Raw genomic sequence first — 72,089 nt, 5'->3', positions numbered from 1 at the left:
TGCAATATGTATGAAGCTCATTATTGACTGTATTTAACCCGCCGTACTGATCAATAAAATTGAGCCTGTGATGATCAAAATTATGTCCTGGTTCCCTTCCGTCGACAAATGATGGAGAATGCGGGCATAACCGAATCTCTGCCCTTTTTCTCGGATTAAAAGAAAAAGGGATTACGCCACGGTCCGGAAGTTGGGTTTGGGTCCCAGCAGCCGGGACAGTGCCGGAATTTGAAGCACCCTTAAGGTTCACAACTGTGACTTAAGCCAATACGTGTCCGCCGGAGCCTGGAGAGCTGCAACAGCGCGCGCTGATTAATAGGTATGGATAGGCAAGCGGCATATGATTTATTTACCGCCTATTTAGAGCGGCGTGGGATAAAAGGGATAGATTTAAAAAAGGAGTTACCAGGGTTATTAGCTTATGGCCATGCTAAGGGTATCTTTTCTAATCCTCATACAGTTCATGAGTTATCAGAGTGGAGAAAGTTTGGGGAAATATTGTGGGATACAGTACTAGATGATGATAAGTCAGCAAAGAAATTCGGGAAGTTATGGCGGGTGGTGTATAACACGTTACTTCAGCAGGTCTCTGAGAGAAAGGCAGCAGAAAGGGCAACAGAAGCTCATAAGAGGAATATAGGGTATGGTCGTGAAGATGATCACCTGGCACCTTCTGTAACTAAGGTACTTATGCCTAAGAGTCCCCAGCAAAGTGGTGTGGAGGATTTTTCTATAGGCGCAGTGGAACCGTCTGCACCTTTTCTGTCAGAGGAGGAGGGCGAGTCGGATGGTGGGGGTAGGAGCAAGCCAGCTTTGCCTCCGCCACCAGCTTCAGGCGGGTCAGATGGTGGGAGTAGGGGCAAGCCAGCTTTGCCTCCGCCACCAGCTTCAGGCGGGTCGGATGGTGGGGGTGGGAGCAAGCCAGCTTCGCCTCCGCCGCCAGCCTTGCCTCCGCCGCTACCCCTCAGTGAGCTGGCTCAGGTTACAGCTTCGGTGGGGGGGTCATCTTCCCCGCCCGAGGCGGCTCCAGCGGGGGGGCTGGTTCCCCCTCGCAGGCTGGCTCCGCTTGAGTCGGCTCCGGTTTCACTGTCAGCTCCAGCGGGGGAGGGGGGGCTCCCGCTTCCCCCGCACGAGCCAGCCCCTGCCTCACTGCCCCCCCCGTGCGAAAACTCGGTGTCTGCACCGAAGCGCCAGCAGCATAGCACCCTTAAAGGGCCAGATCCCATCCCAGGGGCACACCGTAATCCATGGGGGGAGATGGCTAAACAGAGGAGGGAAGCTAGGGCTGCTTTGGCCAAAGAAGTAATGCAAATGGGGGATGGTGAAGCGGTGGAAATAGCTTCTAGTCTTGCATGTCCAGTTACATACACACCACAGTATGATGCACAGGGGAACCTTACGCATAATATAGCAGAATATACTCCCTTAGATTGGAAGCTGTTAACTCAGCTACGTTCTACGGTTAATCAGTTTGGAGTAAAAAGTGAACCTGTTAAGCAAATGTTAGATTATCTTTTTAATACTCAGGTTTTATGTCCTAATGATTTAAGAGGAATAGTTCGGTTGATATTTACTCAGCATCAGCAGTTATTGTTTAATGCACATGACCCATTACATGGAGTAACAGTAAAAGAGCTGATGGGCTTAGAGGCATATTTACGTACAGAGGCACAGACGATATCGGGAGCAGATAAACTTACAGAGTCTATGTGGTTAGTGCGTGCTGCAATAGATATGGTTAAAGAGCCAGGAGGGTTACCGGCTTATATGGGTATTAAGCAAGGAAGGGAAGAATCATTTGGAAATTTTATCGATAGAACAGCTACTGCTATAGATCGGGCTGGTGTTGCAGGGTGCTATTGAAGCAGGTGTGCTTTGCAAAATAGCAATCCAGCAACCCAAAGAGTGTTAGCTACTTTAGGGGCAAATTAGACTATTGAGGAAGCATTAGAGCGAATGGCATTAATGCCAACAGCTTCACAGGCATTTATAGCAGAAGCCTTAAAGGAATTAGGACTAGGGTTGCAAAAGCATAGTCTACTCAAAATCAGGTGTTAGCTGCTCTTGCTCCTCTCCAAAGCGGCTCACTGGCAGTCACGTAAAGAGGCTGGAGACCATTCATCAAGTGTTACCGATGCGGCAACGAGGGACAGACACAAGTTGCCTCAGTGACATCGGAGACACCAGCAGCTGCCGTGACATCGCTGCCACCTCCTGTCTGCAACCCGCAACAACCGGGAGCCTCGGCTTGGACTTATCAGCAGCAGTAGACGTCACACTAATGACGAACCAGCCTGAGAGGATACCCACTGGAGTAAAGGGTCCTCTTATACTAAATGGACAAACATGTGGAGCATTATTGCTGGGACGTTCCTCTATAACTATGTTGGGATTATTTGTTTTGCCTGGTGTTATCGATGCGGACTTTACAGGGGAAATACAAATTATGGCTTACACCCTTTATCCTCGGATTAAAATTACAAAAGGACAACGCATTGCACAATTGGTACCACTGTCACAAATGACATCAGGAATACAATCATTTACTGGGCAAACACGGGATGAAAAAGGTTTTGGCTCTACTGGTGTTACACTTTTAACTGTGGATTTACAAAATAGACCAAAACAAAAGGTTGAAATTACCTATGGGCATCAAAGCATAACCCTTTATGGATTATTAGATTCAGGAGCAGATACTAGCATCATTTCTCCAGAAGCCTGGCCACAACATTGGCCTCTATTTCCTTCATCAAACATGCTCACAGGAGTAGGAGGATTTACATTGGCAAGCAGGTCGCCGTCTTTGTCTGTGTGCATTGAGAATCAACAAATATCTGCTGTGTTTTCAATTGTTCAACTGCCTCCTACAGTTTCCTGCTTAATTGGAAGGGACATTTTAACACAATTGGGAGTGATGTTAACTAATCAGCACCCTTTGGGGTAATTGCCATTGCTTGGACTTTCCCCATTCCACTCACCTGGAAAACGGATACACTGGTGATGGTTAAGCAATGGCCATTAAAAGGGGAGAGTCTTATGCATGCCCATGAATTGGTACAGGAACAATATACAAAGGGACACCTGCGACTGTCCACAAGCCCTTGGAATACACCTATTTTTGTAATCAAAAAGAAATCAGGGAAATATCGTTTGATACATGATTTGAGGGCTGTAAATGACCAAATGGAACCAATGGGGGCCTTACAGCCTGGTCTTCCAAATCCAGCTATGATTCCAGAACACTGGCCACTTTCAATTATTGACCTAAAGGATTGTTTTTTCACTATTGGCCTGCATCCTGATGACATGAAGAGATTTGCTTTTACTTTACCAGCAATAAATCGTGGGGAACCAGATAAAAGATTTGAATGGACATCTCTTCCACAGGGCATGCGCAACTCTCCCACTTTATGTCAGCTTTATGTTGATGCAGCATTACAGCCACTACGTCGTAAATGGCCAGCAACTATAATATATCATTACATGGACGAAATTTGTTTGCACAGCAACAGCCATTCTCCTCTTTACAGATTAATACCATTAAAAATACTCTTGCTGCATATTCACTTGTTATTGCTGCAGAGAAAATTCAGACTACAAAGCCCTGGAAATATTTGGGATGGACTTTGACGGATCAAATAGTGATACCACAAAAATTGGAATTACAATTGGACATTAAAACTCTACATGATGCACAGAAGTTGCTGGGAGACTTACAGTGGCTGAAGCCTATTGTGGGAATACCAGATCACTTATTAGAAGCCCTACGACCTTTGTTAAAAGGTGTGGACCCTACTACTCCTGTACACCTGACAAAGGAGCATCATCTTGCCTTGCAGCAAATTAGTAACTGTGTACAGCAAGGGTATGTGTCTCGTCGACAACTCGACCACCCCATTGACCTTACTATTTGGAATAGCCCTTGCCACTTGCTTGGTGCTCTCTCTCAGTTGCAAAAGAAAACGGGGGAGATAAGGGTGTTGGAATGGTTGTCACCACCACTACAGCATAAGAAAACAATATTTTCAAAAATTGAACAATTGGCTGCATTAATCAAAAAGGGGCGTCTCAGAATTCTTGAAGTGGATGGTAGAGAACCTGCTACTATTAGATTACCTATGGAAAAAGAAACCTTGGACTGGTACTTGATAAATTCAAAGAATTTACAAGAAGCATTATTGATGTCACCTGCTAAAGTAGAGACTAGTAAATTAGTGCCTAGAGTTTTGCAATGGATGACAGAATGGAACTGGATTACTCGACCTTTAAGAGAAGAAAACCCCATAGAAGGAGCTATTACAGTTTTTACAGATGCAGGAAAGAAATCAAGGCGTGCTGCTGTTACCTGGCAAGAAAAAGGACAATGGAAGCATCAACTCCTCACAGCAGACCCTGCAGATAGCTTACAAACTTTGGAATTGTTAGCAGTAGTATGGGCGGTGTCCAACTTACAGGAGCCTTTAAATGTGGTCACAGACTCTATGTATGTTGCAGGAGTAGTCAAACGAATAGAGGAAGCAACAATTAAGGAAGTGAATAATAAACGATTGTATGAGTTACTGATACAGTTAAGGAAAGCTTTACGGGAAAGAGCAAACGGTACCCTTAAGCAGTATTTTGAAAAACATCAAGATTTGAAAGATCCACAAGCATGTTTGGCTAAGGTTTTGTATGTGATTAATCATTTATGCATTTTTGGGGAAGACGATACCCCCCCGCAATGAAACATCATCCAAGGTCAGGTCAGGAAAATACTAAGGAAACAGAGGTCTGGGTTAAGTATAAGAACCCAAGTTCAGGATTATGGGAAAAACCTGCAAAAGTATTATATTGGGGTCGGGGGTATCTTTGTGTTTCCTCACCTACAGGGCCTTTGTGGGTGCCTGCTAAGTGGACTAAACCTGTTTTTGATGCAGCCTCTGGTGAGTCGCCTTACGGAGGAGGACAAGGAGCGACTGGGGAAGAAACTGCTTCTAGTCCTACAACCACTACTGTTTCAATTGAAGGGGTACTCGGAAGCGGTGGACAGAGCACTGACACATCACTACCGGACGGCCCAGGAGTTGATTGGTTTTATTGACTCATTATCAACTTTTCATTTAACAGATCCAGCGAAACTACATTGCCTTGACTGTCACAATTCACATTGTGCTGCCTGGATAGCTCCACGTTGTGGGGGTTGTAAAAGAACTTTTTGGATAGAACAATCATTATTACGGGATTTGTGGTGTCATACTTGTGAACACGAGCACACGTGGGGTAAAAGCTGGCAAGATGAATTAAGGAGACAAACGGGGCAAAACGCATATATAGCTTTAAATCTTTATGAGTCTCCTGAACCAGAAGGTTCTTGCTTATTATCGATGGGAAATACAATGTATTGTAAATAGAATTAGAGTTCAAAGTAAATCACGTATAGTTTCTATAAGGTGTAGGAAATTAGTGCCTTTAACACAGCATTCAGTTGTAGGACCCTTCCAAGGGGATCCTGATAGAGCATTAGATTGCTGCATTGATAAGTTGCAAAAATTAAGTTTGAAAGTGGCAGGACCAGTGAAATTAGGAGCAGCAAGATTGAAGACACATAAGAAAAAGAAGGCAAAAAAGGGAACGGTCTCATTTGAATAGGGGTATCAGTGATTGCTAATTAATTTTCTATGATTAGAACAATTTTACTGTTGTGGGACCCTCGGGAGGATATAGTTGTTGAGGAGGATAACGAACAAGAACTACGATTACGAAATAAGATACACCTTGTGTTAAAGAAAGACCTTGAGCTGTTAGCCTCATATAGTAAAAAGGCTGAAGAGGCTTTGCGATCACCACCATTGAATTGGTTGCTTTGGGTTGAAGATACAGAATTTTATACTGGTCCTTACTTACATTCGCTTCCTTGTTATGTTTGCAAAAAGGATAAAGATAAATGCTATGCATGGGTAGCTTTGCATTGTGCAGATTGTAATCAGATTTATTGGTATTCACAGAAGTCATTGGGATATTTATGGTGTACATCTTGTTTTGGAAAGTGGATTCGAAATCATATCTGGGTTAGAGCTCTTGAACAAAGTACTGGCCTGCCAGGACGGACAGGATTACAGCTCTTTGAGAGTGCAGAACAAGTGGTTATAGCATATCTTAGGTGGAAGTTACAGGAAAACCTTAGAATATTTGAAATTACTAAAGCCTCACGCATCATAGCAGCTCGCTGCAAAGCTGATTTGCCTTCAAACTTACCTCGTGCTATACCTGTGAGCAAGGATGCTGATTTAGAATTAGATCAGTGTATTCAAAAATTGACTCAGCCTTACAATAGACAATTTAGCGAACCAGGGAAAAGACAGCGAAGAAAGAAAAAGCAAAGTAAGCAGAAAGAAAAATGAGGTTTGTTTTTGTTATACTGCTCAATGCTGTAGCAAGTGAAGCAGTAGGAGTAACACACTTTAGTCAACCAAGGGAAAATTTATGGGTAACACTTGCTAATCAAACTAACCAATCATCACTTTGTCTTAGTCTTGGAGGAGTCACTAACCCATTTCGAACATGCCTGGTGGGACTTCTGGTGTGGTCTCCTGGAGAATTTTGTAGTTTGATAAACAATCAAACCTTATGTATGTCTAACATGTCAAACATCACATTGCCGGTGCAACAAGGGTATACTGCAGGTCAGAGTGATGGCTATCGTCAATGCTTACTAATCCAATCACTTAACACCTCTTTGCATTCTCCTCCTGAAGAATTGGATCTTTTTGGAAGTACAAATGCCAGCATATCTAACACTACAGCTGGTGGATGGTTTAGCTTCAAACTTTTGGGTGCTCAGAATTTAAACCAACCTAAAGAAACATGGGCCACCCTAGATTCATCCCTGAATGTGAGTGAATTCTCTCCACAGCATTACAGTCAATGTAACGGCACAAATATCACAGCACCAATGAAATTACCCACAGGAATATTTTTGATTTGTGGAGACAGGGCATGGAATGGCATACCGGCTAAACCACAGGGTGGACCCTGTTTTTTGGGAAAATTGTCACTGTTTCATCCTAATGTGTCCTTGCTAATGCAGCTGAGTCAAAATTCAAACAGGAGAAAACGTAGCATACATGACTTAGACTGCAGCAAGATAGGAGATCCACGGTTTTGGGGCACATTCAAACAGGTGGTGGTTTCAACTATCTTACCAGGAGGATCTGCCAATAAAGCTATGAATTTAGCAAAACAACTAGGATGCTGGGCAAAGAATGAGCTGAACAAGACATCACAAATTCTAGACATGCTAACTGCAGATGTGCAAAGTGTTAACCATGCTGTTTTGCAAAATAGAGCTGCTGTAGATTTTTTGCTCTTAGCACAAGGGCATGGATGTGAAGAGTTCGAGGGAATGTGTTGCATGAATCTGTCTGATCATTCAGTGTCCATTCACACTAAGATAAAAGAGTTACAACAGGGACTTCACAAACTTAAGGAAGAAGACGGTTTAGGAATTGACGAATAGCTTAAAGGCTTGGGACTCGGACCGTGGCTGAGGAACCTTGTGATCTATGCTATAGGATTGCTGGGTGTAATTTTACTGTTTTTGCTTATTTTGCCTTGTATCTTTAACTGTATCCAAAACATGGTCAGCCGTACAATAGCAAAAACATGGCAAACTAATCTCCTTGCACAAGAAGAAAACGGGGGAAATGTGGAGAGCATTATTAATAATTGGTTAGCTGAGAAAGGCCACACTGATATAATGCCACTGGTTAAACTGAAGGAGAAAAGTCAGCAGTCAGCAAGCTAAAAGGAAGAGTCAGCAGCGACCTTGCTGCAACATGAGGATAGGGAGTTGAGATTAGTCCTGAATACATCCTAAGAATATGTAGAAAGTATCAAAAGTAGAACCATAGGAATGTAGAAGTAGGCGTAGGTGCTGATATGCAAGCTGACCAATCCTGAGCTCAACTTTTGCAATATGTATGAAGTTCATTATTGACTGTATTTAACCCGCCGTACTGATCAATAAAATTGAGCCTGTGATGATCAAAATGATGTCCTGGTTCCCTTCCGTCGACAGCTCTGTGATTTCCTTCCTGTAGAAAAGAACCGTCCTTCTTGTCCAGGCACCCATGGCCTCAGGCACATGAGCACTGTACAGGGACAGAGGAGCTCTGTGCTCAGTGGGGTGGGAACTGAGGAGAGCAGAGGAGAGCCCTGGGAAGGACTGAAGGGTGGTTTAAGTGATAGTGGATCCTTTTGACATAAAAGAAAAAGGCAAAATAAGAAAAATTAATAAAAATGGCAGCTGGGGAGGTCCAGACTGGCATGCAGGAGAAAGAAATTTCCCTCCAGGGCAGAGCTCTGGTCCAACACCAGAATGAGTCTGGGTCATCACCAGGCTTTGTGTGTGCAGTCAGAGGCAGGCAGGAGGCAGAGCTGTCAGCAAAGGAAGGGGCCAGCCAGGTGGGGCAGCTGGGGGATGAGTTTTACAACATGGCTTATGTGGTCCAAGACCTGTTCCACATTGCCAAATGATGGCTGCAGCCTTGGGAGATATTTAGATGGCCAACACCCCTGTCAATCACTGTAACAAGGTGGCCAGGAGAGATTCACATAAGACTCTGTCAGTAGTTGGGTTCCACTGAAGGACAGATGTTTTTTCAGTATTGTTTTCATTTTGAAAGTAAGAGCTGCGATACTGGAGTCTTCTGTAGCAGGGGACATGGTATGCCATATGGAACATGTGGAGCATGATAAAAGATGTTAAATAAATAAATAAAACACATTAATTTTAAAAATACATTTACAAATAAATAAATAAAAACATTCTCAGCTGTTCCAGGAGAGCCTCAGCCTCATGATCAGGGAAGAAAACTTATCACCATGAGTCAGCAGAGTGGCTCTCCAGATGGCTTTGCAGAATGGCTGGTATTACTGCCTAGTGTTACACAGTTAATATTGGGGTGCAAGGAAGCAGCATTTTTGAATTTCACTAGACTTAATATGGAATGTTAGGGGAAGAACCAAAGAAGGAAAAGGGAGGGATTAAGGTGGTTTGGAGAGAAATAGACATAGGAAAATAGAGGTATAATAAAATAACTGGTGTCAGTCATGCTGACAGATGCTGACAAATGCTGATCAGTGTGCTTGTAAGGCCATGCCTTGCACCTGGTGCCTGCACTGTTCCACAGTACCCTGTTTCCTCATTAGACTCAATGTGCATTTCCTGACTGCGCTGCAGAGCCAGTGGGATCTGGTGGAGTCAGATGAGAAAGCTTTTTGCACACTTGTCTGTGTGTATGAACATGTCTGTATGAGGTCGTTGAAAAGTTGAGTGTCCAAAGGCCCGCTACAGGGTGGTCCATATGGTGTTGATAAAGGTACCCTTTATCATGGTACACCATGATAACTTATCCTTTGGGGCTCAGTAATCTAAAGATCTAGAGAATGTCTTATGGATAGGCCTTAGTTACCCTTAATGACCCCTTCTTTCCTCTAAAAATACAAATGACATCAGGTTAGTTACAATTTCACACATGAATTTCTTACAAAAGGAGAACCATAAGGCTGCAGGACAAAGTCATTTCCCAGTTGTCCTCTTCAGTGATGTTTCAAGCATCCAGAACAATAGTTGTATTGAAAAACACATGGATTCTAACTTGGCCCCTTCCAGGAGTGCTATGGTCATGAATGCCAATGCCTGAAATGGTTCCTAATTACTTTTACCTTTGTATTATATATTAAACACAAAGAAGGACACTCTTCTATTCAGAAAGGAAAGTTTTATTATAATGAAAACCACCAAATGATAGTATAAGGACTTATGATCCTATATTTTCAGAAAAAAAGAGATGAGAATTTATGTTTTTGGTGCTCTGTAGCCGTCCATATGGACAACATTCCAATATGCCAAGGTATGTGTCCAAAAGGTACAGGGGGACCTTTTCCCAGAGCAGCAGGGACAGAGGCGCAGGGCAGGGACACCGTGGGACAGCCTGGGCTGCACAGGGCACAGGGATGGGCAGCAGCTGCAGGACAGCCCTGCCAGAGCCAACTTGGGCAGCACTTTGGCCATGGCTGCTGGGCCTGGGCCTGAGGCAGGAGAAGAGACAAGTGACCCTTGCAGGCCTGGGGCCTCATTGCCTCCTTGTCCCTGCTCAGCAGCCTGGCAGGGGCCGCCCCATGCTCCTGCCCTTGCCATTGCACATCCCCGCATGCCAGTGCCCATCCCGGCAAGAGCCCTGAGCAAGGAGGGAGGGACAGCATCTGCCTGGCCAGGGGCTGGGGCTCAGGCCTTGGCCCTTGGCATTCCTCAAACACATCCAGCTTTGCTCAGCCCCAGAGACACCTTGGCCTTGTTTGTCCCCAGCTGTCATCACTGCCTCAAGTGTTCTGATCTAACTGGAACCTGGGGACACTTTCTCAGTCGTGTTCCTCAGTGAAACCCATTAAAACTTCAAGAAAATTCAGAGTTTCAATTTAATTTTGAGTTCTTGTGAAGTTTATTGAAGACACTCTCAGGGACTGAGTCTGATGTAAACAACACAAAAGCCATGAGAGGGTCATTAAAGTTTTCCTAGTCCACTTATGGAGAAAGATTTCAAAGAACTTGTAAAAAATACACATTTCTATTTTAAAGGATGTATTTTATTTTATTTCTCTTTACATGAGAGGTGATTGCAGCATTCTGTGATTGATATTGACCCAGGGTCTCTCCTCAGCAGCTCCGGCCTGCTCACAGAAGCTGTGCCTAGAATTCTGACCCAGTGTGGACAACCTTGCTCCACATTGCCCAGCCCCATCCTGTCTGTCCTCACTCCCCTGGGCCCTGCTGTGCTTGCAGAGCTGGCTGCACTCAGCCTAAGAGGGGTTTTCACTTTTGGGGATTTTTTGAAGCAATCTGAAACTCCTGAATTTCCCCACTGCAAACAGACACACTGCTCAGGTGTGTGCCAGCCGCAGGTGCCACCAAAGCCACTGCAGAGCTGCCCTGGGCCAGCTGTGAGGGTGGATCATCAGCCCAAGCTGCACTGGGCCCCTGCAAGGGGCTGTGGCCATGGGCACTGCACTGACCCCCCTGCTGGGTTTGGCTGCCACGGCCACTGAGAGAAATTAAACGGTCCTTAGAAACACTGGGGAGGACTGGGACATACTGGGGAAGACTGGGAAGGCTGTGGGAGACACTGGGACATACTGGGAGCGACACTGGGGGATACTGGGAGAAACTGGGGACACTGGGGCAATTGCAGAGAAGACTGGGGACACTGGGGTACCTGTGGATGACACTGGGAGGAACTGTGAACGACTGGGAATGAACTCGGGTGTATTGGGACAGACTGGGCATTACTGGGAGGGATTGGAGGGTTACTGGATTGTACTGGGTTCTACTGGGGAAGATTTGGGCTTCACTGATGTTACACTCGTCTGTACTGCGAATGAACTGGGCTTTACTGGGAGGGACTGGAGGAGGGTGCATGGGCTGTTCGACCTCCACTGCATCCCATTTGCTAAAGCCCCAGCCAATCACCAGCAGCAGCCAATCAGCGGCAGGAATACGGGCCTGGGGGCCGTGCTTACACGGGCAGCAAATTTTCTTTTTGCCTACAACTCCCGTCATGCCCCGCGGCCAAACTGAGCCCCATTGCAGCCGGGAGAACAACTCCCTTCATGCCCCGCGCTCCACTGAATTCCGAGATCCGACCCTGTCCCATAACTGTCCCACAAACACTCCAGGATCCCTCAGTGTCCCCTCAGCGCCCATTCGGGACTCCCATAAGCACCCCCAAAACCCTGAGTGCTCCCACCCCCACAGATGCCCGGTACAGCCACTTCTGGGAATTCATCTCCTCTCGTCCCCCGTGGCCCCAGAGCCCCTCAGAACACAGTCCCGCGCCTAAAACTCAGGCCGCGACCCGTGCCCTAAAGAGCCCGGTTGGAGCTCTCCGAGCTCCTCCCAAGGGCTCCCGTGCCGTTTACGTTCCCCCAGAGGATCTCAAGTCGGGGCTCGGACGCAAAGGTGTCCCCCAAGAGCCGTCCCGGACTCCGAAACACTTCGTTCCAACCACTTTTGGGACTACAGCTCCCGTCATGCTCCGCGGCGCACGACCAGCGCCATTTCAAGCGGGACTTTATCTCCCGTCATGCCCGGCGCCCCACCGAGAGCCATTGCAGCTGCGCCCAGAACTCCCGTGTTGCTCCGCGGCCCCGTTAAACCGTATGATACCCGCGCCTACAACTCCCATCACCCCCCGCGCTCCAGAGAGTCCCTTTCGAGTCCCTCCAAGGGCCCGCCCGGACCCCGAACGGCCCAAATTCCCCTCCCTTACCTCCAAGGGCCCCCCTGGACCCCCAAGTGCTGCCCTGGACCCTGAACTGTCCCTCAGAATCCCTGCGTGCCCCTCCAAGTGCCCACCCGGCTCCCCAAAGTGTGCCCCAGACCCTCAAGTTCCCTCTGAATTCCCTCCCCAGACCCAAACCTGCCCCAAATGTGCCCCAGAAATGTCTCCAGGGTCCCCAAAGTGCACGCCCCCCCAACTCTGTCTGAGAAAAAGATGATAAAAAAGATGACAAAAAGACTACTAATATAACTAATTAACATAAAGAGAAAGAAATAAATAGCCAATAGAAATTATTTAATTAATTCATGAAGGAATTGTGTTACTTAAAACCAATGATGAATAATTTTCTTGGTTGCTAGAAATGTATCCAATTTTAATATAAATATACAAATTAGGTAATAAAAATATTTTATAAGACTATCCTGAATTAAAAAATTACAATTATAATTTTGTTATTAATAATTTTATTTATAAGGAAAAATGCTAAAATTTTGCTTTTTTTGCGGGATATTAGTTCCAGGTGGGTGTTGTCAGACATGGTTAGGCTGGGGGTGAGGAGCCGATTGTCCAAACAGGCTCAGCCTGCAAGGGGCTCATTCTTATCCATGCCACGACTTCCTAAGGAGACATTCAGCATCCAGATCACTTGGGGAATGCTTCTATCCCCTCTTCTCAAACCAAAAAAAGAAAAAAATACTGATGTGATTAAAGATCCAAAAATCATGAGGTGCATTTTGACATCTTCCTCCTGAAGACAACTCCAAACTGACTCCAATTGCTGCACAAGCCCTGGAGACTCAAAGACAATGGAAGGGAGACAAAGAGCTCCTGAGGCCTTTCTGTATTTTAATCAGCCCCACGCTGGATTTGGGGCTGGCTCCAGGAGCCTCAGGCACACAGAGAAGGATGAAGAAGCTGCTCAAGGAGTCAGCAGCAAAACTCCAAGTGCCTTGGAGCATGGCTGGGCCCCAGGGAGGGCAGGGAGTGCCAAGGCTGCCCAGGGCCTGGTGAGAGCAGATCCTTGAGGGCAGGATTGCAGGGAGGCCAAGGCTCTGAGCAGGGAACTGCAATGCTGAGCAAGGCCTGGCTTGGCTGCAGGAAGCAGAAAGGCCAAGCCCTGAGCCCAGCCTGGGCCAGCAGGGCCTGTCCCTCACGGCTGCCTCGGGGCTCTTGGTGGGCCAGGGGGATGTGAGGGGCAGCAAGGACAAATGGCATCAACCTGCAGCCCCTGCCAGCCTCCCCAGGGAGGCCGAGGGAGAAGCAAAGTGCAGCCCCTGCCAGGAAAGTTCCTCCTGTGGGGCCTCCAGAGGCGCTGCCCGAGCCCAGGGCACAAAGGCCTGGGTGCCTGTGGCCCTGCCAGCCCTGCCCAGCCCTTGGCCATCTGTCCTGCAGGCTGTGCCCCCTGGGCATGCTGCTCCTCTGCCCTGGCCGGCTGCACTCGCCCATCTCGCTGTGCCCCAGCATTTCTCACCCAGCGTTGCTATGCCCTCCCTGGGCTCCCTGCACCCAGCGCTGCCGGCTCCTGGCACACAGAGCCCGGCCATGGCCCAGCCTCACGCTGCCACACCTCCAGCACCAACATTCTGCCCTGCAAGGGACATTGCCTTCTCCTCAGCTCCAGCCTGAACCTTCCAAGGTGCACTTGGGGGAGGTTTCCTGCAATTCCCACTGCCAAAGAAAGCTCTGTCTCCTGCTGGTCACAAACAGAGAAGGGCTGGTGGCAGATCAGAGGTGGTCAGAGGCTGTTTGGGGCACAGCGACCATTGTAGCCATGATATTTTCTGAAAAATCCCTTTGCCAGGATTTAGCTCCTGAGAAGCTGAGGCCTCAGGTACAAAATATAAACAATCATTATCTGCTGCTGTGGAATGCAACAGGTGGATCTGTGATTAGCTTCATGTCATTGCTTCTAATTAATGGCCAATCACAGTCCAGCTGTGGCTCTCTCTGGTCAGACACAGGATTTTGTTATCATTCCATTCTTTCTCCTTTGCTTGCAAGCCTTCTGATGATATCCTTTCTTCTATTCTTTTTGTATAGTTTTAATATAATATCTATCATAAAATAATAAATTAGTCTTCTGAAACATGGAGTCAGATCCTTTTCTCTTCCCTCTTCTGGGACCTCTGTGAACACCACTACTGACCATGAAATTATTAAGTTTTTTAATATTCTCTGAAAGAACAAGGGGCATCAACTAAACACCTACAACTGTCTGGAGGGCCAGTTGAGTGGCGGTGAATGTTACACCAGAGAGTGGTGGTGAATGCTGCTGCATCCAGCTGGCAGCCAGTCACCTGAGGTGTCCCTCAGGAGTCTCTGCTGGAGCCAGTTCTGTTCAATATTGTTACTGACAATATGAATGATAGTGTTGAGACTTTCAGCAGTAAATCTGCAGACAAAACTAAGCTGGGAGCGTGTGTCCATCTGCTGGAAGGTAGGAGGCCTCTGCAGAGAGACCAGGAACAGTTGGATGGATGGGCAGAGTCCAATAAGATGAAGTTTAATAAGTCCAAGTGCCGGGTCCTGCACTTTGGCCACAACAACCCCGGCAGTGCTACAGGCTGGGGACAGAGTGGCTGGACAGCGGCCAGGCAGAAAGGGACCTGGGGCACTGATGGATAGCAGGCTGGACATGAGGCAGCAGTGTGCCCAGGTGGGCAAGAAGGCCAATGGCTGCTGGCCTGGATCAGGAATGGTGTGGCCAGCAGGAGCAGGGCAGTGATTCTTCCCCTGCACTCGGCACTGGTGAGGCCGCACCTCGAGTGCTGTGTCCAGTTCTGAGCCCCCAATTTCAGAAGGCCTGGAGGGCCTGGAGGGGCTGGAGCGTGTCCAGAGAAGGGCAACAAGGCTGGGGAGGGGTCCGGAACACAAGTCCTATTCAGAGTGGCTGAGGGAGCTGGGGTGGTTTATCCTGGAGAAGAGGAGGCTCAGGGAGACAAGGCAGTGTCAGGGCAGAGGTTAGACTTGATGATCTCCAAGGTCTTTTCCAACCTTGCTGATTCTGTGACTCTCTGGAACCACCCTTGGAGCAGTTGCAGGAGGAGCCCTGGGCCTCCTCTTCAGCAGCTCCAGCAGCCCAGGTCCCTCAGCTTCTCCTGCCCGCCCTAAAGCCCATCCTGTCAGTCCTGCAGAGCCTCTGCAGCTCCTCCTCACTGCCCAGAACAGGGAGCCCCAGAGCCAGACACAGCAGCCCAGATGTGCCCCCCTGGCCTGGGGTGCCTCTGGCAAGGGAGCAGCGCCAGGAACTGCAGGAGCCTGCAGAAAATTCCTGCAGCACTTGTAGGATGATCCTGCTGCCCAAGGGACATTCCCATCGTGCCAAGTCAGGAACTACAATGGGGAGTGGGGCCAGAGTGGACAGGGCAAACAGGGATGGGCTGTTTGAAGGGAGGGGACAGGGGTGGAAGAAGAAGTAATCTAGATCAGGAAAGGGGAAAGAAAGCACAGGTGAAGCCAAGGAAATGCTCAGGGCAGTTTGGGGGTGGCTGCCAGGCAGCCCTGGCTCTGAGCAACAGCGTCTGCAGTGGCACAGGAAACTCCCAGCTGATGGGAACAAACTTTCTGGCTGACTGCAGAGGCCACGACAAACCTGAGTGGTTTCCCTGGTGTCCCCCAGATCTTGCTGGCCCCAGGGGCTGATGGCATTTGTGCTCCCTCAGGTTCATGTCCCCACACCAACAGCATGGGGGTGCTCCCCCTGCTCTGTGCAATGCAAACAGGGGCTGCTGAGCCAGTGCTGCCGTGCCTGTGCCTGCAAGGATGGGGCACCTGTGTGAGCTGGGGGAGAGGCCAGGGCTGCAGAGGGGGGATGTTGTTGGCAGCTCCATGAGGACGCTCTGGGACGCTGCCCTGGTCTGTGCAGCGCACTGGGGATGGAGCAGCCCCTGCTCTGCTGCTCCTTCCCGTCTGCCCCAGGGCCCTTGCAGAGCCCCAGCCATGCTGTTTGCCCCCAGCCTGCCCATGGCTAGCCTGGGGCTGCTCACGGGGCTTTTCTGTGCTCAGCATTGGCCTGGGCGTGTTCTTGAGAGAGCCTGGGCAAGGAGCCTGGAGCCCCCAGGCCCTGGGCTGAGGCGTCAGCGCTGCCCCAGCAGTGCCCATGGCCTGTCCCTGCTGCAGCCCCGGCACTGCCACCCCCAGGGCTGTGCCCGGCCCTGAGAGCACTCAGGCCCTGCAGCAACACCAGGGCCACCAGGGCAGCGGGGCAGGGCCATGGCAGCAGCACAGGCAACACCAAGTGCTGCTGCTGCTGGGCACAGCTGCTGTGCCAGCCCTGATCTGCCCCAGCTCTGCACACAGACATTGCTGCTGCAGTTCCAGAGAAGGGAACAGAAGGGGGAACTCTGGTGAAAACTCTGCTCGGAGAGCATTTATTCTGTCTGAAGCCACTTAGAGTGCAGCACCTCATTGACACAGTCTGAGGCCACCGTGAACGTTGAGAGAAACAAAATGAGAAATGGCACAAACACTGACCTTCCTTTGTTGTAAATAATAAAACGCTAAACCGAAAGACAGGAACATATCAACAAACAAACCCCAGTGGTATCAAAGATGACTTTTATTTCATGAGATTTGCAGAAACTGGTCAGAAGCTTAACGTTTCTGTAACCGTCTATTCATCAGTGTCCACACCGCAGCCTTGAGCTCCTGGTTCCTCAGGCTGTAGATGAGGGGGTTCAGGGCTGGAGGCACCACCGAGTACAGAACTGACAGGGCCAGATCCAGGGATGGGGAGGAGAAGGAGGGGGGCTTCAGGTAGGCAAATGTGGCAGTGCTGAGGAACAGGGAGACCACGGCCAGGTGAGGGAGGCAGGTGGAAAAGGCTTTGTGCCGTCCCTGCTCAGAGGGGATCCTCAGCACAGCCCTGAAGATCTGCACATAGGAGAAAACAATGAACACAAAACAGCCAAAAGCTAAACAGCCACCAACCAATGAAATCCAAATTTTTCTGAAGGTGGAGTGGGAGCAGGAGAGTTTGAGAATCTGGGGAACCTCACAGAAGAATTGGCCCAGGGCATTGCCATGGCACAGGGGCAGGGAAAATGTATTGGCTGTTTGCAGTAGAGCAGTGAGAAAGGCACTGGCCCAGGCAGCTGCTGCCATGTGGGCACAAGCTCTGCTGCCCAGGAGGGTCCCGTAGTGCAGGGGTTTGCAGATGGACACATAGCGGTCGTAGCACATGACGGTCAGGAGGGAAAACTCTGCAGAAATGAAAAATACAAACAGAAATAGCTGAGCAGCACATCCTGAGTAGGAGATGTCCCTGGTGTCCCAGAGGGAATTGTGCATGGCTTTGGGGACAGTGGTGCAGATGGAGCCCAGGTCGCTGAGGGCCAGGTTGAGCAGGAAGAAGAACATGGGCGTGTGCAGGTGGTGGCCGCAGGCTACGGCGCTGATGATGAGGCCGTTGCCCAGGAGGGCAGCCAGGGAGATGCCCAGCAAGAGGCAGAAGTGCAGGAGCTGCAGCTGCCGCGTGTCTGCCAATGCCAGCAGGAGGAAGTGCCTGATGGAGCTGCAGTTGGGCATTTGCTGTGTCTGCATATTTCAACGTACAGCAGGAAGAAAGACAGGGCAATGGAGGGGAAATTGTTCACAGAAAAATCACAACTCTTTTTTGTAGTCTCTTTCTTTCCACTAAGCACCTCCCCCTTGTGTATGTCTAGGAGATCTTCCTTCACTATTGTTGCTGGAGCCCTGATTTCTGCTGGCCAATGCTGTGTGAGGAGCTGGACCTTGGCCTGCAGGACACCTGGGAGTCAGCCCTGACCGCCAGTCAGTGCAGGGGAACTCTGAGAGCAGGGCCCAGTCCTGGTGTTCAGGCTTGGATAAAGAATCTTCCTGTAAGGCTGCAGAACTGCCTGGGTGAAGGGATGGGGATAACAGAAGGCAGAGCGAGGGATTCTGCTGCACCTGGGGAGAACAGAGAGTCCAGTGAGGCAGGAGCGTTGTCTGAGGCTTAGTGCAGACTGAGGGGAGCTGCTCTGCCCTCTCTCCTGTTCCAGCTGCCCTGCACTTGCACCTTTCTGAAATCCACTCCCGTGTTACCCTGGACAGCCACGAGACACTGCTGAGAGCAGAGGAATCCCTGGCACACAGAGTGGCTCCTGCCTTTCCCACAGTCAGGACAGTGGGCTCAGTGCCAGCCCCCCAGGCTGCCCTGCCCAGAGCTGCCTGGGCACAGGGAGCTGGGACACCCCATTGCTGTGCTCAGCCTGCACAGGAGGTGCCTAAGGGCGGGGCCTGGCCCTGCAGCTGGAACTGCCATTGCAGAGAGCCCCTCAGCAATGCCAGCAGCACCTGGGCAAGGCAAGGAGAGAGAGAGAGAGACGGGCCTGAGGAAAAGCCTTTCCCTGCCCAGCCCCTGCCAGGCAGCAGCAGGGCAGGACAGTGGCCCTCAGGCCCTGGTCAGCAGGGAATGGGCACATGGCTGCAGAGATGCCCTTCATCTCTGGGGCTGCTCTGCCAGCCCAGGAGGGACTGAGGGCCCCGATCCCCCGGGCTGAGGGCTGTGCTGGCTGCGAGGGGACACAAGAGCTGTGCTGCTCAGGGCAGTGTGTGCCCTGCAGGACAGGCCCGGCAGGTGCCACATCTGCCCTGCAGCAGGGCTTCCCTCAGCACTGCCTCCCTCCCTGCCTGCCCACGGCTCTGCTGCTGGAGCTGTCCCAGCCACAGCTGCTCCTGTGGCCCCAGGCTCCTTCCCTGCCAGAGCTGCCAGAGCCCAGCCCAGCCCCTGGGCCAGCCCTGCCCTGCAGCTGCTGGGCCCTGAAGAGATTAAAGAACAGCTCCCCCAGCCTGGGCACCATGCAAAGGTGATGCTGCATGGATCTGGAGGCTGGGCAGGTGCAGGCACTTGCTGAGGTGCCCAGGAATCCTCAGGGTGATGGTTTAAGTGTCTCAGGCCCTGATCTACCCTGCACAGGTAATTTTCTATTGCCACCAAGCTGAGCCAGGGAAAAGTGGTAGCACAGATTCAGGAAAGCAGAGACCCAAGCAGGAAACTCCTGTCCTGAACGAGCTCATGAAAAGTCACCCTGGGCATGAGCTGGAGCTCTGAGCAGCCCTGGCTGCAGCCCCAGCTTCACCAGCTGCAGCCGTCCCTGGCAGCAGGAGCCATCCTGCCCTGTCCCTCTGACAATGCCCAGGGCAGCCCTACTCTGCAGCACAGCCTCCCCCAAAGCAGAAAGAGCAGCAGAGCATCCTTACAGTCACATCAGTCCTGTCCTGGGTCAGCTTCGGGAGATCCCTCCAGGAGCACAGGGGACATTGCCCTGCACCCACACACTCACCATGCACAGGGCTGTGAAGATCTTTCCCCAAGTGAAGTCTCAGCTCAATGTCTTCCCAATCCTGATTGCCTTCAGCCTGTCTCTGCCTGGCTCCTGTCCCCTCAGTGTCTGCAGGCAGAGCCCTCAGCCCTGCTGGGCTGGGAGAGGAGCTGGGCCTGGGAAGAGCTGTTCCTTTAAGCTCAGCAGCACAGAGACAGCACAACGAGTTTAATGAGCCTCTTGGGGCTTTGCTGTTGTTTACATCAGACTCAGTCCCTGAGAGGGTCTTCAAAAAACTTCTCAAGAACTCAAAATTAAATATAAACTCTGAAGTTTCTTCAAGTTTAAATGGGTCCCACTGAGAAAGTGTTCCCAGGTTCCAGTTAGAGCAGAACACTGGAGGCAATGATGACAGCTGGGGACAAACAAGGCAAAGGTGTCTCTGGTGCTGAGCAAAACTGGATGTGTTTGAGGAATGCAAAGGGCCAAGGCCTGAGCCCCAGCCCCTGGCCAGGCAGATGCTGTCCCTCCCTCCTTGCTCAGGGCTCTTGCTGGGATGGGCACTGGCATGTGGGGATGTGCAATGGCAAGGGCAGGAGAATGGGGCGGCCCCTGCCAGGCTGCTGAGCAGGGACAAGGAGGCAATGAAGCCCGAGGCTTGCAAGGGTCACTTGTCTCCTGCTCCTGCTTCAGGCCCAGGCCCAGCAGCCATGGCCAAAGTGCTGCCCAAGTTGGCTCTGGCAGGGCTGTCTTGCAGCTGCTGCCCATGCCTGTGCCCAGGCTGTTCTGCATTGTCCCTGCCCTGTTCCTGTTATGCATGAGAAGCTTGACTAGGCCAATATTCAAGCAGCAATCAATTCATTTTTTAATATGGTAAATATGAGCAATGCAGTACTGGGTACAATGGGGGAAGTTTTCCCTCTAACTGCACACAAATAGTTGAGGCTTACAGGTATTTATAGGGGTACTCATCAGCTTTCTCAGCAGTTTCTATTCCAATTTTTACTCAGCAGCGGTTTTTATTCTCAAATTTTTTGTTGCAATTCTATACACTATTGTGATTTTGTTTTTCTCGGGATATATGCCACAAAGGAGTATCCCCATATGGTGGTGGTCCAATTTCCAAAAGAAGAAAGACAGATCCCATCTAGTGGAGTCCAGCTACCCAGATGTGGGTCCACCTTTTGATTGCAGAGAGTATAAATCTCATAACAATGATGTCCAGCTTCCCTTGGTCAAAAATGTAAATCCTTGAGTTTATGTTCGCCTTCCTTTCTTAAGCTGCTTTTCTCTATTTTGTTAAGGTGTGAGATAAGCATGTTTCCTTTATATATATTCCAAAACTATGGTTTCAAGTATACAAACAACATTCTAAAATTACACTTCCAAAGGTTATTATTGCAGAACTCTTTAAGGATTAACTACAAGCAAAGAGCAACATCCTTAACACTTTAATTCAAATGCTCCTCAATCAACCAAGGTTAATTGCAAACAAAAGATAGGTTCAAAGGCCTTCTTCCATGCTTTACTTTCCTCAGTTATTATTAGAATTCGCAACTGTCCCATTGTTGGTCTCCATATTGCAATCACAAATACACACATTGCCTGTATGTACCTGACACGATACAAAGCATTGTATTTCACAGTCCCCTCTCGCTTGTATAAATTTTCATTTATCTTACTCATTCGTGTCTGGGCTTCAAGTCTGGCCAAACTTTGGAAGCTTTTCCCTTTTTGTCTTCTGTCTTTAATCTCATTATTTTGGATATCTTAGCTGTTTTCTCAAATTGTCCAGCCTCTCCTGTAGCCAATTCCAGGTCTACTACAGCAATCGGCATGCTTTGAATGACTGAGTGGATTAGTCGGATAAAATATTGAATAAGGCAAGGTAGAAACAATAACCCAGCTAATGAACACAATATCATGAACCCTATTTTCTTCCATCAAGCTCCTCCTCCAAGCATCTGGTCCCACCATGAGGCTTGCAGGATGGAATTCCATTTTTGGACTGGGACATGAGCCAGCCTTTTGATCTCTGCTGCTAAACCTCTGATGATTTCTCCATAATCATTAATCTCAATGCAGCACTCGGACTCATTGAATTTTCCACACACTCCTCCTTCTTCAGCCAGCAAATAGTCCAATGCTATTCTGTTCTGATACACAAAAGCCTGCACCTGAGTGTGCTGCCAGCTTAACAAGTCCAGGGCCTCCGAGGAGTTATTTGAGACTATTTCTACCACTGTCTGTAGTCTAATCAATTGGTTCAATAGGTAAATCAAGGTCATATATTGCCAGCTTCCATCTTGAGCCCAAGTGGCTGGCCCATAATAATCTATTATTCTTTCTGCTAGCCACTCTTCTTCTCCCCGCTTTTGGTCCCCTCCTGCCCTTGGAAACTCAAGTTTCAATTCTCATTTTTCCCTGTTAAGGTTTTCATATAAGGGTGCTCCTAACAGATTACTCTTGGACATTGGTAGTACAAAGAAGGAGGGTTGTATAAGCTTTTTGCCCACAAATCCAATATATACCATTTGGGGCTTTCTATGGTCATTTACAGCCTCAGGTTTTTCCCAGTAAATTCTTAGGGTCTCCAGGGATTGGTAAGGGTTAGCTCCAGGACTTTTATGCCAGCACAACTTTATCTGGTTGTTCCATTTGCAATTTTTCTCCTTAATTAGGCTCCACTATGCAGCAGGAGGTGTTGGCTGCCAAGTTCTAGTGTTATTGGTTGAATTTACTGCTAAAGTAGATGTGCAGGGAGTATACCCTACCACTTCAGTATATTTTCTCCCCTCTCTGCTGATGCAAACTGTTCCAATTATTTGATGATTTAAAATGCATCCTTCAGGACGTTTCAATCTTTTGGAAATTTGAGTATGGTTCTATTTTAGAAATTGCTCTGGAGCTAGACTCTCACCTCTCCATGGCCATTTTTCAGCTGATTTCTATCCCCCACAAATCCAACAATTGGCTAACTCTAATTATGTGGCAATTTCTTGCATTAGATCTACAAAAAGGTTCCTATTTGAAGTCAGAAAACCCCAATCACTATACTGCTGTTCTAACTGTTTGTATTGTTCACTAAATTTTTTTAGCTTTTCTTGTTCTACTCTTTACATTTTTGCTTCTGATTCTTGCTTTTGTAGTTTTTGAGTAATTTGTTTCATTCTACTCTCTGGGTCTCTTCCTTCTCTGTCCTTTGCTAAACAAAAGAATTTGGCGTATCGCAGACAAATTTGTTCATCATCATCTTTAAGAAGGTTGATAAACACAGGCCAATCCTTGGGAGAAACCTTCAGTCCGTGTTTTAAATTTTCTCCAACCCAGTATATTTTGCCACCCATAGTGCACATCATTAATTAGTTATGGTCATAGCACACTTCACTAACATGGGAATGTGCCATGAACATTGATTCCATTTTTCCCCTGATCCAGACAGTATGATTGCATTTGTCACAGACAGCCGGAGCAATAGGCTCTGATCCTGCAGCTCATGGATTATGTGGAGTTCAGGAGTGAGGCTCTTAAGGCCCATTGCCTGGGATGCAATGATCAATGCAGTGAAAATAATCCTCAGAGGGTCTAACTCTCTACCTCTCTCAAGGCCCCTTGGGTTGCATCCAAGGGCCGAGATGTAGATCTTCTCTGTAGCAGAGTTTATACCTTGGGATTTAGTCACTGATATCTTTTGTTTCATTTTTGCCTTTTGCCTCATGAGCCTTCAGATCTCTATTTATTGTGGTTGTGGTCTGATTCTTTTTAATTTAGGCCAATTGCCCCCTAAGTTCGGGGGATGTGTGACTACAATAGGGTTGGTGTATGTGCCTCCCTTTCTTCCAGCAATACTTGGCTTTCTGTCACTCTTTTGCTTTAATTTGATATTCATCATGTATCCAATTGCCCTTGTCACACTCTGTTTATTCTTATTTGGCCTTTGGTACTTCCTGCAAATCAATTCCTTCTCTTGTTCCATGTACCCAAGTTCTCCACCAATCTTTATCACCTGTTTCAATATATCCTTTCCTTACTACAGCCCACAACGTTCTATCAGTTTCTTTTTCTATTTCTTTCGTACAATTAAAGCAGAGAGCATTAGGGATCTGTCCCCTTGGTAGGTTTGTATACCAATATTCTTCACACCCTATACACTTATAACAACCTCATGGATAACACAGTCTGGAGTAATACATTCAGCCTCTCGTGAGTGAACTGGTTTTGCAGCTTAAGGTACGAGCATTTTCCTGACATACATCAGTCCCTTTTTAACTTCATTTTCAGTTCTCTGGGGGTAGATGCAATTCTCCACTGGGATTCCGTCTCTGTCAGTGGTTCTGCTGGTCATTTGACCCACGACGTGTGGGTCCAGCCTTTTTCTGCAGTTCGGACAGCTGTATCAGTGGTCGGCAGAGTTAAATAGGGACCTTCCCACCTAGGAGACAAACTTTCTTCTTTCCAGCTTTTAATCAGCACCCAGTCACCCAATTTTATTTGATGCATGCTAAATCTGAGAGGGGCTGATTGAGCAATTACCCCTTTCTCCCTTAGTTCTGGACATGTTGTCCCATCTTCTGGATGTATTTTTGAATAGTCATATTGGCTATGACTACTGATGTTTGGGGTACTTCCTGGGAATAGGGCATTCCATAAAGCATCTCATATGCAGAAAGTCCCATATATGCATTTGGAAGCGTCCTTATATTAAGTAATCCTAAAGGTAAACATTTTGCCCATGACATTTGGGTCTCAATCATCAATTTTTTTAATTGCTGTTTTATAGTTTGGTTCATTCTTTCCACCCTCCCAGAGCTATGGGGGTGCCAAGGGGTGTGATATTCCCAGGAAATACCCATGGCTTGTGTTACTCCTTTTATGATGCTGGAAGTAAAGTGGGAGCCCTGATCAGAATCAATGGCCCTGATAACCCCAAATCGGGGAATAATTTGTTCCAACAAATTTTAACTATAAACTTCGCCGTGGGTCGGGCAGCTGAGTAGGCCTCCACCCAATGAGTTAGTTGATCTACTAATACTAAAAAGCATTTCCATCTGCCCACCCTTGGTAATTCAGTATAATCCACCTGAACCCTTTCCAATGGTCGGTAGGCTATTTTTCTACCGCCAGTTGAAGCTTGTCTCAGTACCCTTTTGTTAACTTTTTGACAAGTCAAACACCCCTGTGTTGTTTTGCTATCTCAAAAATTCCAATACATCCATAATATTTTAAAAAATGATCACATAAGGGTCTTGTTCCCCAATGAGTACATTGGTGTAACTGGCTTAGAATCCTTCTAGCGTAAGCTTTAGGTAAAATCTCTCTCCCATCTGGTAGTACTCATTTTCCCAGCTCTTTCTTAGCTTTTAATCTTTTTAGAGATTCCTCCTCTTGAGTACTATAGCCTTTTGGCAGCTCCTCTTGAATTTCCACTATAGTGTTCAGCTGGATAGTTTATTTTAATTTACAAGCTGCCTCCTTTGCAGCTTGGTCAGCTGTGTTGTTTCCTCTCACTAAGCAGCTTGACCCTCGTTGATGACCTCTTACATGTACTACAGCTCTTCTGTTAGGTCTTTTCAGGGCTTCAAGCACTCTGAACATTAACTCCTGATGAATCAGTTTCTTCCCTTGAGTGTTTATCAAACCTCTTTCCATTCAGATTTTTCCAAATGTGTGTACAATTCCAAAAGCATATGTTCAGTCTGTGTAAATAGTCCCCACCTCATCTTTTAGAAGTTCTAAAGCTCAGTATAAAGCAAACAATTCACAAGCTTGAGCTGACCAGCTAGAACTTATTTTTCCTCTTTCTTTGCAGACATATTTTCTCCTTCTACAATAGTGTATCCTGAATTTCTTTTCCCTTCTATCACACATGACGAGCTATCAATAAAATACTTTTCCTCACTAGATAGCTCCATCTCACTTAAATCTGGTCTCACTTTTGTTTGTAATTCCACACAAGCTCTTCAGCTGGCTCCCCATAGAGAAACTGAGCAGGGTTCTGAGCAGGAGTGACTTTAAGTTCCAGTTCAGGGGAATGTATCGAGATAGCTTCATACTTTAAAACCCGGCTATCAGTGAGCCACTTCTCTGCTTTTTGATGCAATATGCTTCTAACATTGTGGGGGTATATATATTACTAAAGGAGCTCCAAATGTAACTTTCTTTGCTTCTTCTACCAGAAGAGCTGTTGCTACTATAGCTTGTAAACATATTGGCCATCCTCAACTAACAGGGTCCAGTAACTTGAATAATACCCCACCGGCTTTTTGTCCCCTCCCCAGTCCTGGGTGAGCACTCCATAGGCAGTTTGCTCAGCAGTATTTACAAATAATTGAAAAGGTTTCTCAAAGTTCGGTCGGCTGAGTACTGGGGCTTGAATTAGAGCATCTTTCAAACTCTTACATTGTTTTTCATCCTCCTGGTTCCATTTCACTGTATTGACTTGTTAGTTTTTCATACAAAAATTTCACCTTTTGACTTTATCTATCTATCCATTGTCTGCAATATTCCAATAACCCTAAGAGGTGTGGTACTTCCCTTTTGGTATTAGGGGAAGGCAGACTCAGGATTCCTGATATTCTCTCAGGATCTAATTTCTTTGTTCTTTTACTCAGCCAGTGACCTAGATATTTCACTTCCTCTTCAGCAAATTGTAACTTTGCCCTTGAAACCTTTAGGCCTTTCTTTCCCAAGAAATTCAACAGACTGATTGTTGCTTCTCTCACTTGCTCCTGATTCTCTCCTGCAATTAACAGATCATCTACATATTCTACTAGTTTAGTTCCTTCTGGTCTTTCAAAATCTTGTAAAATTCTTTCTAAAGCCTGGCCGAAAAGATTGTGGGATTCTGTAAAACCCTGTGGAAGTACCGCCCACTTCAATTGTTATTTTCTCCCTGTATCTGGATCTTGCCGCTCAAAGGCAAAATAGTCCCTGCATCCCTCCTCTAAAGGACAGGACCAAAAGGCATCTTTCAAATCCACTACACTATACCAAGTATAGTCAGAGGAAATCTTACTTAGTAATGTATACAGGTTAGCTACTACAGGAAACCTTGTGGCTGTTCGTTGACTGACAGCCCTTCGGTCTTGGACTAGACAGTAGCTGCCGTCACTTTTCTTCACAGGGATTATGGGGGTATTGTGGGGTGACATACATCCTTCTGACTTGCCCTGCCCTAAGAGTTCTTCAATTACTGGCTTCAGCCCTCGCCTGCCATCTAGTGGAATAGGGTATTGTGTCACCCTTACAGGAAACTCAGGATTTACAATGGTGATTTTAAAGGGTTCTATATTCAATTTACCGATCTCCCCAGGAGTGGACCAGACATCAGGACATATTTTACTCTCGTCCTGGTCCGTCAGTTTGTACAGCTGTACCATTAGTTCATCATTTTGGGGTTGAATACAAATTTTTAATGAAAGGATCAGGTCTCTTCGCAAAAGATTGCGTTCTGCTTCTGAGACTAGTAATAGATCACTAATATCCACTTTCCCCTTTGATTCAATTAGTACTTCTTCAATAATGGGAACCTTAAAGGCCTCCCCTTTTGCTCCAATTACTTGATCTGTTTTCCTGCTGATTTTGCATCCTTTTTGTAATCTTTGCACTGTTGATCTTTCAGCACCCGTATCTACTAAAAAGGTGTATTCTTCACCTTGGGGACCTACTTTTAATTTTATTAAGGGCTCTTGTGATGGCCTGGTCCCTAATAAATAGAGCCCCTGATACCGCTAATCTTCTACAAACAGTTTTTGATCTGCCTCCCGCTTCTTGCAAACCCTTTTAACACCTCCTTTCATACCACAGTAAAAGCAGGTAGATCTTTTAGAACCCTCACCTGTTATTTTTCTTGTGGTTTTAGCATTCCCTGAAGATGCACCACTGTTCTGAACCTCTTTTACTGCAGCCACAAAAACATTAGCTTTAGCTTTCGCCTTTTCTTCATCTCTGTGGACATAAACTCTCTGTGCTTCCCTTAACAATTCTTGCAAACCTCTCTCCTGCCAGCTGTCTGACTTTTCAAGTTTCCTTCTAATATCCTCCCATGATTTTGCCACAAACTGAGTTTTGATTAATGCTTCCCCCACTGCTGTATCAGGATCTAATCCCAAATACATTTGTATACTCTTCCTTATTCTTTCTAACCAATCTATGCGTGACTGACCTTTCCCCTGACATTCATCCAGGGCCTTGCTAATATTTTGCCCTCTGGGGACTGCTTCTCGAATCTCCTGAATATTCCTGAGATCCACCATATTCTGCCTATCCTGATCATTGTTATGGTCCCATTTAGGGGCTGCCAGGGGCCATTTCATTTCTCCTAAAGGTCCCTGCTGGTGGTCCCTATCCCAAATTCTCATGCCAGCCTGTCTTATCAGCTGTCTCTCCTCTGCTGTCAATAAAATACTTAAAATTGACTGAATCTCTGTCCAGGTGTAAATACTGGGTCCTAGAAACTGATCTAACCTTTCAGACACCCCCAGAGGATCTTCAAGTAACCTTCCCATTTCTTTTTTAAAAGCCCTTACATCCCTGGTGTTCAGGGGTGCTGACACATACCCAATGACTGGTCTCCCTTGAGTTCCTACTAATGGTACTTCCTTCAATGGGTACAGCTGCCCCTCCCTTCCCTTCTTTATTGCTATCCCCACTGTTTTCTGCTCGTGCCCTTTCCTGGCTTCACTTTCTGTGTGCTGGTGGTGAATCATGTACCAGGAGCGGAGCCACCGGGGCTTGTGGTGCAAGGGGTCCTGGTTTAGGTGCGGGGGTGCTGGATTGGGTGAGAGGGGTGCTGGACTGGGTTCAAAGGGTGCTGGAATGGGTGCAAAGGGTGCCCGGTTAGGTGCTGGATGAGGCACCTCTGGTAGATAAGGGGTGGAGGAAGGTTGTTTAAGGGGTCCCACTGATTCTTTTCCTTTTTGGTTTTTAATTCATACAGAGGAGCAGGTCAGGACCCATGCCATAAAGCAGCATAATCGCTTTCTTCTTGGTTAATAGGGTCCTTTTTATTTACATAGGCATTCAAGGCCTTACAGATCCACCCTTCAGATAACCCACGCATTGGCCAGCACAAATTATCAGGTCGTATCATTTCCTTAGTACATTCTACCATACAATATTGTATCATTTTCTCTTTACTTTTTCCTCTCCTGGATTCACATTTGTCCCACAATTTTAACATTACCCCAAGGGGGCTGTCCTGGGGTATATCTGGCAAAATGCTCCCTCTTTTTCCAGTACCTTCAGTACCTCTATTTTCCTGCTCGTTTATACCAGCTCCTGGGTATTTGCTCTGGCATTGACCCATTTTTCCACTGAAGGGGTGTACCCTCACTCACTCTGATCTCACTGGTTCAGACCTTAGTCCTTTCTTGTCAGGAATTTCCTTAATAACAAGTCCCTTCTAACGCCTCTCGCCTCTGTTTCTCTACCCGGAAAAGAAAACAAATTCCTCTCCGTAATTATTATCTTATCTCACCACCCCCGACCTTTTACATACAGAGAATCCTTTTCCCCATGCTTCATTCCTTAACCTGCCGCCCCCCTTGTGGGGTAGCGAAACCGAGGTTAGAAGAACTCCTCACTCGTGTCGTGACTAGGTCACGTCTCATACACACACCATTCACACTCTTACACACCTACACCCATTCTTACCCCACCTACCCAAGTGACACTTACAGCCTCCTTTTCTAGCCTGGGTCTTCGTGCATGAGTTTTTACAGGTGAATTTACTGCAGTCTACTCTGGGAGCTCAAAATTCTTTGCTCATAATTTACCTTATGGATTTCCTCTTCCCTGAGAGATTCCCCCGTCACTCAGGGCCACTGGAGGCAGAAGCCTCCAAGGTGGGGCGCCTCCCTGAGATCAGGAGTCTCCCTCAATGGACTTGGAAATTCCCGGCCAATGCACCAAATCTGTTATGAATAAGAAGCTTGACTAGGCCAATATTCAAGCAGCAATCAATTTATTTTTTAATATGGTTAAGTATGAGCAATACAGCGCTGGGTACAGTGGGGGAAGTTTTCCCTCCAACTGCACACTGATAATTGAGTGTTACAGGTATATATAGGGGTACCTATCCGGGTTTTTCCAACAGTTTCTATTTCCAATCTTTTACTCATCAGCAATTTTTATTCCAAATTTTTACGTCACAATTCTATACACTATTGTGATTTTAATTTCTCAGGATGTATTTTCAAAGGAGTGTCCCCAGATGGTGACGGTCCAGTTTCCAAATGACAAAAGACGACTCCCATCTGGTGGGGTCGAGCTCCCCAGATGTGTGTCCACCTTTTAGTTGCAGAGACTATAAATCTCATAACAGTGATGTCCAGCTTCCCTTTGTTAGAAACCATAAATCCTTGAGTTGATGTTCATCTTCCTTTCTCAAGCTGTTTTTCTCTGCTTCAATAAGGCCTGACATAAGCATATTTCCTTTATATATATTCCAAAGCTACAGTTTCAAGGTTAGCAGTAATATTCTAAAATAAGACTTCAAAAGGTTATTATTGCAGAGCTTTTTATGGATCAAATGCAAGCAAGAAGCAACATCTTTAACACCTTAATTCCAATGCTCCTAAATCAACCAGGGTAATAGAAAACAAAAGATAGGTTAAAAGGCCTTTTTCTATGCTTATTTTCCTTAGTTATTATTAGAATTCACAACTCTCTCATTGTCGGGGTCCACATGTTTCACATTCACAAATATACACATTGTCTGTTTGTACCTGACACGAAATACAACTTTGCATCTCACAAAGGTTGTCCACACTGGGTCAGAGCTTAAGACACAGCTTCTGTGAGCAGGCCAGAGCTGCTGAGGAGAGACCGTGGGTCAATATCAACCACAGAGTGCTGCAGTCATCTCTGATCTAAAGAGAAATAAAATAAAATACATCCTTTAAAATAGGAATGTGTATTTCTGACAAGTTCTTTGAAATCTTTCTCCATAACTGGACTAGGAAAATTTCAATGACCCTCTCAGGGCTTTGCTGTTGTTTACATCAGACTCAGTCCCTGAGAGGGTCTTCAAAAAACTTCTCAAGAACTCAAAATTAAATTAAAAATGCAAAGTTTCTTGAAGTTTTAATGGGTCCCACTGAGGAATACAACTGAGAAAGTGTCCCTAGGTTCCAGCTAGAGCAGAAAACTGGAGGCAGTGATGACAGCGGGGGACAAACAAGGCCAAGGTGACTCTGGTGGTGAGCAAAGCTGGATGTGTTTGAGGAATGCCAAGGGCCAAGGCCTGAGCCCCAGCCCCTGGCCAGGCAGATGCTGTCCCTCCCTCCTTGCTCAGGGCTCTTGCCGGGATGGGCACTGGCATGTGGGGATGTGCAATGGCAAGGGCAGGAGCATGGGGCGGCCCCTGCCAGGCTGCTGAGCAGGGACAAGGAGGCAATGAGGCCCCAGGCCTGCAAGGCTCACTTGTCTCCTGCTCCTGCCTCAGGCCCAGGCCCAGCAGCCATGGCCAAAGTGCTGCCCAAGTTGGCTCTGGCAGGGCTGTCTTGCACTGCTGCCTTTGCCTGTGCCCTGTGCAGCCCAGGCTGTGCTACGGTGTCCCTGCCCTGCGCCCCTGTCCCTGCAGGCTGTCGGCATCCCCCGGCTGCCCCCCCTGGCTGGCCCCTTCCTTTGCTGACAGCTCTGCCTCCTGCCTGCCTCTGCCTGCCCACACAGAGCCTTGGGCTGACCCAGGCTCCTTCTAAGAGATGTTCTGCATCATAGCTCAGCCCTGGGAGGGAAATTCCTTTCTCTTTGTGTCCTGTCAGGGCCTCCCCAGCTGCATTTGTGGTATAATTTCTCTATCTGGCTGTTTCCCACTATGGAGAAAAAGCTTCACCATTTCTGAATCCACCTTTAAACCCTGCCTGTCCACTCCTTTTCTGTCTGCAGTCTCCTCACAACTCAGACCAAGCACATCAGCCTCCATATATTGGTTATGTTCTTTAGGCCTGCAAACACCAGTCTGGGAGATCTTTGAGCCCTCTCCATGGTGTTTTCAGATGAAAACATTCTGCTCATAGTCTAACAATATATCACAAGTGCCCAAGGCCAGGCTGAGGTGTCTGTCAATGGCAGCTTTTGTCTGGGAGCAATCCTGGGATAGATGGAATTTTGTCAGCCAAATTCCAGTTTGTGCCATGGTCCCTGGAGAAGGCCAGGTTTTTTCCGTAGGAAGGAAGGAACAGAGCCCTGGTGCTTCTGAGGTAAATGAGATGTGATCACTAGAGGCCAAGGCCAGGCAGAGCTGGCAGGTTTTTTTCTGGGTATCTTTTCCTTGCATACAGGAAATCTTTCAGGGGGGAGTACCAATGTTGTCCATGGGTGTCTGAAAAGAGAGACAGTTCATTCCACAGGAAGGAAAGCATGGAGCCTCAGTGATCCAGGAGCTGATAAGAGGCAGCCCTCAACATTCCCAGATCAGCTGGACCTTTCAGGTGGCCCCTGGGAGGCCAAACCAGCCAGATCTGTTCCATATCCCCTTGGTTCCATGAGGCCCTGCAGTGTCACCATGCTCTCCTTGCTTCTGCAATGTCACAATGGCCCTGTGCTTCATGAGGCCCTGCAGGGTCACAGTGGCCCTTTGGTTCCCTGAGGCCCCACAGTTTCACAGTGGTCTCCATGATTCCATGGGGCCTTGCAATTCCACAATGCTCTCCATGGATCCACAGTGCCCCACAGGATCACAACGGCCCTTTGGTTCCGTGAATTCCCACAGTGGCACAATGGTCTCCACAGGAAGGAAGCAACTGAGTCCAAGAGTTGCAGGGGCAGATGAGAGGCAGTCACCAAAGGCCAGCCAGACTTGATTGTGTTGGCACATTTTTTTTCTGGGAGCAATCCCCGGATATACAGAATTTTAGAAGTAGGATCTCATCTTTGGACATGGACAACTGGACAAGAAGGATGATTCTTTTCCATAGCAAGGAAATAATGGAACGCCATTGTTTCAGGGGCAGAAGCAGAGGCTGTCTGAGCCACAGGCCAGACACACCTGTTTGTCCTGGCAGCTTTTGTCACAGAGGAATCCTTGTATATACAGAATTTTGTGGGGCTGAATCTCAATTTGGACCATGGACACCATGACAAGAATGACAGTTCCTTTCCATTGGAAGGAAAACACCAAGCCCCAGTGTTTCAAAAGCATGTGAGAGGCCACTCCCAAGAGGCCAAGGGCATCCAGACCTGTCTGTCCTGGCAGCTTTCACCTGGGAGCAATCCTTGGATGGACAGAGTTTTGGAGGTGGAGTCCCAGTTTTGGCTGTGGGCACCTGGTTGAAATGGACGTTTTTTCCATAGGAAAAAAAAGCACAAACTCCAAGTATTTTGGAAGAAGATGAAAGGTGGCCACCATAGGCCAAGCCAGCCAGACCTTTCTCTCCTGGCACCTTTCATTTCTGGGAAAGCCTTGGATGTAGGGAATTTTGGAGGTGGAATCTCAGTTTTGGCTGTGGGCACCTGGACAGGAAGAAGAGTTCTTTTCATTAGGATGGAAAGCACAGAGCCCCAGTGCTTCAAAGGCAGGTGAGAACCAGCTCTTCAGAAACCAAGGCCAGCCAGACCTGTCTCTCCTGGAAGCTTTTGTCTGGGAGAAATCCTTGGATATAGGGAATTCTGGAGGTAGATTCCCAACTTTGGCCATGGGTTCCTGGATGTGAAAGGTGCTTTTTTCCAATAAGAAAGAAAAGCACATGGTCCCAGTGTTTCAAAGGCAGATGAGAGGTGGCCCCTGGGTGGCCAAGCCAGCCAGATCTGTCAGTCCCGGCAGATTTCATCTGGGAACAATCCTTGCATATATGGAAATCTGGAGGAGGAATCCTGATTTTGGCCACGGACACCTGAAGGAGAAAGACAGTTCTTTCCACAGGAAGGAGCGCCCAGAGCCCCAGTGCTCCAGGGGCTGATGAGCAGCAGCCCTCGGCATGCCAGAGTCAGCTGGAGCTGTCAGGTGGCCCTCAGGTGTCCCAGCCAGCCAGGCCTTGATGCCTTGAGGCTGCCTAGAACAGAAGCTGGACAGAGTTACAGGAATAAAGTAGGGATTTATTAAAAGGCCTTCAAAGACACACCTGGGGCAGTACAAGAGCCCAGCTGAGGGTACACCCAAGATGGACAATGGGTCACACATTTTCACACTTTTATAAGTTTTGGTCCATTTCTATATTGGGGTTAATTGTCTAATTACAGCTTCAGGTTATGAAGTCCCATCCTCCCAGTCTGCTCTCCTCAATTCACTGTTTGCACTTTTTGGGCCTGAAGCAGCAACAGTGTCCTTGCCTCTCCTAGGTTTCTAGGTCTCCTCCTCCAGTTATGGAGAAATATTTCAAAGAGCTTCTAAACAATATGCACTCCTATTTTAATGGATGTATTTTATTAATGCTGTCTTTGGAGCAGAGACAATTGCAGCATTCTGGGATTGAGATTGACCCAGGGTCTCTCGCTAGCAGCTCTGGCCTGCTCACAGAAGCTGTGCCTGGAGCTCTGACCCAGTGTGAACAACCTTGCTCCACATTGCCCAGCCCCATCCTGTCTGTCCTCACTCCCCTGGGACCTGCTGTGCTTGGAGAGCTGGCTGCACTCAGCCTAAGAGGGGTTTTCACTTTTTCTAGTTTTTGAAGCAATCTGAAACTCCTGAATTTCCCCAATGAAAAGAGACACACTACTCAGGTGTGTGCCAAGACCAAGCTGCCACCAACAACGTTCCCCTCACCCAAGGCAGAACTGTGCAGGAAATGTTTTAGACCTTTGCACTCCATGGTTCCATGAGGCCTTGCTCTGTGGCAATGGACTTTTGGTTCCACGAGGTTCTGTACTCAACAGTGGTATCCTTAGTTCCAAGTGTCACCATGGCCCCTTGGTTCCACGGGGCCCCACTGTGTCACAATGGGCTCCATGATTCCATAATTAATGCAAAAGCTTTGCATAAACAATGAGCAACACCATGGTCTCCTTGGATCTGCATTGTCATAACCAACAATGGGTTCCATGAGATCCCAAACTGTCACAATGGATATTTGTCTCCATGTGGCCCCTCTGTGTCACAAAGGACCCTTGGTTCCATCAGGCCCCAAAATGTCACATGGTTTTCCCTTTTCCTGCAGCAACCAGCAGCAAACCCCAGTGCCAGGGTCAAACGTCTGGCAAGAAGGAGCAACGGGGGACATTTGGAGTGATGGATTTTTCCTTTCCAGGTCTCAGTGACGTGGGATGGGTCCCTGCTGTCCTGTAGATGGATGAATACCAGCCTGCCCATGGCAGGGGGTAAGAGACAACAGCCTCTGTCCATGGAACTGCAACAGCAGAGATGTCAGGAGACCTGGGTTTAAAAGACTCTTACCAGCACAGGAAACATCAACCTAAGACATTTTCTTGAAAGCTGACATTTTAGAGCATTTTTTTATACAGACTTGGACTACCAAATACCAAGTTAAACAGTTTTGGCTTTCTCTGGGCCCTGAGACCAGTTGGAATCTTTTCAGCAGTCTGTGCTGTTACATCCTGTTTTAAATGATCAAATTGAGAGCCAAACTTATAAGAAAATTTAGCAAAGATTTATTAATTTGTCTGTGAGACCGAAGTTTGGTCGTCAAAACCACCTCAGCCAAGGGTCAGCATGGAGCACAGGATCGGTGCTGGGTGAACCCAGATCTGACCTCCGAATGTCAGAGTCTCTCCCTGTTCATGAATGATGCATCGCGCAGCAAGTTCTTATACAATTTATTCTTCCCGAGGCAGAAAGGACCGAATGTTCTTTGTGTCTCTTCACATGCAGAACCATGGCTTTACATGTGCAGAGGTAGACAAAGACTCAGTCCAGGTGTCTCGATGTTGTCAGTCGACTCCGGGGAAGTCAGCATTCACATGCATCAGGGTGGCACCGTTGATCATCGTGGTAGATGTAATCATCAAGATGATAATCACTCTTAGGTGGACCCGGTGACCCAGGGAAGCCAGCGATTATTGGCCTGGAAACTTCTATTCTTACATTAAAACCCCAATGTTTATCTCAACAAACGTCCAGGAACTAGATATGAATAAGACACTGCTCCTGGCCAGGATGGTCAAAAGACATAGTGTGGATTTTAGAATATTTTATACATTAATAGCATGAATTATCTCTATCATATACTACAATCCCTCCCCATTTATATCACCAATTCAATTCATGTTCTCAAATTGCTAAATTTTTCATTTTCTACTTCTACCCACCACCACTGAGGGTCTTTCACAAACAGAGTGCTCCCTTACACTATTCTGTACTCCCCTTGTGGAACACCCTGTTATCCCATATTATTCACATTCGCTTTTGCTTGTTTGTCGAACTTTGCCAATACTTCAGCACCATTGCTGGCACACTTCCTTTCTTCCAATCACATGATTTTAGATGTGTTGCCTCTGGAAGCTCCTTCCGGATCCACGGGAATTATCGCTATCTGCATTCCCTGGACCACGGAGTGGATCAGTCTAAAAAAGCATGGAATTAGACAAGGCAGGAATAGGATGCCAGCTACTGAACAGAGCACAAAAAACATCACTTTGTTCCACCAGGCCCCATCAAACAATTTGTCCCACCATGAAGATTTTAAAGTCCAGTTCCATTTTTGAACAGGGACATGGGCCACCTTTTTGATCTCGGCCCCCAAAGCTCTTATGGTTTCCCCATAATCATCGATTTCAATACAACATTCTGATTCGTTGAACTTTCCACACATTCCCCCTTCTTTGGCCAGCAAATAGTCTAAAGCTATTCAATTTTGGTACACAAATGCCTGTACCTGGGTGTGCTGCCGACTAGAGTAAATCCAGGGCCTCAGAGGTGTGATTCGAAACAATTTCCACCACTGCCTGCAGCCGAATCAGCTGGTTCAGTAGGTAAATTGGAGTCCTATATTTGTAGCTTTTCTGCATTTTGTTTTTGTATCTGGTGCTTGTGCTTATCTGACTGCCCGTTCCTTAGCCCTGCCTCATGATTAATACACCAAATCCCTGTTACCAATTCACACAATTTGACCCTCATGCCATTCTTCCAACAGTACCTGCCAGGTTCCCTGAGACAATCTACCAGGGCTTGGTATGCTGAGGGTTTCTTGTTCCCTTTACAGCTGGGACCACCTGAGTGCAATTTCCACACTCATCTGTGGAGCTCTCGTTTCCGCCTCTCATTGGGACCTCAGTGTGCAGACTCTGCGTCCCGCACATGACTAGGCCCAGGACAATCAGGATTCCCACCAGGCGTACTCCTCTGCCTTTGCCTCCACTCCCTGGGGTGCCACCAGCAGCGAGGAAGACCATCTTCGCAGCAGCAGGATTATTCTTCAGGGAACATGATCTCGGACCTAGCCGCATACCTCCTCTTAAAGGTGCCCCACCGTGACACTATGATTGCATCGGAACTGCACGGTACTCTGATGGATTTCCGGCACTCCACATCCAAAATTTCTGCTTGTGATCTAAGCTTCCCATGCACCCCGTTTTGAAAAATGTGGAACCACTCCTGTGAGTCCAGTTCAATGATTCCCAAATTTGTGGCTAAGGTTAGGATATGGTCAGTCAGCTCAAGCTCTTCCTCCAAATGTTGAGTACACAGTCCTTTTGGCCTCTGTCCCCTTCTACAATGAATAACAAAAACCCCTTGACAATATTCACACTTAAAGTGTACAAACGGATAGCATACACAATCTGGCAGTATACAACTTATCTGCTTGCCGTTGGTCATTTACAAGGATGTTGGAGTCTGATCTTCAAGTCGCCTGGGGGAGAAGTGACCCTCCACTCGGGTGCTTCCTCCTGATGTTCGACTTTCTTCACCCTAGACGCGTTTGTCCAGCCTTTCTCCGCTGTCCAAATGGCCGTATCTGTGGTCAGGAGCACAAGAAAGGGACCTCCCAAGTGAGGAGAGAGCAGCATCTCCTCCCACACTTTCACAAGCACTCTGTCACCCAGCTGGATTTTGTGGATAGCGAATCCCAGAGGAGCACTCTGGGCCACTATTCCTTGTTTTCTGAGTTCCTGCAAATTTTGTTGATCGCAACCAGATATGGTTGAATCTGACCATCCTCAAACCTGGGGTGTCCCACTGGCATCCCATGTCTATATGGCATCCCATAGGGAATTTCAAACGGTGAGAGCCCCATCTCTGAGTGAGGCATGCTTCGGATATTAAGCAGTGCCAAAGGCAGGCATTTCAGCCAGGACATCTGTGTTTCTAAAATTAATTTAGATAACTGTGCTTTCAAGGTCTGATTCATTCTTTCCACTTGTCCTGAGCTCTAGGGTTGCCACGGAGTGTGGTATTCCCATCGAATGCCTAGTGCATCTGCCATCTGCTTAATAATCTTTGATGTAAAATGTGCTCCTTGGTCCGAATCAATGCAATTCATCACCCCATATTGGGGTACAGTTTCCTCCAGTAATTTTCTGGACACCGTATGAGTCGTTGTCCATGGGCTAGGAAAAGCCTCCACCCAATGGGTCAATTTGTCCATGATCACAAGCACAAATTTGAATCTCTCCACTTTGGGCAACTCCGTGAAATCAACTTGAATTCTTTCAAATGGTCAGTATGCAATGGGGTGACTCCCAGGATGGTCTGTCTTGCCCTTGTTTTGTTAAATTTCTGACAAATCAGGCATCCTTGTACCTCTTGTTTCGCCAATTCGTAAGTCCCCTTGCATCCGAAAGATTTCAAAAATTGTTCTGCCAGGGCCTGTGCCCTCCAATGTGTTCGCTGGTGCAAAATCCTCCTGGTAAAACCTTTAGAAACTAGTTCTCTCCCATCAGGTAATTTCCACTTACCTTCCTCCAATTTCCCCCCAGTCTTCTAACAGCATTCAATCTCCTTTTGAGAGGGCTGAGGAAGGTTATCTGGGACCTTGATCCCTTCAATCTCCGGGGTACTTACCGTCATCACTGCCGCGGTCTTGGCTTCCTGGTCTGCCAAATTGTTGCCCCTGGTTCGGAACTGAATCCCTGCCTGGCATCCCTTCATGTGGACCACCGCAGTTTCCTCCGGCCCCCTTAGGGCTTCTAAGATTTGCCGAATCAGTTCTCCATGAATCAGTCGCTTGCCCTGTGTGTTGATCAACCCCCTTTCTTCCCAGATTTTCCCAAAGGTGTGAACCACTCCCAAGGCATACCTAGAATCTGTAAAAATTGTTCCCTTTCTCCCTTTCAGTCCTTTCAAGGCTCTCAGAACTGTGTACAGTTTGCAAGCCTGCACCGACCAACTCGCGACCAACTCTGCTTCAATCACTTTTCCCGTTTGTCCATCCACAACTGAGTATCCTGATTTCCTCTTCCCATCAATCACCCTGCTTGACACATCTACAAACCATTTTTCTCCTTCATATACCTCTTCTTCTTCTAAATACTCTCTGATCTTTGTTTGTAATTCAACCACCTCCATGCAGTCGAGAACAAGCTCCTCTGAAGCTTCCCCAAACAAAAACTGTGCAGGGTTCTGTGCGGTCATTGTCCACAATTCCAAATCCTGTGAGTGAATCAAAATGGCCTCATACTTTACCAACCTTGCATCAGTGAGCCATTGTCTGCCTTCTGCTGTAGTATGCCCCGTACATTGTGCGCTGCAAATACCACCAACGGTGCACCGAAGGTTACCTTCTTGGCCTCCTCTACCAGCAATGCTATGGCGACAATCGCCTGCAAGCAGGTGGGCCAGCCCCTGCTGACTGGGTCCAAAAGCCTCGACAAGTAACCTACCGGTTTCCTGACCCCAGCCCAGTGTCAGCACCCTGTGTGCCGTGTGATTGTTCACGTCCACGAACAACTGAAAGGGTCTCTTCACATCAGGGAGGCTCAGCACTGGTGCCGCTGTGAGTGCTTCCTTGACTCCCCTGAATTCTTCTTCATCCTTTTCCATCCATTTGACTCGGTCTGTGGTGAGTTTCTTGAATAGAAACTTCCCCTTTTCACTGTACCCTTCAATCCACTGCTGGCAATATCCCAACAGCCCCAAAAGCTGTCTTGTGGAGAGTATTATTAATAATTGGTTAGCTGAGAAAGGCCATACTGACAAAATGCCGCTGGTTAAGCTGAAGGAGAAAAGTCAGCAGTCAGCAAGCTGAAAGGAAAAGTCAGCAGTGACCTTGCTGCAACATGAGGATAGGGAGTAGAGATTAGTCCTGAATATATCCTAAGAATATGTAGAAAGTATCAAAAGTAGAACCATAGGAATGCAGAAGTAGGCGTAGGTGCTGATATGTAAGCTGACCAATCTTGAGCTCAACTTTTGCAATATGTATGAAGCTCATTATTAACTGTATTTGACCCGCCGTACTGATCAATAAAATTGGGCCTGTGATGATCAAATTGATGTCCTGGTTCCCTTCCGTCGACAAATGGTGGAGAATGCGGGCATAACCGAATCTCTGCCCCTTTTTCTCGGATTAAAAGAAAAAGGGATTACGCCACGGTCTAGGAAGTTGGGTTTGGGTCCTTGCAGCCGGGACGGTGCTGGAATTTGAAGCACCCTTGATGGTCAAAACTGTGAATCAAGCCAATACGTGTCGCAGGAGCCTGGAGAGCTGCAACAGCGCGCGCTGATTAATAGGTATGGATAGGCAAGCGGCATATGATTTATTTACCGCCTATTTAGAGCGGCGTGGGATAAAAGGGATAGATTTAAAAAAGGAGTTACCAGGGTTATTAGCTTATGGCCATGCTAAGGGTATCTTTTCTAATCCTCATACAGTTCATGAGCTAGCAGAGTGGAAGAACTTTGGGGAAATATTGTGGGATACAGTGCTAGACGATGATAAGTCAGCAAAGAAATTCGGGAAGTTATGGCGGGTGGTGTAGAACACGTTACTTCAGCAGGTCTCTGAGAGAAAGGCAGCAGAAAGGGCAACAGAAGCTCATAAGAGGAATATAGGGTATGGTCGTGAAGATGATCCCCTGGCACCTTCTGTAACTAAGGTACTTATGCCTAAGAGTCCCCAGCAAAGTGGTGTGGAGGATTTTCCTATAGGCGCAGTGGAACCGTCTGCACCTTTCCTGTCAGAGGGGAGGGCGAGTCGGATGGTGGGGGTAAGAGCAAGCCAGCTTTGCCTCCGCCACCAGCTTCAGGCGGGTCGAATGGTGGGGGTGGGAGCAAGCCAGCTTCGCCTCCGCCGCCAGCCTTGCCTCCGCCGCTACCCCTCAGTGAGCCGGCTCCGGTTACAGCTTCAGCGGGGGGGTCGCTTCCCCCGCACGAGCCGGCTCCGGCGGGGGGGTTGCTTCCCCCGCGTGAGCTGGCTCCGCTCGAGTCGGCTCCGGTTTCACTGTCAGCTCCAGCGGGGGGGGCAGCTTCCCCTGCTTCCCCCGCGCGAGCCAGCCTCTGCTTCACTGCCCCCCCCGCGCGAAAACTCGATGTCTGCACTGAAGCGCCAGCAGCATAGCACCCTTAAAGAGCCAGATCCCATCCCAGGGGCGCACCGTGATCCATGGGGGGAGATGGCTAAACAGAGGAGGGAAGCTTGGGCTGCTTTGGCGAAAGAAGTAATGCAAATGGGGGATGGTGAGGCGGTGGAAATAGCTTCTAGTCTTGCATGTCAAGTTACATACACACCACAGTATGATGCACAGGGGAACCTTACGCATAATATAGCAGAATATACTCCCTTAGATTGGAAGCTGTTAACTCAGCTACGTTCTACGGTGAGTCAGTTTGGAGTAAAAAGTGAACCTGTTAGGCAAATGCTAGATTATCTTTTTAATACTCAGGTTTTATGCCCTAATGATTTAAGAGGTATAGTTCGGTTGATATTTACTCAGCATCAGCAGTTATTGTTTAATGCACATGACCCATTACATGGAGTAATAGTAGAGGAGCTGATGGGCTTAGGGGCATATTTGCGTACAGAGGCACAGATGATCTCGGGAGCAGATAAACTTAGAGAGTCTATGTGGTTAGTGCGTGCTGCAATAGATATGGTTAAAGAGCCAGGAGGTTTACCGGCTTATATGGGTATTAAGCAAGGAAGGGAAGAATCATTTGGAAATTTTATCGATAGAACAGCTACTGCTATAGATCGGGCTGGTGTTGCAGGGCACTATTGAAGCAGGTGTGCCTTGCAAAATAGCAATCCAGCAACCCAAAGAGTGTTAGCTACTTTAGAGGCAAATTAGACTATTGAGGAAGCATCAGAGCGAATGGCATTAATGCCAACAGCTTCACAGGCATTTATAGCAGAAGCCTTAGAGGAATTAGGATTAGGATTACAAAAACAAGCAGAGTCTACTCAGAATCAGGTGTTAGCTGCTCTTGCTCCTCTCCGAAGTGGCTCACTGGCATTCACGCAAGGAGGTTCGAAGCCATTCATCAAGTGTTACCGATGCGGCAATGAGGGAAAGACACAAGTTGCCGCCATGACATCGGAGACACCAGCTGCTACCGTAACATCGCTGCCACCTCCTGTCTGCAACCCGCAACAACAGGGAGCCTCGGTTTGGACTTATCAGCAGCAGTAGACGTCACGCTAATGACGAACCGGCCTGAGAGGATACCCACTGGAATAAAGGGCCCTCTTATATTAAATGGACAAACATGTGGAGCATTATTGCTGGGACGTTCCTCTATAACTATGTTGGGATTATTTGTTTTGCCTGGTGTTATCGATGCGGACTTTACAGGGGAAATACAAATTATGGCTTACACCCTTTATCCTCCGATTAAAATTACAAAAGGACAACGCATTGCACAATTGGTACCACTGTCACAAATGACATCAGGAATACAATCATTTACTGGGCAAGCACGGGATGAAAAACGTTTTGGCTCTACTGGTGTTACACTTTTAACTGTGGATTTACAAAATAGACCAAAACAAAAGGTTGAAATTACCTATGGGCATCAAAGCATAACCCTTTATGGATTATTGGATACAGGAGCAGATACCAGCATCATTTCTCCAGAAGCATGGCCACAACATTGGCCTCTATTTCCCTCATCAAACATGCTCACAGGAGTGGGAGGATTTACATTGGCAAGCAGGTCGCCGTCTTTGTCTGTGTGCATTGAGAATCAACAAATATCTGCTGTGTTTTCAATTGTTCAACTGCCTCCTACAGTTTCCTGCTTAATTGGAAGGGACATTTTAACACAATTGGGAGTGGTGTTAACTAATCAGCACCCTTTGGGGTAATTGCCATTGCTTGGACTTTCCCCATTCCACTCACCTGGAAAACGGATACACCGGTGATGGTTAAGCAATGGCCATTAAAAGGGGAGAGTCTTATGCATGCCCATGAATTGGTACAGGAACAATATACAAAAGGGCACCTACGACTGTCCACAAGCCCTTGGAATACACCTATTTTTGTAATCAAAAAGAAATCAGGGAAATATCGTTCGATACATGATTTGAGGGCTGTAAATGACCAAATGGAGCCAATGGGGGCCTTACAGCCTGGTCTTCCAAATCCAGCTATGATTCCAGAACACTGGCCACTTTTAATTATTGACCTAAAGGATTGTTTTTTCACTATTGGCCTGCATCCTGATGACATGAAGAGATTTGCTTTTACTTTACCAGCAATAAATCGTGGGGAACCCGATAAAAGATTTGAATGGACATCTCTTCCGCAGGGCATGCGCAACTCCCCCACTTTATGTCAGCTTTATGTTGATGCTGCATTACAGCCACTACGTCGTAAATGGCCAGCAACTATAATATATCATTACATGGACGATATTTTGTTTGCACAGCAACAGCCATTCTCCTCTTTACAGATTAACACCATTAAAAATACTCTTGCTGCATATTCACTTGGTATTGCTGCAGAGAAAATTCAGACTACAAAGCCCTGGAAATATTTGGGATGGACTCTGACGGATCAAATAGTGATACCACAAAAATTGGAATTACAATTGGACATTAAATCTCTACATGATGCACAGAAGTTGCTGGGAGACTTACAGTGGCTAAAGCCTATTGTGGTAATACCAAATCATTTATTAGAAGCCCTACGGCCTTTGTTAAAAGGCGTGGACCCTACTACTCCTGTACACCTGACAAAGGAGCATCGTCTTGCTTTGCAGCAAATTAGTAATTGTGTACAGCAAGGGTATGTGTCTCGTCGACAACTCGACCACCCCATTGACCTTACTATCTGGAACAGCCCTTGCCACTTGCTTGGTGCTCTCTCTCAGTTGCAAAAGAAAACGGGGGAGATACGGGTGTCTGAATGGTTGTCACCACCACTACAGCATAAGAAAACAATATCTTCAAAAATTGAACAATTGGCTGCATTAATCAAAAAGGGGTGTCTCAGAATTCTTGAAGTGGATGGTAGAGAACCTGCTACTATTAGATTGCCTATGGAAAAAGAAACCTTGGACTGGTACTTGATAAATTCAAAGAATTTACAAGAAGCATTATTGATGTCACCTGCTAAAGTAGAGACTAGTAAATTAGTGCCTAGAGTTTTGCAATGGATGACAGAATGGAACTGGATTACTCGACCTTTGAGAGAAGAAAACCCCATAGAAGGAGCTATTACAGTTTTTACAGATGCAGGAAAGAAATCAAGGCGTGCTGCTGTTACCTGGCAAGAAAAAGGACAATTGAAGCATCAACTCCTCACAGCAGACCCTGCAGATAGCTTACAAACTTTGGAATTGTTAGCAGTAGTATGGGCGGTGTCCAACTTACAGAAGCCTTTAAATGTGGTCACAGACTCTATGTATGTTGCAGGAGTAGTCAAACGAATAGAGGAAGCAGCAATTAAGGAAGTGAACAATAAACGATTGTATGAGTTACTGATACAGTTAAAGAAAGCTTTACGGGAAAGAGCAAACGGTACCCTTAAGCAGTAGACTGAAAAACATCAAGATTTGACAGATCCACAAGCATGTTTGGCTAAGGTTTTGTATGTGATTAATCATTTATGCATTTTTGGGGAAGATGATACCCCCCTGCAATGAAACCTCATCCGAGGTCAGGTCAGGAAAATACTAAGGAAACAGAGGTCTGGGTTGAGTATAAGAACCCACGTACAGGATTATGGGAAAAAACTGCAAAAGTATTATATTGGGGTCAGGGGTATCTTTGTGTTTCCTCACCTACAGGGCCTTTGTGGGTGCCTGCTAAGTGGACTAAACCTGTTTTTGATGCAGCCTCTGGTGGATCGCCTTACGGAGGAGGACAAGGAGCGACTGGGGAAGAAACTGCTTCTAGTCCTACAACCACTACTGTTTCAATTGAAGGGGTACTCGGAAGCGGTGGACAGAGCACTGACACGTCACTACCGGACGGCCCAGGAGTTGATTCGTTTCATTGACTCATTATCAACTTTTCACTTAACAGATCCAGCGAAACTACATTGCCTTGACTGTCACAATCCACATTGTGCTGCCTGGATAGCTCTACGTTGTGGGGGTTGTAAAAGAACTTTTTGGATAGAACAATCATTATTACGGGATTTGTGGTGTCATACTTGTGAACACGAGCATACGTGGGGAAAAAGCTGACAAGATGAATTGTGGAGACAAACGGGCAAAACGCATATATAGCTTTAAATCTTTATGAGTCTCCTGAACAGAAGGTTCTTGCTTATTATTGATGGGAAATACAATGTATTGTGAATAGAATTAAGGTTCAAAGTAAATCACGTATAGTTTCTATAAGGTGTAGGAAATTAGTGCCTTTAACACAGCATTCAGTTGTAGGACCCTTCCAAGGGGATCCTGATAGAGCATTAGATTGCTGCACTGATAAGTTGCAAAAATTAAGTTTGCAAGTGGCAGGACCAATGAAATTAGGAGCAGCAAGATTGAAGACAGATAAGAAAAAGAAGGCAAAAAAGGGAACGGTCTCATTTGAATAGGGGTATCAGTGATTGCTAATTAATTTTCTATGATTAGAACACTTTTACAGTTGTGGGACCCTCAGGAGGATATAGTTGTTGAGGAGGATAACGAACAAGAACTACGATTACGAAATAAGATACGTCTTGTGTTAAAGAAAGACCTTGAGCTGTTAGCCTCATATAGTAAAAAAGCTGAAGAGGCTTTGCGATCACCACCATTGAATTGGTTGCTTTGGATTGAAGAACCAGAATTTTATACTGGTCCTTACTTACATTCGCTTCCTTGTTATGTTTGCAAAAAGGATAAAGATAAGTGCTATGCATGGGTAGCTTTGCATTGTGCAGATTGTAATCAGGTTTATTGGTATTCACAGAGGTCATTGGGATATTTATGGTGTACATCTTGTTTTGGAAAGTGGATTCAAAATCATATCTGGGTTAGAGCTCTTGAGCAAAGTACTGGCCTGCCAGGACGGAAAGGATTACAGCTTTTTGAGAGTGCAGATAAAGTAGTTATAGCATATCTTAGGTGGAAGTTGCAGGAAAATCTTAGAATATTTGAAATTAATAGAGCCTCATGCATCATAGCAGCTCGCTGTAAAGCTGATTTGCCTTCAAACTTATCTCATGCTATACCTGTGAGCAAAGATGCTGATTTAGAATTAGATCAGTATATTCAAGAATTGACTCAGCCTTACAATAGACAATCTAGCAAACCAGGGAAAAGACAGCGAAGAAAGGAAAAACAACGTAAGCAGAAGGAAGAAAAGGAGAAGCAAAGTAAGCAGAAAGAAAAATGAGGTTTGTTTTTGTTATACTGCTCAATGCTGTAGCAAGTGAAGCAGTAGGAGTAACACACTTTAGTCAACCAAGGGAAAATTTATGGGTAACACTTGCTAATCAAACTAACCAATCATCACTTTGTCTTAGTCTTGGAGGAGTCACTAACCAATTTTGAACATGCCTGGTGGGACTTCCGGTGTGGTCTCCTGGAGAATTTTGCAGTTTGATAAACAATCAAACCTTATGTATGTCTAACATGTCAAACATCACATTGCCGGTGCAACAAGGGTATACTGCAGATCAGAGTGATGGCTATCGTCAATGCTTACTAATCCAATCACTTAACACCTCTTTGCATTCTCCTCCTGAAGAATTGGATCTTTTTGGAAGTACAAACGCCAGCATATCTAAAACTACAGCTGGTGGATGGTTTAGCTTCAAATTTTCGGGTGCTCAGAATATAAACCAACCTAAAGAAACATGGGCCACCCTAGATTCATCCCTGAATGTGAGTGAATTCTCTCCACAGCATTACAGTCAATGTAACGGCACAAATATCACAGCACCAATGAATTTACCCACAGGAATATTTTTGATTTGTGGAGACAGGGCATGGAATGGTATACCAGCTAAACCACAGGGTGGACCCTGTTTTTTGGGAAAATTGTCATTGTTTCATCCTAATGTGTCCTTGCTAATGCAGCTGAGTCAAAATTCAAACAGGAGAAAACGTAGCATACATGACTTAGACTGCAGCAAGATAGGAGATCCACGGTTTTGGGGCACATTCAAACAGGTGGTGGTTTCAACTATCTTACCAGGAGGATCTGCCAATAAAGCCATGAATTTAGCAAAACAATTAGGATGCTGGGCAAGGGATGAGCTGAACAAGACATCACAAATTCTAGACATGCTAACTGCAGATGTGCAAAGTGTTAACCATGCTGTTTTGCAAAATAGATGCTGTAGATTTTTTGCTCTTAGCACAAGGGCATGGATGTGAAGAGTTTGAGGGAATGTGTTGCATGAATCTGTCTGATCATTCGGTGTCCATTCACACTAAGATAAAAGAACTGCAACAGGGACTTCACAAACTTAAAGAAGAAGACGGTTTAGGAATTGACGAATGGCTTAAAGGCTTAGGACTTGGACCATGGCTGAGGAACCTTATGATCTATGCTATAGGCCTGCTGGGTGTAATTTTACTGTTTTTGCTTATTTTGCCTTGTATCTTTAACTGTATTCAAAACATGGTCAGCCGTACAATAGCAAAAACATGGCAAACTAATCTCCTTGCACAAGAAGAAAACGGGGGAAATGTGGAGAGTATTATTAATAATTGGTTAGCTAAGAAAGGCCATACTGACATAATGCCGCTGGTTAAGCTGAAGGAGAAAAGTCAGCAGTCAGCAAGCTGAAAGGAAAAGTCAGCAGTGACCTTGCTGCAACATGAGGATAGGGAGTAGAGATTAGTCCTGAATATATCCTAAGAATATGTAGAAAGTATCAAAAGTAGAACCATAGGAATGCAGAAGTAGGCGTAGGTGCTGATATGTAAGCTGGCCAATCCTGAGCTCAACTTTTACAATATGTATGAAGCTTATTATTAACTGTATTTAACCCGCTGTACTGATCAATAAAATTGGGCCTGTGATGATCAAATTGATGTCCTGGTTCCCTTCCATCGACACTGTCTGACCTCCCTTTTCGTTTGCTGGGGTGGTAAGGCAACAATCCCTGCCACTCACTCTGTGTCGGTTTCTGTTTCTCCTCCCGGTTGATTTATGACCGGAGAAAGCTCAGGGACGCCACTTGTCGATTTCTCGGCTGTTTAGGTGGCCTGGAAAGGCCCAGGGTGGCCTTGGACAGCCCAGCGCTTCAAAGGACGAGGAGAGACTTCTGATCTTTTCCCGGTCTCTGTGTTTATTAATTGTTTATCTAAAAGATTTTCTTTCAGCCCAACAGAGGTCTGCACAGCAAGCCAGCCATGAGCACACTGAGAGCCCCCGGGGCGGTCACTTATCTTTATACCCAAAGTTACGTATACAATATTTATAATTTTTCCCCAATACCTTCTACCCTTATTAACCGGTGGACTTCTAGTAATGACCAATCCCAAAGTGCCACCATCACCACAGAAGATGGAGGCCAAGAAGAAGAAGAAGAAGAAGGACAGGACACGCCCCAATTCCTCCATCTTACTTCTTTAGACCCCCCTGTAAAGAAATCCTAAATCCTGTGTTTTACACTCTAATTAACTTATCCCTTCACCATTCACCCCAGTGAAATCCTCCCAGTCCTCATACAGGTGTCATCTCCTGTGTAGGATCAAAGTCCTGCCACCAGACACTTCTGGCAACATTCCAGGACTCCCGAGCCCCCCAAGGGTGTTCTCGGCCACTCTGCACCTCCATCCTGAGGTGCTGAGATCCCACAGCTCTGGATCCAATTTCTTTTTTCCCTTGGTTAACCAATGTTCCAAGTACCTGCCCTCGGGCTCTGTGAATTGCAACTTAGACTTCGACACCTTCAACCCCTTTTCCCCTAAAAAGTTCAATACTTCAATGGTGCTCACTCTTACAACCTCCTCCCTTGGACCTGCAACCAGCAAATCGTCTACATATTGTAACAATTTTGTTCCCTCCATTGGTACAAAATGGCTCAATACCTGCTCAAGTGCTTGCCCGAATAAATTTGGGGAATCCATGAAGTCTTGAGGCAACGACGTCCATCTGAGCTGCCGCTTTCTCTTCGCCTTTAGATCTTCCCACTGAAACGCAAAACAATCTCTGCTGCCCTCTGCTAAAGGACAGGTCAAGAAAGCATCTTTCAAATCAGTCACGCTGTACCATGTGTCCTCAGGAGAAATGTTATTCAACAAGGTGTAAGGATTTGAGACCATGGGGAACAAGGTCTTAGTTCTCTGTATCACAGCCCTTAAATCTTGCACTAGCCTAAAGCTGCCGTCCATCTTTTTCACAGCCAGAACTGGGGTGTTGTGCCGAGACAGGCACGGCTCCACCATTCCTTTCTTTATTACTTCATCAATCACCGGTTTCAATCCCTTCCTCCCCTCCATGGAGATGGGATATTTCTTAACCCAAATAGGGTCCTCTGGTCTCTCAATTTCAACACGAATCAGCTCTATGTCCAGCCTCCCAGCTTCCCCTTTGACATACCATACCTTCGGATCCATTTTCTCCTTGTCCTGGACGGTGAGTTTATACATTCTCACCCTGAGCCTTGAATTTTCCACTGCCAAGGTGATTTTCAGGGCTACCATCATGTCCCGCCCCAGTAAATTTAAATACGCATCCTGTATCAGTAAGATATTTCCTGTACGTCTTTTGTTTTTTGTTTCTATTTCTACATCTTTTATGATCAGAACCTCAAAGGGTTCCCCTTTTTCCCCGATTACCATCATGGAATCATTGCTCAGAGAGCACCCTTGCGGCAGCTGCTGCACCGCTGTCCGTTCCGCCCCTGAGTCTACCATAAACCACATCTCCTGCCTGTGGGGTCCTACTTTTAATTTTATCAAGGGCTCCCTCAATGTTCTGGACTCCAAACTGAAAAGTCCCTGACACCCCTCATCTTCTTGCAACATTGCCTGGTCCTTGGCTTTGTTGGGACAATTCCTTCAGATGTGTCCCTTTTGTTTGCAGTAATAGCACTCAAAATCTCTCTTCTGATTGTTTGATCCTTTTCCTTGGGAAGAGTTCTGCTTCTTTGCCGGCTCCTTCTTTGCTCTGTCTCTGCCCTGCTCCTGTTTGTGTGCTTCCCTTACTGCAGCTACCAATACCTTAGCTTGGATCTTCTGTTTCTCTTTGTCTCATCTCATGTAGACTTTCTGAGCTTCCCGAAGCAGCTCTTGCAACCCTTTTTCCTGCCACCCATCTATCTTTTCTAACTTTTTCCAACTGTCTTCCCAGGATTTTGCCACAGACTGAGTTTTTAGCAAAACCGTCCCCAAATACATTCTCAAACCCTTGCAGAGCCTCTGCAACCATTCCATGGGAGTTTCATCTTTCCCCTGGCACTCCCTGAGTACCTTGCTCATGTTCTGTCCCTTGGGTACTGCTTCCCTGCTACCCTGAATTATCATATTTCCTAAATTTATCCTTTTCTGCCTCCCCTCCTCCATCTGGGCATTCCAGGACGGTTTCTGGTTTGGCCAACTCTGGGCCCCGCTTTCCCCATTGGGGTTTCTCTTTTCCCAATCTTTGATCGCAGCTTGTCTGATCATGTCCCTCTCCTCATTGTTGAACAGCGATCTCAGGATCGCGTTGAGATCCTCATAGGTGTAGGTGTTGGTCCCTAGAAATTCATCTACCTTTTCTGCCACCCCTCAAAGGATCATCTATCAATTTTCCCATCTCTTTCTTGAACGCTCTCATGTCACTGGTGTCGATTGGCGCGTGTACAAATGCAATAACTCCAGGAGCCGTCAGCACCTCCACCAGTAAAGGGAAGAAGCCGAGCTTCTCTTCCTCGTCCCCACTGTCTCCCATAGTCTCCCTCCTCATTTGCCGCTCCTTCAATGGGCCAGGGGAGAGCTGGTTTTGGGGATGGTTACCTGTTTTTCTTTGGTTTTGGGAAGGGTCAGTGGCAGCGGCTGCTCACATGGGAGCGGAGTCGCCGCCGCCGCTTGGTCACGTGGAGGGGGAGGTACCGCAGCTGGCTCCGGTGGGAGCGGCAGTGCCGAGACCTGACCCAGTGGGATCGCCACCTCAGGAGGCAACGTGGGCACCGGTGGTGCCTGAGCTGGTCCGGGCTGGGGCGGAGGAACAAGGTAGGGAAGTGGAAGATTGTCCAAGGGCTCCCATTCCTTTCCCATGTTTGCTGAGTTTCAGAGGGGTCATACTGGGTATAAACTCATACAAGCGTACCTCCACATCTCGGCATACTCAATTTCCTCAAAATCCTACAGGCAGCAATCAAATACGTAATCGTACAAAGACTTGCAAGTCCATGCTTTAAATGTGCCGAACACCAGCCAAACCATGTATTTTCTGATCTCCTTCCCTCCCCATTTTTCCATACAAAAATGTATCATTTTCTCCTTGGACTTGCCCGCTCTCCTTGGGCTCTCATCCCACTGTTCTAGCATCCACCCCAACAGATTATCTCTTGGGATTTCTGGCAGAACTTTCCCAGGACCCTAGGGAGATTTTTCCTCGGGTTTTCTCCAGAACCTGCTTTTTCCCAACTTCATTTTTCCAAAAATCCCTCCTGCGAATTTTCTCACCTTGTCTCCTCCAGCTGGGATGCTCGTCACGAGTCCTGACTCTTTGTCTGATGTTGATTTCCTGATTCTGCAAAATGTCACCAGTCTTACTCAGTCAAACGGAGAACCGTTCCGCTGACTTTTTGACTGATCTCCGGTTTTCTTTCCTGTTTTCTCTGGATCAGAAGGTAGATGGACTCCTGAAATTTTCCAGGACTGTCGTTTCCCCTTTCTGACCAAACCATGACCAATTTCCCCCCTTGAATTTTCTACGAGTCCCAGGTCCCACGTGTGTTAAGGAAAAGCGTCTGCTTCCCCCTTGACGACCATGTGCCTCACAGTATGGTGGAACTGCGGCTGTGGGGTCCACACTTGCTTTGTGACAGAGTCACATCTCACAATAACTCAGTCACACCCCACTCAACCACGCGATACTCACGGTTCCTTTTCCCACGTGGATTCTTCATGCACGTTGATTTCCAAGGGGAAAAAAAAGCACCTCGGGCTTGGAGATCCCCTGGATCTTGCCGAGTTCCTGAGAGCGGGGCCCATTTTATCCCTCTTTAGCTGTGGCTCCAGTTTTGGTTCGGTGATTTTTAATTGGTCTCGTGGACTCCAATCCCACTCAGACTGCTGAAATCACTAAGATGCCTTCAGGGCAGGAAGGGGTCCCGAACCCCAAATTCAAATCGCTTTGGGTTTCACCAGATTGTTATAAATGATCAAATCGTAACCCAAAATTTATCAAAAATTTAGTAAAGATTTCTTAATTTGTCTGTGCGACCAAATTTAAGTCTTCAAAACCACCACAGCCAAAGAGACAGCGTTGAGCCTGTGTTCGGCGCTGGGTGAACCTGGATCTGACCTCTCGAGTGTCAGAGTCTCCCCCGTTCATGCACGCTGCTTCTTGCAGTGAGGTTTTATACAGTTTATTCTGCCCGAGGCAAAGATGACCAAATTTTCTTTGTATCTCTTCACATGCATTGCTGTTTCCTTCCATGTGCAGAGGTGGACAAAAGCTGGGTCCTGGTGTGCCACTGGTGTCAATCGGCTCCGGCAAGCCGTGTATTCAGATGTATCAGTTTGGCGCCCCTGACTATCTTGATAGATGCAATTGGCAAGGCAATAATCGCTCTTGGGTGGCTCCCGATGACTTGGGATACCAGTTATCATCGCCCTGGAAGCTTCTATTCCTACGTTAAAGCATCAGTCGTTATCTTAACTTGTGTCAGGGAACTTGTTGAACCTAAATAGACAGCTGCTCCCGGCCGGGTGGTCAGACACATACATTTGGAGCATGAATTATCCCTTCCATATATTACATCTGCATTTACCTCTCCAGCATTGCTTTCCAAAAGAAAAGAAAAAGCTGGGGAAGGCAAACTTGGTATAGCTCACGGTATTTTACAGTGTCTAAAACATGCCAAGTCATGTATCTTAGAAGTAAGATCCTTTTGGAATTAATGGGACAGAGAAGTAGTGCAAAGGGGAGCATAAAAATAAATAGAGTAATACATCTTAGTATGGTTTTTTCTGTTTTCATTTCATTTCCTAAAAACTGCTTGAGTTCTTCCAGAATCTTCTCCACAGTCGTGTTCGCTCTTTCCAAGAACCTTTCCTGGAGAACAAGGTGCAGCTTCTGTCACAAGATGCGACACCAGCTGCAGCTTCTCTTGGCTTTCCACACCGTGCGCGCAGCACGACTCTTGCAGCAAAGCAGGACAAATGTTTGAAGAAATTTACAGCCTGTTCTTTTCCTTGTGGTCTGGGCACTTGTGCCATTGGTGAGGTTTTCATTGTTACTGTTCTACACTAAGGAAACATGACGGGCTATCAGGAATTGTTAGGGAATGCAAGCCTGACTGAATGCAGAGAAAGAATCTCCAGAGCCTGCAGCCAGAAGTGGAGAGCTCTGGGATAATCATTCCATCATCCACATGGACATCTTGAAAGCAATGTAGAAGATGAAAATGGGCTGACAGAGGGAATTTGTTTCATTGTTCAGTTCAGATGCTGCTACATCTCATGCATTGATATAAATCAAGAGTTACTGTCAGTTCATGAAGGGCACCAAAACAAGCCGGATTTCTCAGATGACTGAAAGAATCTGAAAAGGAGAAATGCAGGGAATGACTTAGTGAGCTTTGCCTGTACAAAGGATCATTTTTCCTATTAATTTCTAGTCCATTCCCTCTGCTTTTGTCCTTACTAACAATGCCATTTTCATCCCAGATTCCCCATGAAATGGCAACCCTGAGCTTGGAAGTGCCTGAAAGATGCCCTGTTCCTCTGCAGGGACCCTGAGGCTGAAGTGGGAGCCTGAGCCCTCTCTGGGGCAGCCTCCACCGAGCTGGAATTTGTGCCATGCTGGGAGAGGAGGAGGAGGGGGAGAGCGTTGGCACTGTGTGGCAGGAGCAGGAGATTTGGGCCTGACCCCACATGCGCTGAGCTCTCAACACTGCGGGAGCTCCCCAGGCTGGGCTCAGGTTCCTGTTGGGCCTGGGCAGCAGGCTGGGCTCCAGCTGGGAACAGCAGCAGCTGGAAATACCTCTGCGCATCTCCATTTGCTGCTGCTGCTGCTCAGAAGAAACAATGCAGGGAGTCAAGAAGTTCTGGTTTCTCTTTCTCCTGGTAGATTTTTTCATTTGATTTGACTCTCAAGAGGCAATTTCTGTGATGGCCTCTGTCAGTTGATTCTATTTCAGCAGCAGCAGCAGCAACAGGACTGTGTTTGAGCACTGCAAATGTGGCCTGTGCGGCTGCTTTAATTCTCCTTGACTTACTGCTCAGGTACTTTAGAGCATTTCAAGATCTGCTGATCATGATGCCTGGGATCAAACGCCTGAGTTCACCTATTGCCAGCTGGGGGCTATGTACAAATCACCAACAGGACGGGACTGCTGAGGAACGTGTGTCGAGCTGTTTATTTTCCAGCATCAGTATCATTACATAGTTATGAGAATGAAAAGATGCCAGCAGCTTGTGTCCTCAGCAGCAGACAACTCAATGTTACAATTTACTTTAAAAATTTTTTACCAATCACACAAAGCAAAAGCATATTGATGGTAGTTCTATCCAACCACTATAAGCACAGGTACCTTTGGTTAAAACAATGATTGCTTGTTTTGAATAGAATACCTGCTTGTGAGCCTTTATACACAATGAACAGAGCTCAATTATTAAGCTTAGAACTTCCTAATATCTCTGCGGCTTAGGGATTTGTTCTAGACAAGCGTTAATACACCAACCATTTTTCTATTTGTCCTTACTTTCTACTTCTTATAGAACTTTTCTGCTGACAAATCTCATGGCCTCTGCTTAGCTCAAATTTTAGTTCTGCTGTCTTTGAGGCCTGCATTTTGCAGCTTTCCCAAAACCCTCTGATTTTAAGGATTCCCACATTCACCATCACGAAAGCACTATGGGTAGCACTGATCAAAAAAGGCAGTTGCAGATAAATTTCAAGTGGCAAGCAGAAGAGGGCCAAGAGTAGCCATGATCTCCAATTCCCAAGGCAAAGGCAGCAGCAGCCTTCTGTCACCTCAGGGCGAGTAAAACAGCGATGAAAGCAGCGCTGGAACCTGATCCTTTCTTTCTCTGAGGGCTGGCTCAGGGCAGCACAGGCAGGCCCTGAGGAGTCAGGGCTGTGTGTGGGTGATTGCTGCTCTAGTCCAGAATTGAGCTGGAAAAAGCCCTTGGGAGCCGAGGCAGGAGCAGGCGGGAAGGGGCCGGCGCTGCTGCTGCTCCTGGCCGGGAGCCCCAATAGAACCAAAGGGCCATTGTCAGACACTGCAAGGCCTCATGGAAGAAAGGGGCCATTGTGCCACTGCAGAGCCAAGAAGACCATTGTGGTATTGCTGGGCCTTGTGAAAAAAAAAGATCTCTTGTGATACTACAAGGCCTCATGGAACCAAGGCACAGTTGTAATGCTGCGAGGCCCCAAGGATCCAAGAACATGGAAAAGTTCTGTTTCGCTCGGCTTGACTGGTCCAGCTTACCTTGGCATATTGAGGGTTGCTTCTCCGCTGCCCGTGAAGCCGTGGAGTTCTGTGCTTTCCTTCCTGTGGGAAAGAACTCTCCTCCTTTAGGGGTTCATGGCTGAAATTGGGATTCTACGTCCAAATTCACTTATATCAAAGGATGATTCCTGTATGAAACCTGCCAGAACAGACAGCTCTGGGTGGCCTTGACATCTTGGGGGCCACCTCTCATCTGTCTTCAAACACTGTGGGGATGTGCTTTTCTTTCCATGGAAAAATCATCTTTCAAGTGCAGGTGTCCATAGCGAAAATTGGGAATCTGCCTCCAAAATTCCTTATATCCAAGGATAGCTCCCAGGACTGTCCAAGTTCCCTTGGCTTCGTGAGGGCCAGCTCTCATCTGCCCGTGAAACACCTGGGCTCTGTACTTTCCTTCCTATGGAAAAGAACTGTCCTTGTCCAGATGCCCATGGACAAAACTGGGATTTGGCATCCAAAATTTCATTTATAAAAGGATTCCTCCTAGACAAAAGCTGCCAAGACAAACTGGTCTGGCTGGCCTTGGCCTCCTTGGAGCTGCCTCTAATCAGCCTTTAAAACACTGGGGCTCTGCCGTTTCCATCCTGTGGAGAAGAACTGTCATTCTGGTCCAGGTACCCATGGCTGAAACGGAATTCCACTTTCAAAACTCCACAAATATCCAAGGGTTGCTTTCAGACAAAAGCAGCAAGAACGGTCAGGTTTAGCTGGCCTTGGTGTCCGGTGAGTGCCTCTGATCTGCCTTCAAACCCCTCGGGCTCTGTGATTTCCTTCCTGTAGAAAAGAACCCTCTTTCTTGTCCAGGCACCCATGGCCTCAGGCACATGAGCACTGTACAGGGACAGAGGAGCTCTGTGCTCCGTGGAGTGGAGACTGAGGACAGCAGAGGAGAGCCCTGGGAGGGACTGAAGGGTGGTTTAAGTGATAGTGGATCCTTTTGACATAAAAGAAAAAGGCAGAAAAAAGAAAAATTAATAAAAATGGCAGCTGGGGAGGTCCAGACTGGCATGCAGGAGAAAGAAATTTCCCTCCAGGGCAGAGCTCTGGTCCAACACCAGAATGAGTCTGGGTCATCACCAGGCTTTGTGTGTGCAGTCAGAGGCAGGCAGGAGGCAGAGCTGTCAGCAAAGGAAGGGGCCAGCCAGGTGGGGCAGCCGGGGGATGAGTTTTACAACATGGCTTATGTGGTCCAAGACCTGTTCCACATTGCCAAATGATGGCTGCAGCCTTGGGAGATATTTAGATGGCCAACACCCCTGTCAATCACTGTAACAAGGTGACCAGGAGAGATTCACATAAGACTCTGTCAGTAGTTGGGTTCCACTGAAGGATAGAAGTTTTTTCAGTATTGTTTTCATTTTGAAAGTAAGAGCTGCGATACTGGAGTCTTTTGTAGCAGGGGACATGGTATGCCATATGGAACATGTGGACCATGATAAAAGATGTTAAATAAATAAATAAAATACATTAATTTTAAAAATACATTTACAAATAAATAAATAAAAACATTCTCAGCTGTTCCAGGAGAGCCTCAGCCTCATGATCAGGGAAGAAAACTTATCACCACGAGTCAGCAGAGTGGCTCTCCAGATGGCTTTGCAGAATGGCTGGTATTACTGCCTAGTGTTACAGGGTTAATACTGAGGTGCAAGGAAGCAGCATTTTTGAATTTCACTAGACTTAATATGGAATGTTAGGGGAAGAACCAAAGAAGGAAAAGGGAGGGATTAAGGTGGTTTGGAGAGAAATAGACATAGGAAAATAGAGGAATAATAAAATAAGTGGTGTCAGTCATGCTGACAGATGCTGACAAATGCTGATCAGTGTGCTTGTAACGCCCTGCCTTGCACCTGGTCCCTGCACTGTTCCACAGTACCCTGTATCTTAATTAGACTCAATGTGTATTTTCTGACTGCGCTGCAGAGCCAGTGGGATCTGGTGGAGTCAGATGAGAAAGCTTTTTGCACACTTGTCTGTGTGTATGAACATGTCTGTATGAGGTAGCTGAAAAGTTGAGTGTCCAAAGGCCCTCTACAGGGTGGTCCATATGGTGTTGATAAAGGTACCCTTTATCATGGTATACCATGATAACTTATCCTTTGGGGCTGAATAATCTAAAGATCTAGAGAATGTCTTATGGATAGGCCTTAGTTACTCTTAATGACCCCTTCTTTCCTCTAAAAATACAAATGACATCAGGTTAGTTATAATTTTACACATGAATTTCTTAAAAAAGGAGAGCCATCATGCTGCAGGACAAAGTCACTTCCCAGTTGTCCTCTTCAGTTATGTTACTAGCTTCCAGAACAATAGTTGTATTGAAAAACACATGGATTCTAACTTGGCCCCTTCCTGGAGTGCTATGGTCATGAATGCCAATGCCTGAAATGGTTCCTAATTATTTTTTACCTTTCTGTTAGATATTACACACAAAGAAGGACACCCTTGTATTCAGAAAGGTAAGTTTTATTATAATGAAAACCACCAAAGGAGAGTATAAGGACTTATGATCCTATATTTTCAGAAAAAAGAGATGAGAATTTATATTTTGGTGCTCTGTAGCCATCCATATGGACAACATTCCAAAACGCCACGGCATGTGTCCACAAGGTACAGGGGGACCTTTTCCCAGAGCCTGCAGGGACAGAGGCGCAGGGCAGGGACACCGTGGGACAGCCTGGGCTGCACAGGGCACAGGCATGGGCAGCAGCTGCAAGACAGCCCTGCCAGAGCCAACTTGGGCAGCACTTTGGCCATGGCTTCTGGGCCTGGGCCTGAGGCAGGAGCAGGAGACAAGTGACCCTTGCAGGCCTGGGGCCTCATTGCCTCCTTGTCCCTGCTCAGCAGCCTGGCAGGGGCCGCCCCATGCTCCTGCCCTTGCCATTGCACATCCCCACATGCCAGTGCCCATCCCGGCAAGAGCCCTGAGCAAGGAGGGAGGGACAGCATCTGCCTGGCCAGGGGCTGGGGCTCAGGCCTTGGCCCTTGGCATTCCTCAAACACACCCAGCTTTGCTCAGCCCCAGAGACACCTTGGCCTTGTTCGTCCCCAGCTGTCATCACTGCCTCCAGTGTTCTGCTCTAACTGGAACCTGGGGACACATTCTCAGTCGTGTTCCTCAGTGGGACCCATTAAAACTTCAAGAAAGTTCAGAGTTTTAATTTAATTTTGAGTTCTTGAGAAGTTTATTGAAGACACTCTCAGGGACTGAGTCTGATGTAAACAACACAAAAGCCCTGAGAGGGTCATTGAAATTTTCCTAGTCCACTTATGGAGAAAGATTTCAAAGAACTTGTAAAAAATACAAATTCCTATTTTAAAGGATGTATATTATTTTATTTCTCTTTACATCAGATTTTGTTGCAGCATTCTGTGATTGATATTGACCCAGGGTCTCTCCTCAGCAGCTCTGGCCTGCTCACAGAAGCTGTGCCTTGAGCTCTGACCCAGTGTGGACAACCTTGCTCCACATTGCCCAGCCCCATCCTGTCTGTCCTCACTCCCCTGGGACCTGCTGTGCTTGCAGAGCTGGCTGCACTCAGCCTAACAGGGGTTTTCACTTTTGGGGGTTTTTTCCAGCAGTCTCAAACTTCTGAGTTTCCCCACTGCAAACAGACACACTGCTCAGGTGTGTGCCAGCCCCAGGTGCCACCAAAGCCACTGCAGAGCTGCCCTGGGCCAGCTCTGAGGGTGGATCATCAGCCCAAGCTGCACTGGGCCACTGCAAGGGGCTGTGGCCATGGGCACTGCACTGACCCCACTGCTGGGTTTGGCTGCCACGGCCACCGAGAGAAATTAAGCTGTCCTTGGAAACACTGGGGAGGACTGGGACATACTGGGGAACACTGGGAACACTGTGGGAGACACTGGGACATACTGGGAGTGACACTGGGGGATACTGGGAGAAACTGGGGACACTGGGGCAATTGCAGAGATGACTGGGGACACTGGGACATCCTGTGGATGACACTGGGAGGAACTGGGAATGACTGGGAATAAACTCGGGTGTATTGGGACGGACTGGGCTGTACTGGGAGGGATTGGAGGGGTACTGGATTGTACTGGGTTACTGGGGATTAATTGGGCTTTACAGGGGTTATACTGGTCTGTACTAGGGATGAACTGGGCTTTACTGGGAAAGACTGGAGGAGGGTGAATGGGCTGTTCCCACCTCCACTGCATCGCATTTGCCGAAGCTCCCGCCCATCTCCAGCGGCAGCCAATCAGCGCCAGGGATCCGGGCCTGGGGGCGGTGCTTACACAGGCAGCAAATTTTCTTTTTGCCTACAACTCCCGTCATGCCCTGCGGCAAAACTGAGCCCATTGCAGCGGGGATAACAACTCCCGTCATGCCCCGCGCTCCACAGGACTCCAGGATCCGCCCCCATCTGTCCCATAAGTGTCCCCCAAACACTCCAGGGTCCCTCAGTGCCCCCTGAGCGCTCATTCGGGACCCCCATAAGCACCACTGAACCCCTGAGTGCTCCCACCCCCACAGCTGCCCGGTATAGCCACTTCTGAGAATTCATCTCCTCTCGTCCCCCGTGGCCCCAGAGCCCCCCAGAACACAGTCCCGCGCCTAAAACTCCGGCCGCGACCCGCGCCCTAAAGAGCCCGGTTGGAGCTCTCCGAGCTCCTCCCAAGGACTCCTGTGCCGTTTATGTTCCCTCAGAGGATCTCAAGTCGGGGCTCGGACGCAAAGGTGTCCCCCAAGAGCCGTCCCGGACTCCGAAACATTTCGTTCCAACCACTTTCGGGACTACAGCTCCCATCATGCTCCGCAGCGCACGACCAGCGCCATTTCAGGCGGGACTTCATCTCCCGTCATGCCCCGCGCCCCACCGAGAGCCATTGCAGCTGCGCCCAGAACTCCCGTGATGCTCCGCGGCCCCGTTAAACCGTATGATACCCGCGCCTACAACTCCCATCACCCCCCGCGCCCCAGAGAGCTCCGTTCGAGTCCCTCCAAGTGCCCGCCCGGACCCCGAAGGGCCCCAAATTCCCCTCCCTGACCTCCAAGGGCCCCCCCTGGACCCCCAAGTGCTGCCCCGGACCCTGAACTGTCCCTCAGAATCCCTGAGTGCCCCTCCAATTGCCCACCTGGCTCCCCCAGTTGTCCTCCAGACCCTCAAGTTCTCTCTGAATTCCCTCCCCAGACCCAAAACTGCCCCAAATGTGCCCCAGAAATGTCTCCAAGGACCCCGAAGTGCACGCCCCCCCAACCTTGTCTGAGAAAAAGATGATAAAATAGATGACAAAAGGACTAGAAATATAATTAATTAACATAAAGAGAAAGAAATAAATAGCCAATAGAAATTATTTAATTAATTCATGAAGGAATTGTGTTACTTAGAACCAATGATGAATAATTTTCTAGGTTGCTAGAAATATATCCAATTTTATATAAATATACAAATTAGGTAATAAAAAAATTTTATAACACTATCCTAAATTAAAATAATACAATTATTATTTTGGTATTAATAAATTTTATTTATAAGGAAAAATGGTAAAATTTTTCTTTTTTTTGGGGATGTCAGTCCCAGGTGGGCGTTGTCAGACATGGTGAGGCTGGGGGTGTGGAGCCGATTGTCCAAACAGGCTCAGCCTGCAAGGGGCTCATTCTTATCCATGCCCAGACCTCCTAAGGAGACATTCAGCATCCAGATCACTTGGGGAATGCTTCTATCCCCTCTTCTCATAACTAAAAAATGAAAAAATACTGATGTGATTAAAAAACCAAAAATCATGAGGTGCATTTTGACATCTTCCTCCTGAAGACAACTCCAAACTGACTCCAATCAATGCACAAGCCCTGGAGACCCAAAGACAATGGAAGGGAGACAAAGAGCTCCTGAGGCCTTTCTGTATTTTAATCAGCCCCACGTTGGATTTGGGGCTGGCTCCAGGAGCCTCAGGCACACAGAGAAGGATGAAGAAGCTGCTCAAGGAGTCAGCAGCAAAACTCCAAGTGCCTTGGAGCATGGCTGGGCCCCAGTGAGGGCAGGGAGTGCCCAAGGCTGCCCAGGGCCTGGTGAGAGCAGATCCTTGAGGGCAGGATTGCAGGGAGCCCAAGGCTCTGAGCAGGGAACTGCAATGCTGAGCAAGGCCTGGCTTGGCTGCAGGAAGCAGAAAGGCCAAGCCCTGAGCCCAGCCTGGGCCAGCAGGGCCTGTCCCTCACGGCTGCCTCGGGGCTCTTGGTGGGCCAGGGGGATGTGAGGGGCAGCAAGGACAAATGGCATCAACCTGCAGCCCCTGCCAGCCTCCCCAGGGAGGCCGAGGGAGAAGCAAAGTGCAGCCACTGCCAAGAAAGTTCCTCCTGTGGGGCCTCCAGAGGCGCTGCCCGAGCCCAGGGCACAAAGGCCTGGGTGCCTGTGGCCCTGCCAGCCCTGCCCAGCCCTTGGCCATCTGTCCTGCAGGCTGTGCCCCCTGGGCGTGCTGCTCCTCTGCCCTGGCCGGCCGCACTCGCCCATCTCGCTGTGCCCCAGCATTTCTCACCCAGCGTTGCTGTGCCCTCCCTGGGCTCCCTGCACCCAGCGCTGCCGGCTCCTGGCACACAGAGCCCGGCAATGGCCCAGCCTCACGCTGCCACACCTCCAGCACCAACATTCTGCCCTGCAAGGGACTTTGCCTTCTCCTCAGCTCCAGCCTGAACCTTCCAAGGTGCACCTGGGAGAGGTTTCCTGCAATTCCCACTGCCAAAGAAAGCTCTGTCTCCTGCTGGTCACAAACAGAGATCTGGCTGGTGGCAGATCAGAGGTGGTCAGAGGCTGTTTGGGGCACAGCGACCATTGTAGCCATGATATTTTCTGAAAAATCCCTTTGCTAGGATTTAGCTCCTGAGAAGCTGAGGCCTCAGGTACAAAATATAAACAATCATTATCTGCTGCTGTGGAATGCAACAGGTGGATCTGTGATTGGCTTCATGTCATTGTTTCTAATTAATGGCCAATCACAGTCCAGCTGTGTGTCTCTCTGGTCAGACACAGGATTTTGTTATCATTCCATTCTTTCTCCTTTGCTTGCAAGCCTTCTGATGAAATCCTTTCTTCTATTCTTTTTGTATAGTTTTAATATAATGTCTATCATAAAATAATAGATTAGTCTTCTGAAACATGGAGTCAGATCCTTTTCTCTTCCCTCTTCTGGGACCTCTGTGAACACCACTACTGACCATGAAATTATTAAGTTTTTTAATATTCTCTGAAAGAACAAGGGGCATCAACTAAACACCTACAACTGTCTGGAGGGCCAGTTGAGTGGCGGTGAATGTTACACCAGAGAGTGGTGGTGAATGCTGCTATATCCAGCTGGCAGCCAGTCATCTGTGGTGTCCCTCAGGGGTCTCTGCTGGAGCCAGTTCTGTTCAATATTGTTACTGACAACATGGATGAGAGTGTTGAGACTTTCAGTAGTAAATCTGCAGGCAAAACTAAGCTGGGAGCGTGTGTCCATCTGCTGGAAGGTAGGAGGCCTCTGCAGAGAGACCGGGAACAGTTGGATGGATGGGCAGAGTCCAATAAGATGAAGTTTAATAAGTCCAAGTGCCGGGTCCTGCACTTTGGCCACAACAACCCCTGCAGTGCTACAGGCTGGGGACAGAGTGGCTGGACAGCGGCCAGGCAGAAAGGGACCTGGGGCACTGATGGACAGCAGGCTGGACATGAGGCAGCAGTGTGCCCAGGTGGGCAAGAAGGCCAATGGCTCCTGGCCTGGATCAGGAATGGTGTGGCCAGCAGGATCAGGGCAGTGATTCTTCCCCTGCACTCGTCACTGGTGAGGCCACACCTCGAGTGCTGTGTCCAGTTCTGAGCCCCCAATTTCAGAAGGCCTGGAGGGCCTGGAGGGGCTGGAGCATGTCCAGAGAAGGGCAACAAGGCTGGGGAGGGGTCCGGAACACAAGTCCTATTCAGAGTGGCTGAGGGAGCTGGGGTGGTTTATCCTGGAGAAGAGGAGGCTCAGGGAGACAAGGCAGTGTCAGGGCAGAGGTTAGACTTGATGATTTCCAAGGTCTTTTCCAACCTTGCTGATTCTGTGACTCTCTGGAACCACCCTTGGAGCAGAAGCAGGAGGAGCCCTGGGCCTCCTCTTCAGCAGCTCCAGCAGCCCAGGTCCCTCAGCTTCTCCTGCCAGCCCCAAAGCCCATCCTGTCAGTCCTGCAGAGCCTCTGTAGCCCCTCCTCAGTGCCCAGAACAGGGAGCCCCAGAGCCAGACACAGCAGCCCAGATGTGCTCCCCTGGCCTGGGGTGCCTCTGGCAAGGGAGCAGCAGGAGGCACTGCAGGAGCCTGCAGACAATTCCTGCAGCACTTGTAGGATGATCCTGCTGCCCAAGGGACGTTCCCATGGTGCCAGGTCAGGAACTGCAATGGGGAGTGGGGCCAGAGTGGACAGGGCAAACAGGGATGGGCTGTTTGAAGGGAGGGGACAGGGGTGGAAGAAGAAGTAATCTAGATCAGGAAAGGGGAAAGAAAGCACAGGTGAAGCCAAGGAAATGCTCAGGGCAGTATGGGGGTGGCTGCCAGGCAGCCCTGGCTCTGAGCAACAGCGTCTGCAGTGGGACAGGAGACTCCCAGCTGATGGGAACAAACTTTCTGGCTGACTGCAGAGGCCACGACAAACCTGAGTGGTTTCCCTGGTGTCCCCCAGATCTTGCTGGCCCCAGGGGCTGATGGCATTTGTGCTCCCTCAGGTTCATGTCCCCACACCAACAGCATGGGGGTGCTCCCCCTGCTCTGTGCAATGCAAACAGGGGCTGCTGAGCCAGTGCTGCCGTGCCTGTGCCTGCAAGGATGGGGCACCTGTGTGAGCTGGGGCAGAGGCCAGGGCTGCAGAGGGGGGATGTTGTTGGCAGCTCCATCAGGATGCTCTGGGACGCTGCCCTGGGCTGTGCAGTGCACTGGGGATGGATCAGCCCCTGCTCTGCTGCTCCTTCCCATCTGCCCCAGGGCCCTTGCAGAGCCCCAGCCATGCTGTTTGCCCCCAGCCTGCCCACGGCCAGCCTGGGGCTGCTCACGGGGCTTTTCTGTGCTCAGCATTGGCCTGGGCGTGTTCTTGAGAGAGCCTGGGCAAGGAGCCTGGAGGCCCCAGACCCTGGGCTGAGGTGTCAGCGCTGCCCCAGCAGTGCCCATGGCCTGTCCCTGCTGCAGCCCCGGCACTGCCACCCCCAGGGCTGTGCCCGGCCCCAAGAGCACTCAGGCCCTGCAGCAACCCCAGGGCCACCAGGGCAGCGGGGCAGGGCCATGGCAGCAGCACTGGCAACACCAAGTGCTGCTGCTGCTGGGCACAGCTGCTGGGCCAGCCCTGATCTGCCCCCAGCTCTGCACACAGACATTGCTGCTGCAGCTCCAGAGAAGGGAACAGAAGGGGGAACTCTGGTGAAAACTCTGCTCGGAGAGCATTTATTCTGTCTGAAGCCACTTAGAGTGCAGCACCTCATTGACACAGTGTGAGGCCACTGTGAAGGTGGAGAGAAACAAAATGACAAATGGCACAAACAGTGACCTTCCTGTGTTGTAAATAATAAAACGCTAACCGAAAGACAGGAACATATCAACAAACAAACCCAAGTGGTATCAAAGATGACTTTTATTTCATGAGATTTGCAGAAACTGGTCAGAAGCTTAACGTTTCTGTAACCGTCTATTCATCAGTGTCCACACCGCAGCCTTGAGCTCCTGGTTCCTCAGGCTGTAGATGAGGGGGTTCAGGGCTGGAGGCACCACCGAGTACAGAACTGACAGGGCCAGATCCAGGGATGGGGAGGAGAAGGAGGGCGGCTTCAGGTAGGCAAATGTGCCAGTGCTGACAAACAGGGAGAGCACGGCCAGGTGAGGGAGGCAGGTGGAAAAGGCTTTGTGCCGTCCCTGCTCAGAGGGGATCCTCAGCACAGCCCTGAAGATCTGCACATAGGAGAAAACAATGAACACAAAACAGCCAAAAGCTAAACAGGCACCAACCAATGAAATCCAAATTTTTCTGAAGGTGGAGTGGGAGCAGGAGAGTTTGAGAATCTGGGGAACCTCACAGAAGAATTGGCCCAGGGCATTGCCATGGCACAGGGGCAGGGAAAATGTATTGGCTGTTTGCAGTAGAGCAGTGAGAAAGGCACTGGCCCAGGCAGCTGCTGCCATGTGGGCACAAGCTCTGCTGCCCAGGAGGGTCCCGTAGTGCAGGGGTTTGCAGATGGACACATAGCGGTCGTAGCACATGACGGTCAGGAGGGAAAATTCTGCAGAAATGAAAAATACAAACAGAAATAGCTGAGCAGCACATCCTGAGTAGGAGATGTGCCTGGTGTCCCAGAGGGAATTGTGCATGGCTTTGGGGACAGTGGTGCAGATGGAGCCCAGGTCGCTGAGGGCCAGGTTGAGCAGGAAGAAGAACATGGGCGTGTGCAGGTGGTGCCCGCAGGCTATGGTGCTGATGATGAGGCCGTTGCCCAGGAGGGCAGCCAGGGAGATGCCCAGCAAGAGGCAGAAGTGCAGGAGCTGCAGCTGCCGCGTGTCTGCCAATGCCAGCAGGAGGAAGTGCCTGATGGAGCTGCAGTTGGGCATTTGCTGTGTCTGCACATTTCAACGTACAGCAGGAAGAAAGACAGGGCAATGGAGGGGAAATTGTTCACAGAAAAATCACAACTCTTTTTTGTAGTCTCTTTCTTTCCACTAAGCACCTCCCCCTTGTGTATGTCTAGGAGATCTTCCTTCACCATTGTTGCTGGAGCTCTGATTTCTGCTGGCCAATGCTGTGTGAGGAGCTGGACCTTGGCCTGCAGGACACCTGGGAGTCAGCCCTGACCCCCAGTCAGTGCAGGGGAACTCTGAGAGCAGGGCCCAGTCCTGGTGTTCAGGCTTGGATAAAGAATCTTCCTGTAAGGCTGCAGAACTGCCTGGGTGAAGGGATGGGGATAACAGAAGGCAGAGCGAGGGATTCTGCTGCACCTGGGGAGAACAGAGAGTCCAGTGAGACAGGAGGGTTGTCTGAGGCTTAGTGCAGACTGAGGGGAGCTGCTCTGCCCTCTCTCCTGTTCCAGCTGCCCTGCACTTGCACCTTTCTGAAATCCACTCCCGTGTTACCCTGGACAGCCACGAGACACTGCTGAGAGCAGAGGAATCCCTGGCACACAGAGTGGCTCCTGCCTTTCCCACAGTCAGGACAGTGGGCTCAGTGCCAGCCCCCCAGGCTGCCCTGCGCAGAGCTGCCTGGGCACAGGGAGCTGGGACACCCCATTGCTGTGCTCAGCCTGCACAGGAGGAGCCCAAGGGCTGGGCCTGGCCCTGCAGCTGGAACTGCCATTGCAGAGAGCCCCTCAGCAATGCCAGCAGCACCTGGGCAAGGCAAGGAGAGAGAGAGAGCCGGGCCTGAGGAAAAGCCTTTCCCTGGCCAGCCCTGCCCAGCCCCTGCCAGGCAGCAGCAGGGCAGGACAGTGGCCCTCAGGCCCTGGTCAGCAGGGAATGGGCACATGGCTGCAGAGATGCCCTTCATCTCTGGGGCTGCTCTGCTGGCCCAGGAGGGACTGAGGGCCCCGAGCCCCCGGGCTGAGGGCTGTGCTGGCTGCGAGGGGACACAAGAGCTGTGCTGCTCAGGGCAGTGTGTGCCCTGCAGGACAGGCCTGGCAGGTGCCACATCTGCCCTGCAGCAGGGCTTCCCTCAGCACTGCCTCCCTCCCTGCCTGCCCACGGCTCTGCTGCTGGAGCTGTCCCAGCCCCAGCTGCTCCTGTGGCCCCGGGCTCCTTCCCTGCCAGAGCTGCCAAAGCCCAGACCAGCCCCTGGGCCAGCCCTGCCCTGCAGCTGCTGGGCCCTGCAGGGATTAAAGAACAGCTCCCCCAGCCTGGGCACCATGGAAAGGTGATGCTGCATGGATCTGGAGGCTGGGCAGGTGCAGGCACTTGCTGAGGTGCCCAGGAATCCTCAGGGTGATGGTTTAAGAGTCTCAGCCCCTGCTCTGCCCTGCACAGTTAATTTTCTATTGCCGCCAAGCTGAGCCAGCCACAGATTCAGGAAAGCAGAGACCCGAGTAGGAAACTCCAGCCATGAATGAGCTCATGAAAAGTCACCCTGGGCATGAGCTGGAGCTCTGAGCAGCCCTGGCTGCAGCTCCAGCTTCACCCCCTGCAGCCGTCCCTGGCAGCAGGAGCCGTCCTGCCCTGTCCCTCTGACGGTGCCCAGGGCAGCCCCGCTCTGCAGCACATCCTCCCCCAAAGCAGAAACAGCAGCAGAGTCATCCTTACAGTCACATCAGATCTGTCCTGGGTCAGCTGCAGGAGATCCCTCCAGGAGCACAGGGGACGTTGCCCTGCACCCACACACTCACCATGCACAGGGCTGTGAAGATCTTTCCCCAAATAAAGTCTCAGTTCAATGTCTTCCCAGTCCTGATTGCCTTCAGCCTGTCTCGGCCTGGCTTCTGTCCCCTCAGTGCCTGCAGGCAGAGCCCTCAGCCCTGCTGGGCTGGGAGAGGAACTGGTGCTGGCAAGAGCTGTTCCTTTAAAGCTCAGCAGCATAGAGACAGCACAAGGAATTTAATGAGCCTCTAGGGGATTTGGTGTTGTTTACATCAGATCCAGTCCCTGAGAGAGTGCTCAAAAAACTTCTCAATAACTCAAATTTAAAACGAAACTCTGAAGTTTCTTGAAGTTTAAATGAGTCCCACCGATGGACACAACTGAGAAAGTGTCCCCAGGTTCCAGTTAGAGCAGAACACTGGAGGCAGTGATGACAGCTGGGGACAAACAAGGCCAAGGTGTCTCTGGTGCTGAGCAAAGCTGGATGTGTTTGAGGAATGCCAAGGGCCAAGGCCTGAGCCCCAGCCCCTGGCCAGGCAGATGCTGTCCCTCCCTCCTTGCTCAGGGCTCTTGCTGGGATGGGCACTGGCATGTGGGGATGTGCAATGGCAAGGGCAGGAGCATGGGGCGGCCCCTGCCAGGCTGCTGAGCAGGGACAAGGAGGCAATGAGGCCCCAGGCCTGCAAGGGTCACTTGTCTCCTGCTCCTGCCTCAGGCCCAGGCCCAGCAGCCATGGCCAAAGTGCTGCCCAAGTTGGCTCTGGCAGGGCTGTCTTGCAGCTGCTGCCCATGCCTGTGCCCTGTGCAGCCCAGGCTGTCCCACGGTGTCCCTGCCCTGCGCCCCTGTCCCTGCAGGCTGTCGGCATCCCCCGGCTGCCCCACCTGGCTGGCCCCTTCCTTTGCTGACAGCTCTGCCTCCTGCCTGCCTCTGCCTGCCCGCACAAAGCCCGGGGCTGGCCCAGGCTCCTTCTGGGTGATGTGCTGCACCACAGCCCTGCCCTGGGAGAGAAACTCCATTGTCTTTGTGAGACAGAGTAAAGATTTTTTCTGAATTAGGTGAAGTGTCTGGAAGAGGTGAGGGGTCTGTGGAGCCAAAGCTGAAGGAAAAGTCGCATTTTAGACACAACAAGGTGACAGAGAAAGAAAAACAGAAATGACCACAAGGTCAATCTGCCCCAGACATAGAAATTCTTTTGATAAAGAAGAACTGGTGCTAAATGTCACACGGAATGAATATGTATGAACTTATTGTGAAACTGTATGCATATGCATTTGGAAGGGGGATAAAAGAAGACCCGAGGTCTTCAGAGGCACGCTTGCCTTTGTGGGGCTTGCGTCCGGCACACATCGTAATAAAAGCACACCGGGCTTTACAACTTTTACAAAGTTGTGAGGTTTCTTCTTTTCTCTGCAAAACATTTGTTCTGAATCTGGGCCTCCCCAGGTGCCCTTGACATTAATTTGGGCTTTTTCTTGCTTTTCTCTACTATGTCAAAACGCTTCACCCTCTCTTACACCACCCTTCAGTCCCTCCCAGGGTTCTCCTCTGCTGTCCTCAGTCCCCACCTGTTGGGAATTTCGCTGACTAGAGACTGGAAAAGCACAAGGCCGTGGCTAATTCCGAGTCCTGCACCTGCAAGACAGCGCGTCCTTGGGCCTAGCTGGGTATGATAACGAGTGGACAGAGAGACGTGGGAAATAGAGAACGTAGGCCCAAAGGAATGAGGGAGAATTGATGTTTAGTTTAACCAATAGATCGCTTGGCTCACAGAATATTCATGTGCTCATTACTTGCTGGATAAGTGTCTGATGCTCTCTTCAATAAACGGAACTTGCTGCTGACTCATATTGAGTGTCCGAGTTTTCCCTGCACCCGACAAATGGCTCATCCCCGACAAAGGCCTCATTCTGTGACAATTCTTCATTTATCAGCCCAATTTCCCCTTTTTTGTGTCCAAATTCCCTTTTTTTCCCACAAAAAAATTCCAATTTTTGGACCCAAATTTTCCTTTTTTTCAGAACAAATTCCCTTTTTTTTAACCCAATTTACCTTTTTTGTTGCTCAAATTTCCCTTTTTGAGCCCAAACGTTCCCTTTTTGGCCCCAAATTCCCCTTTTTTCTCCCCAGATTTCCTTATTTTTGTCCAAATTCTTTTTTCCTGGACCCAAATTTCCCATTTGTGGGGCACAAATATCCCTTTTTGAGTCCCAAATTGTCATGTTTTTGACCCAAATTTTTCCTTTTTTCAGCCCAAATTCCCCTTTTTGTTGCTCAAATTCCCCTTTTTGTGCACAAATTTCAATTTTTTAGTCCCAAATTTCCATTTTTTGGTCCAAACTTCCAATCTGAGCACCCAAATTCCCATTTTTGGCCACAATTTTTCCTCTTTTCACCCAAATTCCCTTTTTTAGCTCCAAATTTCTCCTTTTTGTTGCCCAAATTCCTTTTTTTGACACAAATTCTCCTTTTTTCAACCAAAATTCTCCTTTTAGGAACCAAATTTCTCTATTAGGACAAAAATTCCCATTTTTGGACCCAAATTTTCCCTTTTTGGGCACAAATTTCCATTTGCTTCATCCAAATTCCCCTTTTTTGGTCGAAATTCTCCATTTTTGGACACAAATTCTTCTTCTTGACCCAAACTTTCCCTTGCTGGACCCAAATTCCCTTTTTTAGTCCCAAATTCTCCTTTTTGGACCCAAATTTTCCCTTTTTTCAGCCCAAATTCCCATTTTTTTAACCCAGTTCCCCCTTGTTGTTGCATAAATTCCCTTTTTTGTGCACAAATTTCTATTTTTTAATCCAAAATTCTCCTCTTTGGACCCAAATTTCCTCTTTTTTTGTCCAAATTCTTTTTCCCTCAACCCAAATTCCCATTTTTGGCTCCAAACCTCCACTGAGTGCCCAAATTCCCATTGTTGTGCACAAATTCCAATTTTGGACTGAAATTCTCCTTTTTTGACCCAAACTTTCCCTTTCTGGTCCCAAATTCCTCTTTTTTCCCGCCTGGTACTTCCACTCCCGTTCGGGACTATATTTCCCATCATCCCCTTCGCTCACTTCTGCTGCAAACCCCGCCCACTTCCTTTCTGTGCTCCCGCTCCATTCCGGGACTACATTTCCCATCACCCCCTTCGCCAACTTCCGCTTTCAACCCCGCCCACTTCCCCTCTTTACTCCCGCTCCCTTTCGGGACTACATTTCCCATCACCCCCTCCTCTAACTTCTGCTACAAACCCCGCCCACATCTCCTTCAATCCTGAGGCGACTTCCGGTTCTGTTTCCCGCCACCGCCGCCATGTTCCTGCAGTGCTACGAGAACGAGCGCGGGGAGCGCGCTTATACCCTCAAGGTACCGAGGGGATTTTGGGGCGATTTTTGCAAATTTTGGGCAATTTTGGGTGATTTATGGGGATTTTGGGGAGGGTTCTGAGGGGATCCGCGGGGTTTGGGTGCCTTGGGAGCGGTTTGGGAGCGATGAGGGAGAGGTTGGGTGGGCTGAGGGGGGAATTGGGACGGGAGTTGTGAGGCGAAAAGGGGAAATTTGTTAGAAAAAAGGGGAATTTGGGAATAAGAAATGGGAATTTGGGACTGGAAATGGGGAAATCGGGACTTAAAAGGGAGAATTTGGGACTAAAAAAGGGAAATTTGGGATTAAAATAAGGAAATTTGGGACTAAAAAAGCGGAATTTGGGACTAAACAGGAGGGATTTGGGTCCATAAAGGAGGAATTTGGGGCTAAAAAGGGAAATTTGGGTTTAAAAATGGAGAATTTGGGGCAAAAATGAGAAATTTGTACCAGAAAAGGAATATTTGGAACTTTAAAAAGGGAAATTTGGGACTAAAAAAGGGGGAATTTAGGACTAACAAAGAAGAATTTGGGTCCAAAAAAGGGAAATTTGTACCAGAAAAGGAGAATTTGGGTCCAAAAAAGGGAAATTTTTTCCAAAAAAGGGAATTTGGGTGCTCAGGTGAGAAGTATGGATCTAAAAAAGGGGAATTTTGGTCTACAAAAGGGGAAAATTGGACTAAAAAAGGGAAATTTGGGTCTAAAGGGGGATTTTGGCACCAAAAAAGGAGAATTTGGGTCCAAAAATGGGAATTTGAGTGCCCAGATGGGGAGATTGGACCCAAAAAATGAATTTTGGTTCTAAAAAAGGGAAATTTGTGCCCCCAGAAAGGAGAATTTGGGCTCAAAAATTGGAATTTGGGACTAAAAATGGGAATTTGGGTGCAGAAAGGGAAAATTTGGGACTAAAAATGGGGAATTTTGGTCTAAAAGGGAGAAATTGGGGCCAAAAATGAAAATTCTGGGGGCACAAATTTCCCTTTTTTAGACCAAAATTCCCCATTTTTGGCTCCAATCTCCCCATCGGGGCACCCAAATTCCCATTTT

This window comes from Melospiza melodia, unplaced genomic scaffold (genome assembly GCF_035770615.1).
Source record: "Melospiza melodia melodia isolate bMelMel2 unplaced genomic scaffold, bMelMel2.pri scaffold_34, whole genome shotgun sequence".
Classification (NCBI taxonomy): domain Eukaryota; kingdom Metazoa; phylum Chordata; class Aves; order Passeriformes; family Passerellidae; genus Melospiza; species Melospiza melodia.
The sequence above is the reverse complement of the archived record's forward strand: the minus strand, read 5'-3'. Positions refer to the sequence as shown.